The following is a 64,679-nucleotide window of genomic DNA, read 5'->3' as shown; positions in this document are numbered from 1 at the left end:
AATGCTACTTGAAATTTTGCATGTAGCATTGCAGAATTGCAGTCCATAATTATACAATTTACAATATAGGTGCAGACTCAAGAATTCCCTGCAGAGATTATCAGTCTCTTTTTCTCTGTCTTCTTCTCCTTCAGCACTCAGCCCTGAAAATTTCGGCCCCCTTAGTAGCTTAGTCATGACAGGTTGCTATAACAACAGACTGCAAACTGGGTAGTTAAAAAAAAAAAAAGTTACTTCCTACAATTCTGGAGAAATCAAGATCAAGTCACATTCAGCAAGATCAGTCACATTTCGTGTCCTCACATGAAATAGAAAATGAATTCTAGCCTCTCTCTGAAAAAGAACACTAATTCTATTATGAAGACTCTGCCCCTTTGGGCGTCATATAAATCCCGTTACCAACCCCTTCCCCACCCTCCATTCTATTCTTCATCCTCCTCATTCCCTTCCTCCACCAAAGATCTCAATTCTTAATACACTGCATTGAGGTTTAACCTTTCACTATGTAGTATAAATACTGTAGGAACAGAAACATGCAGTTTTTCACTCAGCTCCCAAGAATTCTGATATTTAAATTCTGTAAGGCCACCATTCATTTCTGAGAGTCTTCCTCATGTTAAACTACTAATTTCTCATAGTTATAAAACCAAGACAGGAAACCTTGTTTCTTTTCTATGGTAGATCACAATTCTATGGTACTTTGGTGCTGTATTTGTAAACTGTATATTTTACGTATAATTGGAGAGTATCCTATTTTCTTTATAATGGCTAAGAATGAAGGCATTCACACAATTAAAAATGAGAAATCACTATAATACCCATATGCTATATTGATTTAAATATATATTTGCATGTTCAAAGGTTAAGAGTGATATGATATTTCAGACATAAGTGAAAATTTATACTAAATAGAGTACTAAGTATTATACTTTCTCAGATTAATATTTGTAAAATTAAAAGTACTTTTGGATAATGACTTCTAAGCTGCATTGCCACTAAAAGCAAAGAAAAAACAAAAAATATATTCTGATTTTATTATCTCTTTATTTTTAAGTAAGAAATAAAATCTTCAAAATATTTCTTTCTTTTTTAGCAGAACCTCTCCATTAAATCTGAGGTAAATCTTTAGGTGCCATCTTTTCTAATCACATGGTCAATGGTATTAAGACAGTAAATGGTCCTCTAACACTTCAAAACTGCTAAATTGTTTCATATCACTTTGTGATTTTTTCATTTGCCTAATTTTCCATACTATATTAGCCATTCAGTCCATTGCTTATGACCACCATAAAAATTTAGATACATCACACACTATAAATGAGACCATGATGATTATGATATTTGAAACTAATCATTTAAAGTTTAGAAGCTTTTAAAGAATTCTATATTAGTGATTGAAATTACCGTTTTGTCATGTGCCTCAATACAGTAGAACAGGAAATGTAATCGTTGTCTGTCACTGTAATAAAATACTTGAAATAAGTTAAAAAGAGGAAAGTTTTATTGCTCAGTCTTGTAGCTTTTGAGTCCCAGTCCATGGCTGGTTGGTCCCATTAGTTTGTGCACTGTAGAAAGGCAGGACTTCATAGAAAGGAGCACATGATGAAGAAATATGCTCACTTCACAGCTGCTAGGAAACAATGTAAAGGAAATAAAAAGGGGTGAGAGCCTACTCTCCCCTTCAGAGTTACATTTCCCTGCCCACGGACCTCTTTTCTTTGCTCTACATACCACTGTTTCCCAGTAGCACTATGGGACAGAGATCAAGCCCACAATGCATGAGTTCTTGGGGGACGCTCATCCAAACCATAACAATTCATGCATATAGCATGTTCTATGTGTTAAAATGTCTATAAATGTCATTTAGGTGAATACATACACAGAGACCTCAGAACACTTCAATACTTAGTTCTTTAAGGAGAACAATTATGAAGAATTTTTTATTAGTTGAATTTATAAGAATTATTTTGACACTGCACACATTCACTTGTGTCATGTACAAGCCAGCAGGTGGCAAGCTTGCAATTTTTTGTGCCATTGCTCTTACCAAAGATGTAGAAGACTGAGTTATTTTTCAATGAATATAATGAGCAACACTTTTGATGTATCACAACATAAGGAATTAAATCCTTGAATTGTGAGGTCTTTGGAATTTGGACAGCAATGTGCTTCACATATGGTTAACCCTCCTAGTATTTCTGTAACAAATATTTTTTGAAGGATCATGATGATAATAACAAGGATAATTCTGTCAGTTTGAACCCATTTTTTCCATTACTGTCATGATTACAAGGAAAATTTAGATATGTGCAGCTTACTTTGTGAGAATCTTGGCATTGATTTAAAAAGCACACAGAATATACTTTAAGCCCTAGAAAATATAATGTAAAGATCTTTTGAAAATTCTGGCATTGATAGTCATGTTTTCAAACACAGGGTGGTAAAATCTTCTGAAAATAATGGTTGTTCTTATTTTATCTCTAAAAATATTTCTGATTTATTGTGACTCATTGGGAGATTTAATTTGTTTTATGCAAAATTTAATTCTCAAAATTTTAAATTATAACAATGACTCATAATCAACAGCAATTATATTTGGGCATATGACCATATATACATGGCTGTGGAGCATTTAATCTCATTTCTAGCCACCATATCTATCAAAAATGAAACCAGACAATGCATGATTTGCTCATTGCTTTACTCTTTAAAATTCATATGCTGTTAACATCAGTTCTGCGTTCCATACAAAAATGAGCTCTCTTTCAAAAACTTAGTCTCCTAACTACAGGACTGCATTAGTCAATTTATTTTACTAGTTACTACAACTTGCTATTCATTTCCAAAAGAGGATGAAGAGATTTAATTTTGAAGCAGTAGTGACTAAATGCAAATCAAAAAGTAGACAACAAAAATATTCATTATTTTGGTATCAAAATTTTAATCATTCAGATGACATCTGCAATGTTTAAATAAACTATGCATTATTGAGGCCATAGGTGCTTTTGGAGGTTTCTAAAAACTGGACATTGGGTGAACCATGCGTTAAGCAGAAAGTGAATCTGCCAATTATTGTTCAGTATAAAGGTTTAAATATTTCCTCCAAATATTACAATAATATAACTGGTAATTGCTACATTATTTAATTTGTAAGAAAAAGTGACTAAAAATTTAAAATTATAGAATAAATATATCAAAAAGAAAACAAATACTGTTGTGTAGTTGAATTTAAGCTGTGATACAAGCCCTGAATCAAATTTTAAGAAAATTGAAGCTGGCACTTATGCTATAGAAATTGGGCTATAGGTCACTCTGATTTTGTGTTCTTAGCATTTGGGACATTTAAAGAGGACACTTAAGTCACAGAGGCGCCTGCACTGCAGTGGCTGTTAGAGCTAAGGTTCCCAGCTACACCCTCACTCCATCCTCCTTTGATCTATTTTCCTCCCGTCTATCTTTAACTGGAAAACCCACTTACTGAGAAAGGTGATCCACACTTCGAGACCTCCCCTAGGCCTCCTGACTTCCTGAATACCCTTGATGGAATACCTTGAGATTTAGTTCCTGAAGTAAAATCAGGAAAGCTAAAATGCGATTCAAACAATGATCGCCAGACATCTAGAGTCACATAAACTTTAAAGATGACAACACAGATACTCAAGCCATGCTTTCCCAGCCCTAATGATTTGACCAGGGCAGACTGGTGCAAAGAGTTGTGCATAAACCCAGACTTTTTTTTAAAAGGAGTCTGGTCCAACACAGTGTTTAAACAAATATCATTGTCAAATCTGAGTGGAAATGCAGGATCCCAAAGGGCGGGACCTGACTGCTCATCTCCAGAGCAAGTGACAGGGAACGCACCTAAGGGGGGCAAGGCTCTTGAGAGCTGGGGAGCTTGGGGACACATTCTTGCCACGTGCTGGGGCTCCAGACCTGGAAGGTGACAGGTCGTGGGCTCTCCTTAAGCACTCATCTGGACGCAGGAGTCTCTGGGCGAGGGCCTTGCAGAGTTGGGGTGAAATTAGGATTCTGGGCTTTCTCCAGCCTCTCCTCCGCTGCCTTTCTTTGGTCCCCACCCCATGCAGATGCAGAAAAAAGTTTTACACCAAATGAGCCCCGCGTTGACGTAGGCATCGCCTCCCCTCCTTGCTGGCTAGAAGCCCGGAAGGGAGCGAGGGGGAGATGCGGAGGTAGGGATGGCTTGGATTCCTGTGGTCACTTAGGGTCCCGGGAGGGACGGGTCCAGGGCCAGCCACGAGGATTGGTCCAGGACCCACACATACATCAGATTTCGCCCTCCTCTGTCAACCTTCTAAATCCCAATGAGGTCATAGCAATGAGAGAGAATCAGATCAAGAGAGAGGGGGAGGAAGAGGACGAGGACGACGGAGAAAAAACCCAGACGGAAAGAGGCCATCAGACAAGGTCGCCTTTGCTGGCGACACAGCAGCCGCGAGGAGGAGCGTGGTGCTGAATACCATCCGCCCCGCGGAGCTCGAGGAGCGCTGCGCGTTGCCACGAAAACAAAGGCGAGGAGGCGAGGGGGAGACGCGGAGGGATGCTCTGAGCCTTGGACCTCCGGGGAGCAGCGCTCAGCCTGCAGGAAGGGCAGGGCGTCCACAGGTCTGAGGCTGAGCAGGGAGCCGGCTCCCTGCGGAGACCCGGACGCGGCAGAACTCTGGACAGCGCCTCGCGAGCGCAGCTCCAGCCCAGGCTCCCGGGTCCGGCTCCCTGAATGCCCGGCTCCTGCCTCGCTCTCTCCCGGACTCCCACCCCCAGCCCAGCAAGACTCCTCTCCAGTCCTGGTCTGAACGTGCCAGGGGGTGGAACAGCTCTTTCGCCTCTGGTCGGGGCCAGGGAAGAGGATATCTGGTTCTGAAAACCCAGTCGTGGTGGATAAATGTTTTGCTGGTGAAGAAACAAAAGTTTTGGGATCTGGTAGGGGGTGAAGGGGAAGGAGGATTGTGGAAGACAGAAGGTGGACGGTTGGTTTCCCTCTCTGATCTGGAAGGAATGATGACCCAGGAAGGATGTGCACCAGCGGCCAGATTATTGGGAGCCTCTTGGTGCTCTCTGTGCTGGAGATAGGGCTGGGGGTGTCCAGCGTGGCCGTGGGGGCGGTCAGCTTCAGCCTGGCCCTCCGAGAGCACAAGCCTCAGCTCGGAGACTCGTCCCCGGTATGGAGCGGGGTGTGTGTACGTTGAGCCATTTCACTCTTTACCTCTTTATAGTGATGGTCAGTGTGCGTGGGTTAGTCGAGTCGCTCCCTCCTCGGGAAACAAAATCATAAATCTCCTCTAGCTGCATGTAGGCTCCTACTGGCAAGCTATGTTTCTTTGTGTTGTCTTTTTATAAGTTTCTTTTTCCCCTTAACTGGGTTTAAAACCAAATTAGATGGCTTTGTTTAAACTTGTGGTGAGGGGGTTCAATTTCCACTGTCTCATTCTGCAAAGGGCTGGCCAGGGTTGGTGATTTGGAGTTGCACCTGTCAAGGGCAGGGTCACTCGGTCTTTTATGCCTTTTAGGAGGGAAATCAAATTGAGAGTGCTTCATCCTTTTCATGTATGAGGGATAAGCAGGGACTGATACTTATGTATTTATCTCTGGTAACAGTGCCTAAGGTACATCAGAAGCAACACAGGTATGACAAAAAGAAAAATGTGGTGTAACTGGGAAGGAGATTGTGAGTGCATATGATCCCAGCAAACACTGCTGCTAATTTTCCCTTGCTGGCTTTCTGGTACTATACTTCTGAAAACTCTTTAGTAAATTCTAGGCCATAACGTGAGCAAGCAACAATGGTAAGAAATGCAACAATCTAATTGGTGAATAATTCACTCTATAGAGCACCTACCTGCTTAGGGAAAAAATGTCATAGTTTTCTCTAAATCAAGTAACTGACTTAACAAGCTTCTTGTGTTGTTACTTAAGGTGATTCTCAAGGAAAGCCTTAAAGATCCATTCCTTCCATCAAATATAAATGAAACAGGTCAGCACTGTTCCTAGTGTGAATCTAATTGGAAAAACAACTCTTTACTCTTCTCCAAATTCCATAGCTGCCATGTACTTTTGGGTTTTTAAGTTGATGCTACTTAGATAATTTATTGGGACATTCTATTATTGATAATCCATAATGCTTTTAACAGGCATGGATTCATTACTTGAGCTTAAATCAGTAAGCAAGAATGACCATTTAGGAGTACATGAAAAACTATTCCAAAGTGATTCATTTTCCAGAGATACTCTAACATGCTTTAACCATGATAAGATTGTGTTTCATATGATTAGTCATTATGTCTTAATTTTTCAAGTTAGATAAAGTCTTTTAAAGTGCAGAGTTTAAAATTTAAAAATCATATTTAATTGTAAGATTGAACTCCTCCAGGAATCCTTGTTCTAAATTCTGCAAGTTACTGTCAACCTGAAATAACTCTTAATTATGTATGTTTTGCCACCAAATATACTAAATTTCAGTTTGAAAGGATAAAAGAAACTTCATATATGTAATAATTTTACATCATACATGTGGCTATTTAGGGAGTTCTGAGCCTCAAATACTCTACAAGTCACTCTCCACTTCAACATCCAAAAATAGTGTGAGTAAACAAACATCACCTCTAAGTAATATCCAAATATACAATTCAAATTTGAAAGTTTAAAAGATGCACACATTATCATAGTATCATGTAAAATAAAAATTAAATGATTTTTTCTCTTCTCATACTAGTTAATATTATCTAGATGAGTCAATACATGTGTACATATAAAACTAGATAATTGAATCAGTTCAGGTAAAAGCAAATAAGTAAGACATATGTATACAGTCATTATTATAAAGAATTATTTCTATCTTTCATAGGTTGTTTGGTCAAAATTCACATAGGTTCCTAGGTTGAATTCTATTTTCTGGATTCAGTGAAATTAAATTATGCATTTGCATCAATGAACAAGTTTAAAATTTTTTATAAGATCAACACAAAAGGGGGCTGGGGATTTAGCTCAGCGGCATAAGCACCTGCCTTGCAAGCAGGCGGTCGTGAGTTCAATCCCCGGTACCGATAAAAATGAAAAAGACAAAAAAAAAAAAAAAAAAAAAAAAAAAAGATCAACACAAAAGAAAGATCAAACTTGTAAAGAAATAAATATTCATTTGAGATCATTATGTTTATCAAATTAAAGGCTGTAGATTCAACTTGGTTTTGGTAAGTCATTTGTGACTCAGTCTAAATTATCTCTTAATCCCTTTACTGATAAATTCATATAAGCGGTATTCATAGAGGGCTTTGCTTATGAAAGGAATTTTACTGTTTATTACAGAGGTTATGAGGATAGATCATAACATGGTCTCCAAGGGGCACTGAACTGACTGGTTAAAAATAAAAACAAGATGGGCACATCACTAATTTTGTCAGTGGTAAGAATGTAATTACAGAAAGATACAAGGCAAAAATAGGAAAGAAAAGTTGACATGGTCAATGAAATATCCATGAAGGAAGTATTTGTTTACTCTTGTTCTTGAGCGTTTACTGACATGTGATATCAATATATCATACTATTAATGTATTAAGGGTAAAATCTGAAGTCAGACTACCCACTTGAACTTCTGAACTGAGTGACTAGCCAAAGTTTCCTCATCTGTAAAACAGGTTTGTTACAGGGCATTAATTAAATAATGCTGTTAGTAAAGTACGTGGCATGAAGCAAACATGAAGGAAATAGGAGCAGCTAGTGCCAGCTTACAAACTTGCAGTGAACCAGGTGAAAAGGCAAAGCCTTTCACATATCATGGTTGATGCCTAAGAAAGGAGATGGCATGAATTATGTTCCAAGAAAAGGAGGGTCTTGTGGTTTTCTGGACCTTTGGTATGAAAGGACAAAAAGGATAGGCAGATTGGTTGAAGCCAGATCATGGGAAGCTATGTGTCAGCTAATGGCAGAAGATTTATTTCTTCATATTTAAATAACAATAATGATGAAGATAACATAGATTCTTACTTCCCAAAGAGACTCCAGCAAAGTTCATTGGAAATCCAGATAAAATTATCTCTTTAGTAAATTATGAATTTATGATATATATTATTAGTGCATACTAAATAAAATCTTACACTATTTGACCTGCCACAAAACACATAGTCTGCAGTTGGACTGTATTGTGATAAGAACCGTGGAGTTTTTTTTCAAACCACTAATATACTAATGAAGAGGCTTTTGAATTAAATTTGAAAGTCAGTGGAAATCAAAGCCTTGCTAAGACAGATTTAAATAGAGAGACTCTGAAAGATTTTTATTTGGGATAAATGTATTAGGGCTTTGAGCAGTTATTTTGATTATTTGATCCAAACGTGTGAATAATTTTTTAAAAGTGGTTTTAAAATGAAATAGTGTTGCCATAAAGGATTTAAAGTGAAACTTACATAGATTATTTCCAGTCATTATTTCATAACCAGTCAAAGTACTTCTAGTGATTAGTCTAAAAAATTGAGTAATTAGGAAAAAATAGTCTATTTAAATTCAAAGAGAACAAAGTCTATATATTGCTTTATAGAATTTTTATTTTTCATGATTGTTTTGTTAGTGGATATAGTCATTTACAATAAAATCACAAAATCAGAAACCATAACTGTTAGATGAGAATGAATGAGTCATCAAGTAAACAGCTTTGGAAAACACCGTCATGTGGAATATAATCAATACGCAAGACTTACTCACAAGGTAAAATAGGGTTGTTTCCAACTTACCGAATGAAAGATTCAGATGATGGTTCCAAGAACAAAGTTTTACTTCACATGTACCCTGTTATAACTCCATTTATATCAGAAAACCATCCCATAAATTTTAATTTCTTGACAGAACTTTTCAAAGACTAAATTTCCCACATGCAAACAAAAAGTCTTTTTAGCTATTGAAAACGTTCCTTATCTAATCTCTTAAAGTTTGATTAATTCTAATGCTTATTTTAAGAGGCATAGTTGATTTGTATTTCATAACATCACCTGCTTAATAAACATAGTGTTTTGCTTGGGTGAAACTTCTAGCATAATCAGTGCACATACTCTTCTGTAGACACTAAATTCACCATGGCAACAACTCAGTCGGTGTAAGACTGTTGAAGTTCACTTTTGTATGTTCTTATCCATAATAAGGTAGCATGAATAAGTGATGTACAAATTATAGCTGCTGTAAATATTATTTTAGTGTTTAAATATTAAATTTAAGGTTTAAATAATGCAAAGAAAGTTGCATCTTTATAAAATTTTTATTGCTTGTGATTTAATTTAACATTTAAGCTGGGTGTGGTGGCACATGTCTGTAAGCCCAGTACTTAAGAGAGTGAGGCAGGAGGATCCCTGAGAGTCTGAGGTCAATCTGGGCTGCAAAGTAAGCTCAAGGTCAGTTTTCACTGCACAATGGAATTCTGTCTCAATAAATTAATTAATTAATTAAACTTTTAAAAATCAAAATAATAAAATATAAGAAACTCTGCACTTACTTTAAATGTGCACAACTTGAAACTAACACATCTCTGTCCAGATAAATATATCATTTTCTACGAACCTAAAATACATGAGACTCACATTCTTTAGCACAAGATGTAAATTAGCATGAGATGTAAACACTGCCTGTTTCTTTGCAAAAGAATTATAAGAAATATATGTGTGTGTTGTTTTAAAATTAGTTTTAATTTTAACATAAATTTGTGAAGTTATCCTTCCAATTTTTCTTAAAACAAAGAATTAAAACTAACTTCCACTTCATTGTACTCATCAACGTTAGCTGTCATTATCTTCTTATAATATCAGAGAGATTCTTCTATGCATAAGTGGATTTGAGGGGCATGTAGCCCAATTCTTATCAAGTTTCTGGATAGGATATGTCATTCATAAATTCTGTACCAGCCAGGTAGTTTTTGCATGATTCATTTTCTCATTTACTATTCAGCGCTCCTGATTATCTACTAAGCTTCTAAGGTAATTAAGTTAAGGAAATCAAACTATTAGGAAGTACAGTTTTATTCAAGAGAACATGTATCAAAAGAATAAATACGTCAATTTCTTGCACTGATTAATGTTATGTTGTACGAAAAATGGTGATTTTGCCATTATCTGATGAGGTTCTAATCCACATGAAAAGTAGTATGTGTTGGGGTATTTATGAAGCCTATGACAAAAATCGACTTTGGATTTCAGGTCATATTATATTATCAGTCATATACTTTGTCAACAAGTATTAGTTTTCTTCTCTGAATTTGGATACTTTTTCTTAAAATCTTTGTGTTGACTCTTTGAAAGGGCTTAATTAATAGCCAGATGATCCAGCACTTCCAATTCTGTCAAATAATTTTTCCTCACATCAGATTTAATTCTTTTGGTAGATGTGAGATATACCACAACCATCCAATCCCAAATATATGTCTTCCTCCTCAATCAAACTACAATGCATTGTGGTGCATATGCACCTTCACACTGAACTCACTCACACCTGCTCTGTGTACACACACAACCCAAGAGGGAGGCATCTCAGCAATGTAATATCCAAAGATGTCAGGTCAGAAACATCATTTCGCTTGTGAAGTGTACAAACTTTTACTTTACAACTCCATTATAAATTGTACATTGACATACACAGAGACAAACCTACAAAGAGTTGTTAAGTATCCATCCTCTGAAATGCTCTGAGAAGCAAATGTTTTGGGTTTCAGACTTTTTTTTCTAGATTTTGGAATAGTTGCATGTACATAATGAGGCATCCTGGAGAAAGAGCCCAAGTCTAAACACAAAAGTCCTTTATGTTTGTGATACACTTTGTACACATCTCCTAAAGGTAATTTTATACAATACTTCTAGTGTATCTGCCTTTTTACTTCAATCTGTTACAATGAGATCAGGTATGAAAATTTTCATTTACTGTGATAGTTCAGTTTCAGAATTTTGAGCATGTCAGATATCAGATTTTTAGATTGTAAACATTCACGTGTATGCATATTTATGTTGTATATATCTTATCCTACCTATTCAAGTAGGATTTCTATACCTAACTAGCTAGGCCTAGTATTGGTGAAAATGCTTCACTTTGTTAGGTTAACCTAGTGAAATTATCTGCTGGCCTCTTTAAGTTCTATGTTTCAATACGCTAAATTGATAGTCCATGGATGAGATGATGGCACCTAGATGCTCTCACTGAGCATATTTCTAGGAAACAGAAAAGACAACTGTGTGACTACTTTCCTCTGTGATGTAAAAAAAGCCACACAGTGCTTCTCATGATTGTGTATATAGTCTACATATAATTTATTCCAGTTGGCTGATATGTTAATTTAATTTATACATCTTATTGCATAAATTAAGCTTCTCCACCAAACTGCAATTTCCTTATTTTTAAAAAGAAGGAAATTCTAGTACCCATGTCATGCAGTAATTGTGAGGCCTGGAAGACAATGCTATTAGCATTTACAGTGAACCTTGCACAGAGTAGGTGCTCATGACTGCTGTCTTGCCTTCTACCACCTCCTGCTCTCCCTTAACTGCCCGGAACCCCGACTTCACCAGCAGTGAGGCTTTCAAAGCTTATTCAGCATCTTTACCCAGCCCTAGTTTAATTCATTGTGTTGTTGTTCATGTGTAATATGTGTCTAGTTGGCTTTTGATTTAATTAGATATAAGTTAACTAATGTTTACTAATGTTTAATGGTTGCTGAAGGCAAAATTGTACTTAATTGTCTGCATTATACAAATATCTATGTTAGAGAAGTCATATAAATACTTAACATAAAACTGGAAGAAGAAATAACCCTTAGTTCCAAGATGTATATCCTGAGTCAGAAGATAGACCTGTGGGAAGTTTTGAGACATGATGGATATGTAAATGTAACCTCATAAATAGAATCCCATCTTTGTTTGTCTCTCCTGTTGATGGTGCATTTGTAAGTTCAAAGTTCCCTGTGTTCACTTATTCCCACAGGCACCTGGCGTATAAAAGTAGGAATTTATACATTTATTGGAAGTACAACATGACATACAAAAAGGAAATTTGCTGGGGAACTTTAAGATCAAATTCTAACTTTAGCATTTCCTAGTTGTTTAAGCTTGAGGGAGTTACTTTATCTTGCTGAGCCATCAGCTGCCTCATCTGCAAAAAAGCAATACTATTCACCTTGCTTCAAACTTCTCTTAAAAATCAGATGTAATATTTATACAAAAATGTTTGATATACACATTAAGAATTCAGTAACCTTGTTGCTTTTCTATTTGCTGAAACAAAATATCCAACACCAAAAATTAAAGGAGTCGAGGTTTATTTCAGGTCATTGTGGTACAACTTTTAGTCCATAGACAGCTGGCTCCCAGGCAGGGTAGCACCGCAGAGGGCACCGGAGAGGAGAAATTGTCCATGGCATGGCAGGGTAGGCAGAGACAGCAAGTGGCAAAGTGGTAACATGATGTAGTAGAAGTAGTAGATGATGCAGAAGTAGAAGCAGCAGCTGCAGACTTCTTCCTTCCCCTTCACCGTCCATCCAGGCTATCCACACTTTGGGCAGTGCCCCCCATACCCAGGGTGGGAAACCCCAAATTCCAGCATCACACATTTAATTCCAGCGTCACATCTGTAATCCCAGCACACACCTCATAACCCGGCTACCTTCAAATCTCCCCTCGTATCACTGCATAAGGCTTTGGGAGTCATCTTTATATAAAACATAACAATAACCGTATCCAGTGCACAAAAATGATTATATGTTTTGTCATTTTTCTGGAATAAATACGTATTATCTATAGGGTTTCTATTACAGGTAAATTTTATTTTTAATTATTTATATACAAGATCTTTTTGCAAGATCATTAATGAAATTGTCTTTGGACTCTAGGCTTACTAACATTTAAGTCTTTTAATCTCTCTTAGAAAATGTGCTATTTTCATAACCAGTTTTGGACATTCGTAGTAGTTATGATTTAGTGTGCGTGTTTCACAGTGCCAATAATTGTTTTAGGCAAATGTTGACATAAAGAAGTATGTTTTTGTTCTACCAAATAGAAATGTGGGCTTAATTTTCTCATTATGTTTGGTTGGAATTTTGGAATTATGAGTTTTTCTTTCTCTATTTCTTGCCAGTTGTTTTCTTACTTGAATTACGAGAAACCAAAATTGTGATCACAATAGTGACATCAAGGGCAGTAATGTTTTTTAATAGATATGATTGCTTAAGAAGTTCATTTGCTTTCTGAGTTTGGTGTTGTTTGTTGCTGTTGTTGTTTTCATAGTACCACTTGTCTCATCAAAACTTTTCTACAATTAAGGATGCCAGTCTAAAGGACTGGGGAGTTGGTTATTTAAGATCAGAAGGTGAAATCAACAATAAAAGTAGAGTGGAAATCTAAATCACATAAGGATGTGTGTGGATGTGGGTGAGCACGCACTGCTGCGCAGAAGGTGGAAAGATAAGCAGTTCTTAGGGAGGCGTGCGTGATGGTCACAGATACTGTGTGCAGTACATACTGTATTCACACTGCTCGTACCCCGACTTGGAGATGGCTCCAGGACCTTCTGTATGGTTAATTTTTATATGTGGCTGGCTTTCAGAAACTACCATCTATGTTGGATGAACATCATCTATTGTGTTAATGATGTTTGGAAAAAGCATAACCTCAATCCACAAATCCTCTAGTCTTGCTGGCTACTTACAACTCTGTAAAGCAGGTAACAAATCAGACCCAAAGCTGGCCCGTACTCAAGAAAGGTTTCTATTTTAATTCCCCTTCATTAAATCTATCACCTACATTTAAAACTCTGTGGTAGTTTCCATATGTATCAAATTGGGGGCATTTTATTTCAGTGTTGTTCTACTCTATAGTAGATAAATTCTACTTTATTTTACTCACAGATCACAAGAAAGAATCTCAAGTACAAAATACAAGCACAATTTATGCAAATTGGGGTAACATACTAGTATTTGTTACATGTAAACATGTGATTAAATTGATGTTGCAAACTACTTAATAGAGAGGTCCTGTGCAACATAAAGACAACAGCTTAAACTGTGGTTTGTTAAACTGCTTAATAAATAGAATGTTATTGATAATATAATGTTATTGATAACATTATCTGTACCTGTTGTTCAGTAGGGTTACAGCTCTCTTCAATTCCCTCTCAAATGAATCATCTTTTTCTTCTGAATCTTCCCTCTTAACAAGCATGTTTGTGATGTGTAATAAATACAATCATTTTGAGGAATTTGTCCACATCTTGATCCTTCTTACTTTTTCCCCTCACGTACCTCTCCTCTCCCTCATCCTCATGTCCACTTCTTATTCCTACAAAGTTTCTCTCTATTATCCACCTTTCACTTGGCATCTAAATTCTTATCTAAACATCTAAATTATTATTTAAACATTAACATAAACAATTCCATTTTAAAGGACTGTACTTGATTAAGAGAATAAAAGTTGGGGTTCAGAAAATTAAATTATTTGGACTTTGTCACTGCTATCTATGAGCTTGGTTTTGTTTGCTTGTTGTAAGGACTACTGTGAACAGTGACTATAAGACTCATGTGGACAATTAACATTCGAATGTATTGCAGATTCAAAGTCTTCCTCGCACACAATTCATAAATCTTCCTTGCTAGCACTGGAGCAGAAAGAGACCTAAGATCAAAAAGTCTTACTTAGTATGCTCAAAATATTCAATAGATTACTTTTTAAACACAAGAAAAATTATCTCACAGCAGAATAGAACAAAAACAATGCATAATGCATTAAAAACAAGAAAGATCATGTTACGGAGGGGGAGATGTGAAATAGTTATCTGAGAATCAGGACTGATTTATTTCTTGCACTGAATTATTTAGGAACCAGGCCAGTGAGAATTTTCTGAGACTTTTTTGGACTTGTATTTACTTAGAAGTTCTCAGCATACCTATTATCTACATGTTACCTCTGATGATTTGTTTGGAAATTCCTTCTTGTGCCCATAATGCATTCAGTTACTTAACAGTTTTTAAAATGTTCTTCCCTCTACCTGTCGTACATCCTAATCCATTCTGAGGTTGTTCTAATTCTTCGTTAAATGCTTTTTTTAACTTTCTGTATTTTCTGTGATTGCTCCTTATCTGTTCTGATAAACGCTAAGACAAGCCTAGTGCTAACTGAGGACAGTTTATCACATCAGCATATTTGCTGTGCTCCTTATCCCGTTGATATTTTAGTTTTACTGTGCAGTTAATTGCATTTCTGAAAGGTTGTACTCTACTGCTAAAGATGTAAGTGTCCTCCTTTTCAGTTTAATTCATTGTGAAATTTTCTGGAGTGGAAGAAATATGATATATGGAATTGTCAGCACATCATTCTGTAGTGGAAAATAAGAAATTAATTTAAGCTTTAGGGGAAGAAGAACACTGCATAATTAGCAAGGTTTTCAGTGGACTAAGAAAAGAAAGAAATATAAATAGGAAAGTGGAAAAGTGGCTTGTTTTAAAGATGAACACTGTTTAAAATGCAGAAGAATTGAAAGTGGGGAAGCCACAGTCAGGGAAGAAATATGCAAATCTAATAAAGACAGAGAAAGTCCAGGTAACTATGTCGTGATAGAACAACTCAGGGCCCTGCACCTCTGGGAGTTAGGGTTATGGAGATGGACCCAGTCAGTGCTGAGGTTGGTTGCAGTAATACCCAACATGCCTTAGCTCCATGGTCTACACCAAGTTGGGATAGTTTAAAAGAGAAATTACAGTGGGCATGGAGGAAGAAGGCTATTTGGAGCTGGGTGAACTGGGCTGCTGCTCTTATCTCCTGACCTACCGGCTCACTCTCCTTGGTTCTCTTTCCTGTTAATCAACAGATGGTTTCAATAGATGGACTCAATAGATCCCATATGCTGTATTCTTAATTAGGTCCAGAGGATCTAGCTGTAAGTATGATCCCTGTTTTGCTAAAATTTAATTTAAAAATGAATATAAGCAATGAATATGTGACGCAAAGATTAAGATTACAAGTTGTACCTGGTTGAACAGGAAAGGTTTATGGAATGAATAAAAGAATGTTATTAATAATGGAGGAATCAGAAAAAGGCAACTCTAAAAATGCATTATTTCCTGAAGGATGATAAAACATTACACAGATGAAGGGAGCAAAATATTGTCCTAAACTGGAAAACATCATGAATAAAGATCATTGAATTCACTGCATTTCAGAAAGTTTCACCAGGCTTCAGAAACTGAATTAAGATCCAAGTGATCAGGCTATGGAACAAGATGAGGAAGTTGACATGGAGAGTTGTAGCCAGGGATTTCAAGAACAATTACACCAGGATACATAATTTGTAGCATTATTTGTAATGGTCACCTAAGGGATCAAATACACAGAAATTGCAGGAAATCTGTCCACACGTTAAAGACTTAGAAAATTCAGCCACCAGCCTTGATCCCATAGCAATAACTTGCACGAGTTCAGTTGAAAATCTAGGACCCATGCCAGTGCCCCCATCAGTCTAACTGGAGGCCTAGAGCTCACCAAAATGACTCAAGCAAGTCTGTTTCTCAGATCTGCACTGGGAAGGCCCAAAGGTCAGCTAGAAAGTCTGTGCCAGCATGATGAAGGATTTGTGCCACTAGGTTAAGAGTCCTACACTTCAGCCATGAAGTACCACTCAAAATAAGGACCAGAGCTCCCCTGAAAAGTACCACAACGATGCTTAGCAACAATGAGGTCCCAAGCTCTTCTGATGATGAGGACAGCCTAGTTCACATCAGGAAGCCAGCATGACAGGACTGTTCTGGAGATTGAACAGCACACATCTTCCCTTCTAGAGCCAGGAAGCAATGTTCAAAGTAAGGACCAGAGCTCCCCCAAAGAGAATCGCACCATTTTCAGCAATAAGGCCCCAAGCTCCTCTGATGGTAACAGCTGACTTCATATCAGGGAAACTAGCAGGAAAAGCTCCTCCCGGAGAACCGACAGCTCCAAACAACAATGCAGAGAACTCACAACACTAGTCTTCTTCACTGGGTCTCCTTTTTATGTTGACAACTTTCCTCAGGTGGGCCAACTAAACTCAACACCATGCTGATTTAGTTCAGCTAGTATTAAAATGACCACCAGTTTTTAATCCCCAACAATAATCAAACAGGTAAAAATCACTTGGGGCTCCATTCACTCATTCATTCTCTTTTGTGTGTAATACTAGAGATTGAGCCTGTGGTCTCCCACACAATAAGCAAGTTCTCTATCCCTTAAGAGCTGACATCTTCAACTCTTAAGGATTTACACATAAGCTACCAGTTTAATTTTCTACTAATTCTTAAGAAAATCTAGCAAAGGTTTTAAGGAGAAAAGGGACAAAATTATATTGTTGCTAAAAGAAGTACCTGCAGTTTAGAAAACTGTAGCAGAAAATTTAAAAGCTAGAAGTCTACAAAGGAGGTTACTAATACAGTGTTAACTGGGATGACAGAGAAAGTAATAAAAATAGAGGAAGCAAAGGTATTTGAGATTCATAGTGGCAAGACTTGTTTATAATGCTGTTATAGAAGGAAACCATAAGAATGACTGACAGATATTAAAAGCAGACTATGGATAGGATAGTTTTCACTTACTCTTTGAGTAGATGAATAGAAAATTGAAAGACTGTGTGTGTGTGTGTGTGTGTGTGTGTGTGTGTGTGTGTGTGTGTGTGTTGGGTGAGAAAGTTCAATAATTTATGTGGGATTTGTTGAGATAGAGGTACCTTGAGAAGTCAGAATTGAGAGACCCTGTAGACTTGGGTACAGAGTTCAGAAGAAACAGCTATGCTAGAAATCTAAATGTGGGAGTAATCTGTAAATAAAAGATATTTAAAGTCACAGAATTGGTGGAAACCACATAAGAAAACCCTTTCATTACTATGATATTCAAAGGTTTAATGCTAAAAAACAGTAAATAAAAAGAGACGGTTGTGGTCACGTAAATATGTATACTACCACAGGAACATGGTGTCAGAGAAGTCCAAAAGAGAATCCTTTCTTGTAAGATGAGGACTGAGATGTGGTGACCACTGTTTATCTAGCGAACGTAGCTGAACAGTAGAAACATGAGATAAAGCATGCTTGAGCGATAATGAGATGTCAGAATATGGAAAAATAAGTACAGAATCTTAAGAGGGGGTATGGTCTGTGTACAGAGACACGGTAATATAAAAGGATTTGGAGTCAAGGGAGATCTTCATTTTTAAGGGAGATTTTGAAACATTTTTGAATGTTAACATCATTAACAAGAAGAAACAGAGAATATGTAGAGATTTAAATCTTTGATTAAGTAAAGAATGACTGTGGAATGAAAGGAGAAAAGGAGGGAGAGAAGAAGGAAGGAAGGAAGGAAGGGAGGGAGGGAGGGAGGGAGGGAGGAAGGAAGGAAGGAAGGAAGGGGAATTGGGATGCAGAGAGAGAAAGGGTCTTTCACTCTTAATTCCCAATGGTGAGAGATATTTTGAGTCCCTTCTGCTTTTTTTTTTAATTCAGTTTAAGAATCCAACAGTCAATGGTCAACAAAGTGATGGTAAACAGAGTATAGGACTTGGTTTGAAGTGCACTGAAAATGTCATGGAACAATTTCTTTCCCAGATGAGTAAGAATTATGATTAAGTCACAGTACATATAAACTTCATTCAGACTTAGAAATAATTTATTCTAAACCTATCATTTTATAGATAAGTAAATTAGAATTCAGAAAAGCAGAATAGCTTACTTTAGAACTAGGTCAAGTTGAAATCACCTCGTAAGGCATCCAACACTATTTCCACAATTACCTCAATCCTTTAAGTATGCTAAAAATAAGCCATCATCCCAATGAAAAATGTTAGCTGTTACACAAGTCTGAACAGGAATAATCACAAGTTACTGGCACAGTTTAACTATGATGGAAATATAACAAGAATTTTCAACAGATCTCATGAGTTTCTACTCATTTGAAAGTTCTAAAGAAACAGCTTATTACAGAAATTGCAACATGTTCTCTGTGGTGCTTTTTCATACCAACCAGAAAACTGGAACTAATTTGTAGAAGTCAATATTTTCAGACCCAAAGTGTTATTCATCAGTTTAGATAAGTCATTGAATTGCTTTCAGAAAGGCTTCAATTCAGACTCGAAACGAAGAATATGGACTAGGAATGTCAAGGTCATATAGCTATAAATACTGCTATCAATTTTCTTCCATGTCAAATATATGGTATCAAAATTAACATATAATTTGCCTGAAGTTCTTAGGAACAAATGTCCAAATGTTTATGCCTTCATCGATCTTGTTTTAAAAGTTAATACAGTCTTTTTAAAGATAAGTGCCTTTTAATAATGTCACATTCAAAAGATACTCTTTTACATAAATTGATTTTTGATTATGGAAGTAGCAGTGTAATTACTAGAGACATGTGGGACTGAGTTTCCTAGTATGAAGTTAAAGTATCGTTCTGAAAGGTAAAAATTGTTCTCACCTTTATACGATAATTACTTGGAGGATTTTCTTAGAACATGTTTGTTTGTTTGATTGTTTGTTTTTGGATTTTTTGAGACAAGATCTCACTACGTCATCCAGGCTGGCCTTGAACTCACTATGTAGCCCTGGCCTCCAACTTACAGTGATTCTCCTGCCTTAGCCTCCAGAGTGAGTTCTGGGATTTATAGGTATGTGCTACTATACCCAGTGAAGGAACAGTTTTTATTTGGAGAAAGAAGTGTAATTTTAACCCATGATTTTGCTAATGTCTCTGGAGCTCTAGATCTCATGTATAAGGAAATGTCTTTGGTGCTCAGACCTTCAGAATAGTCTTTTAGTGAAAGACGTAAGAGACTTATAAATACTAGGATGGAAGTATTTTCTATGTTCAAATGATGCAAATCTTGGAAATATTACTCAACAGATGATTGAGAAATTTAGATGTTTGATAATAAACAGTCTCTGGAATTCTCACTTAAGTAGAACTAGCTCACTTGGAAAACCATGGTTTCTCCTAGCTAACAAGATATTTGGGAAGAAACTTGTTTTTCCTTGACTTGTGATCATTACTAGAAGTGAATGTCATCCAGATTTGCATGATCAAAGTATGACAAACAGTATGCAAGCTGTCCCAAGTTCTTCTGCTAATTAAATGGGAAAATGGTAGTATTTGGCTGTGTTCGGTTAACTAAACTATATTATTAAGATAAATTTCACCTTTTTCTTTGAATTGACTACTAGAAAGTATAGTTAGAGATGCATTTAGTATTTGTGGATGATGTTAGATTTCTTTTGAACAGTTCTTGTGTGGATATTTTTGGATCAAAAAAAAAAAAAGAGTGATGATCTGGTCAGGAAGCCATTCCTGCTTTGTTTTGTTGAGATCTAAGTAGTAGATGAGGAGAGACAGTAAGACAATTAGAGTTATTAGTAACCTAGGAAGGCAGAGTTGCTCAGTGGGTAGAACTCAGAAGTACTATGTTAGAGCTACAGAGTTTTGCAAATGCACACCTAGGTAACTAGTTCCCAGGGCTCAGGCCTTTCCAGCTGTATGATTTTATGGTGATATCTAATTCTCTGTGTAGCATTTTATTAAAGGGATTTTAAATATCAGCTGGCAAGTATAAAAAGTGTTTGAGAAGAAGAAAACTCTCACTTCTACCCAACTGAAATGAATTCATTTACCTTTCAATCAACAGATGCTGAACTATTTGTGTGTCAGGAATCATAGTGGGATGAAGGCTTCAAAGTTTTTTTTTTTTTTAAAGTTCAATGTCTTCTAGAAATGTGATAAAATGTGATAAATGTATCAATATATAACAGACATTAATAATATATTTTAGTAAGTTCTGACTAAGACTGCATAGAGAGGTTGAAGAGGGCTTTCTAAATAAATATTAACACTGAATTTTGATGCTTCCAGAAGAGGTTTTCCTCATAGTGGAAGACAATAAATATCAACACCTGTCATGTCTCATAGTCAGTGTTAAAATCTCTCCATTGAGTTGACTCTTTTAATCCTATAATCATTTGATATGCATATTAATGTCTTCAATCTTGTGAAAAGATTAGAGAATATAATTTCACTATAAATTATATATTAAGTGTCAGAGACCATGATTTATGTCATGCATTTTAAAAATGAGTGAGAAAAAGTTAAGGCCACAGAAATTAGTGCCCAGAAAATTTAAGGGATGAAAAGGACTCACAGTTCCACCCAACTCACTCACTTCTTTTAAAGATGAAATCCAGAAAATTTCAGTCTTTTTTCATAAAAATAAAAAGCAAAGGAGACTGAATGAGCCTAAGTCTTCTGTCCTAACGTACATAATTGATGCTTCTTTTTTCTGTTTTTTTTTAATCGATATTGGGATCGAACTCACAATATCCTGATTGCAAGGCAGGTGCTTATGCCACTGAGCTAAATTCCCAGCCCCATAATTGATTCTTAACACTGCCTGGCTACAGTTAGTTCTTTGGTAAGCTCTCAGACTGTAACTGTACAAAAGAATTCCAGCAAAACCTGAACTTTATTAATAACACACCTCAAATGCTAGCCATAATTTACTATACAATTTCTTTATGTTTGCACAAATTTTCTTCTGTATCCTATTAGAGTTGCAATTATATTTTGATATTTTTATATAATTTCTCCCTTTTTGAAATTCTGATAACTTTTTATCCTCTTTTTTTGTTTCCCTAAATATTTCTTTCTTTAACAAGACTGGTCTTACCAGCAAAGTTTTAGTAAAACAAAGTTTCAAGATTTATAAGAACTTCCTAGTAACTCAACTTGACAATAATTATTAGGTTCACTTTATAGAGATCACTTTGCTAAGAATGTGCAGATAGATACTACACTGGATTCTGATTTCAAGCTGATGGGGGAAATATACCTGCAATCAGTAGCAAATTAAGCCTTTGAGTTTTTTGAAGTTATTTACACTTACTGTTTCACGAAATGTGTACTCTTATGCACTTGGTTAAGTAAAAACTTGTGGAAAAATCGTTTAAATAAGTTTCACAAAGACCCACAGTTGAAAAATGATTGGTTCTCAACCAAACCTCTCCAGTTTGACCCCTGAGTAGTTACAATTAATACCTAACATGGACTATGCCTACTAAATCCAAATAGATATAGTTCAATACAGAATGGAATATCTACAAATCCTGTGTATGCACAAAGGAATGTGAGTTGGGAGACAGAAATGATGATGAACAGAGGTCTGGATGAGACATGAGGAGGGAAGGGTAAGTCAGGCTGGCAGAGGTGCAGCCAGTGACAGCTTCAGAGCGGCAAAGAGAATGTTAGTGTTACAGCCCAGGATGCACAGGAGGGAGCAAACCTGAAGACATAAGTTTAGTCTAACTGTGATAAATTGCAGTACTATGCAATGAATTTTGAATTATATATCATTTTAGAAATGGGCAGGTAATAGGGGCTGGGGATTTAGCTCAGCGGCATAAGCGCCTGCCTTGCAAGCAGGCAGTTGTGAGTTCGATCCCTGGTACCGATAAAAAGGAAAAAAACAAACAAACAACAACAACAAAAAAAAAAACATGAGAAATGGGCAGGTATTAAAAACATTAGAAGCTTTGAGAATAGCTTTGAGTGACTGGTATGAATTTATTTAAAAAATAATTGGCCAGGCAACAGTGTAAATATTTCCAGCTAACAAGATTATGCATCTATTTAATATTAAAATTAAAAGTCAGCATGAAAGAATTACCCAAGGGAATAGCAATAAAAAGGGTTCATGTTACAAAAATTTGTGGTGGCAATTCAACAACTCTTGACAGGAGTCGGGCTATGAAAGACTTTGGAAATTGAGGCAGCTTTTCTGCCTGGGTTATAGAGAATAAGAGACTGTATTGAAGTCTACAAAGCAAAAGTAGGGAAACTTCTCAAAGAATCAAGAAAACATTAATTTTAAAGACATGTGCCTCTGAGTTTCATTTATTCATGAAATAGCCATCAAACATTCCCCTATGCTTTATTTTACGCATGATCCAATAAAAAAACAAGAATATAAGGTCATTGCCTTTTCCATGCAACTTATATTCTGTGCTGAGTTTATAAACATTAAACAAATAAATGTACAAATAAACATGTAGTTACCATACTACAAAAAGTGAGGGCGCCATAAGACTTTAAAATAGAAGGCCAGTTCACAAAGCTCATGAGATCTGCCATGAAGGAAAATGTGGGTGGAAAGTTGAGTCATGAATAGGATTATTCAAGTAGAGAAAGATAGAAATATATTAGGTCAAGTAAACAGTATGTGCTAATGCTTTGGAGATGGGAAGGACTGGTGAGATTTAAGCAGTTAATGGATAGATCAGCAAAGGCAGAGACTGGAGGAGAAGGCAGATTACGAAATGCTTCACAAGCAAATATTTGGGATACTATTGAGAGATTTTCAAGCATGGAAATAACATAAGTAGAGGAAAGTGAGCTTAGTGATGACAAAAATGGAAAGAACAATTAGAAGGCTTCTACTGGAATACTGATGAAAGGTGACAGTGGATTGAAATAGCTGCAGCAGTGAAGTAAAGAGATGCAGATATGCCTCCGATGTAGAAAAATCCCTGTGTGGTTCACTCAATAGAGTACAAGCAGGTAGGAAAGAGGATTCTATAAGGAGCCTCAGATGTCAAGAATGAGAATAAAGTAGATGGTTGTGTCATTTCCAGAGGTATGAAATAGTGGAGAAGGAAAATATTTTCAGGGTAAATACGATACAGACTTTTTTGAGATATCCTAGTGCCTGATTCTTCCAGTTGGCTTTATTCTTTGTTTTCACAGTGTGTCCTTGAGCAGTTCTGGTGTCATGCCAGCCCCATACCTACGGCCATTAGAAAACACAGTCTGCTTCCATAAGGAATGAATCACACTTTTGAACCTTCATTCTCTTTTCGTTTGATTGATCTTCTGCCATGAGGTATTTAAAGCAAATGCTGAACCAGAGGATAGAATATCATGATACATTAAACCTTGTTCACAGGGCTATGGGAAATGAGAAATGTATGACCAAGAGCAAGGCATACATGGTTAAGCAGGAAAATAAAACACAATTGTCAGTAGAAAAATAAATACATTCCCAAAGAGCAAAATAACAGCTCTACAGCACCACATATAGTATCTACCAAAGTAGATAACAGATAACATGTACAGGTTTTGTTGTATCATTATGGAGAAGACGGTTGGGATTCTGAGTTCAGATAAAGGTCAGTACTGAAAAAATGGACGTGAAAACTTACAAGACAAGTGTTGGCAAAAGTCACAAAATGCATGGACTGAGAAGAGAATCCAACCTTGAGGAAAGGATGAACTAGAGAGAGGATGCAATGATAGGAACTAAGAAATGGTGGGAATAAAAGTAAGAGATCATAAAGAGATTGCCAGGCAAGCCGGTGCAGAGAGTATTTCTCAGATAAGGAAATGGTTAGTAGTTTGTCACTGATATTCTTTAATAGAGAAATTTTAATGAAATGTGAGAATTAAAACTACCACCTTATTTATACAACAATCATTGGCAGCCTACTGATGAACAAGTGCTGTACAGTACTTTAACCTTCCATTCCAACATTTTAAGCAGTGCATACTTTAAACCAGAGATCATGCTAAGTATTTCAAACGGGAGTAAAATGCTCATGGTAGTGAAGAAGTTTCTTTCCTCCTTAAAGATCTTAAGGTCTAGTACAATAGAGAATGAACATAAATAATATTAATCAAAATGTAATGAGTCCTTAAAGAGAATTTGAGATGGACATTGCAGAATAGATCAGAATGAGAATAAGACTTTCTAACTAAAAAAATACTATGATAACCATGGTTAGGGTAAACCTGGGGTGACAATAAAGTAATACAAAACAGAGAGACTCTCGGCCTCTTAGATAATTCCGGTGAAGGGCAGCAGGGCTCCAAAATAAACTAAAAGGATCATGGTGGGTACAGAGCAAGGGGATCTCAGTAATTAATTTGACAGAAATGACATATGAAGTGGAGGAATCATCAACAGGATTTCTTAATTTTGAGAGAATTGCAGTAAGGATGATAGGCAAGGAAAGGATTGATATAAAAATGATTGAGATTCATTTTGTGATTTTTGGAGCTGAAAATATCTCTGCTAGATTTCTTTCATTGACTTCCTTGCATCTGGCTGCACGCACACTGAATTACAAAGTGATTGTAGACTGAGCTAAAAATAGAGGACACTGTCATGATGCCCAGTATCCTGTGTTATTCTCTTGGTCTCATGGAGCATGGCCACACTTTAGACATGACTTTTGCTGTATAATATCACAGTACATTCATAGACAAGTATAGGCAGCACTACCAATTTTATTTGTATTAAATAGAAATTAATACTTTTGATAATAATTGTGTTGGAATTAATTTACTTACAAGCCTTGAAATCAAGCTCCACATATGAGGTTCAGAGGCTGGAGAAAATAATAGGGATCAAATCTTGGCTTCAATATTAATGAGATGCAGGAACTCTCTCCACAGAGGACAAAGCAAGAGCATTTTTAAGCAACCACACAGATTTGACTAAGGTGAGATTCTGTAAATGATAAAAAACCAAAAATATACAAAATATTCCTTATAATTCTAACAGGAATTCAGACCATTAATCTACATCCATCACGTGCTCCAATGTAGTATACAATGTTAGTGATTAGTATTAAATAGTTACATTTATGACTTAATAGGTATTAGAAATACAGCCAGAACATCACAAGCATTATCTCACTTCTTTTGACAGAATTATAACATAAGTATTACAAATGCAGTGTATCTATTTTAAAGATGCTGATCATAATATGATGGATTTTAAGTAGTTGCTATATATTTCACTAGTATAAGGTACAGTTAACTTTAAAGCCTGTATTTGCCTGGTGTTGAACAATGTATTATTAAACATTGAGCCAAAATCTATTGTATTTCATTTAAGCCCTGGTTCAAGATTTCTAGTTGTTTTTGTTTACTGACAAAAATAAGTGTATATATTTGTAAGGTATAACATATTTTGACACGTAGATTGTGAAGTTATTAAATCAAGCCAAATAGAGTATCCACTACCTCACCTACTTATTTTTTGTTGTGAGAACATTTAAAAATCTACTTTTTTTAAGGGAATGAGAAAAGGTTGCTAAGTCTATTAAAAAGAGAAAAAAACACTTAGAAGATAGAGATTATGAAAGTGGCTGGAAAGCTATTTTATGGCTACATAGTATTCTTTTGCATGTGTATAACACATTTTCTGCATCTGGCAGTTGGAAGACACTTAATTTGTTTCCACTTCTTGACTATTATGAATAGTACTGTAATAAACATGATAATGCAGATTCTACTTTGACATATTGATTTAATTTCCTGTGAATACATATCCTGTAGTGGGATTCCTGGATCACAAGGATTACCCGTGTGTTTGGACTCCTTGCTTATTATTTTTGATTCATCTATTATAGAGTTTTGCTTTGTGGCTACCATTAAGACTTATAAAACTTTTTCAATTATAACAAGCTATGTGGAAATAATAGCACTATAACATGATGATAGGAAAAAGACTACGAAAAGAATCAGCAAAAAAGAAAGACAAAAATGTACCAATAAAATCAAAATTTGTACTTAATTTATCTCTGCATTTTGAACATTTAATGTTCCATTTACAATCTTTCTATTTTGCCTATCAACAAAATCATTGGTGTTTTAATCTTCATACTAATAATACGAATGATTTTCACATCACAGTGTATGAGAGCATCTGAGTCTGTCTGATTACTCCTAGTAGTGTATTTGACATTTTCCCCTGCGCCCTTCTCGTCACCGGCATTTCCTTCTTTCACTCTGAACTCCATTCAGAATTTCATATAGAGCAGGTCTAGTAAATGCATTCTCTTAGTCTTTGTTTGGAAATGACTTCATCTCTCCATCATTTCTATTGGGTAGCTCTGCTGGGTACACTATTTTTGATTGGCAGCTTTTCCTTACTGTAAAACTTTCATGTCACTCTCTCCTGCCTAAGAGGTTTCTGTTGAGAAGTCTGCTGTCAGACTTATTCAGACTTGGTTCTACAGTGCGAATTTTTCTCGTGCAGCCTTAAGAAACTCGTCTATATTGTTGACATTTGATATCTTACTCATAAGATGTCTTGAGGAATATTAAGCTGAGTTAGATCTGCGTGGTGGCCTTTGATTCTCTTGTACCTCGATACTGCATCCTCTAGGTTTGGTGGGTTTCTTTGTTTCTGTCTCTTTGTATGAGCCTTCTGCTCCTTTAGAGCTATCAGCCTCCACTTGCACCCACAAGAACCTGACCATTTCTTCTTTTAATGTTGTCCCTGCATTTTTGTAATCTTTATTATTACTCTATTCTTTCTTCGCTTCCAACTGCGTATTTTCAAATAGACTGTCTTCAAGCTTGCTAATTCTGTTTAATCTAGTGTATTACTGATGCCTTCTGTCATGTTCTTCACTTAATATGTTTTTAACACGAGTTTATTTTCTTAAATTGCTATAATCTCTGTTAAATTTTTCTCTACATTCACTTGAAGGTTATTAAGTTCCCTTAACTGTTTTAAATTATGAATGTTGACCTATACTTATTACAATATGTTCAGTTTCTGACACCTTTTGACTGTTGACTGAATTCATGATTCCTCAAGAATTATTGATTCTCTGGACACAGAAAAATCAAGTATTCATTACAATCTTCACTTTGTGATATTGTGTATTTCTTTTCAGAAATTATAAACAGACTAATGAATCAATAGGGAATTTTACATAGTTGACATTTGTTCTACTTCTGAAAACAGCCACAGAAGCATTTCATTATACCATATTTTTAAAAATACATATAATTATCAATACTAAGTTATAGTAATTTTTGTCTTCTGCTTTCAGAATGTTTCATGTAATTATTCAATATAATTATCATCTATACATCCTTTAAATGGATTTTTCTTACCTCATTTTAATAGAACACTCTAACTTTTCATCTATCCCTAAATCTAAACAAAATATATTCTTTATATATTGTTACAAACTCATTTCTTTTACACATCTAGGAATTAAGAGAGTTAAGCATCCTTAGTATTTTATATCCCCTTTTGAATTTGGAAACTAAAAGCCTTTTGAAACTGTACCTTCATAGTTATGGTGACACTATCATCAGAGAGGAACACGAAAGAGCAGAGACTATATATGCTTCAAGTCTTATAGCTCTCAGCATGAGTCCTGCTTCTGTAACTCTCTAAGTATTCTTATACAAAATACCCTAGACATTTCTGAACCCACTGATTCTTCTGTGAAATGAACTGTTTAGGAAAATGGTGACAATATGCTTGAAAATCATTGGTTAATATAAAAACAGTAATAAGTTAATTCTTGATGGTTCTAAACTGGCTCTCAATTCAAGTTTCAAAAGCCCTGGTTCATTCCAAGCTATGTCTTCACCATATATTTGGTCAGCCACACAGTGAAAGTCCATAAACGTTACAGCAGTGAATAAAGGGAAATTTTCTGCTATCATTATATATGGTTCTTATTATATAAAGAGAAATCCAAAGATTAATTTAGGAGAGGCAGGAAGATGTTGCTGAGTTATCTCCAAGACAAAAATAGTAATTAGCAGGGAGAAACCTATGGAAATAAATATATTATGTGAAAAATTCAGTTAATTGAAATTTTTTTTAAAAAAAACTTTGTTTAAAAGATTCCTACCTAGACATAAAAGCAGTGTTTAAATTATAAATTAGAAAACAGTCCTATAAATTAATTGGTAGCTACTGCCACCAAGTGGTAACAAATTATCTTTTCAGACACTGGAAAAGTGCTCAGGAGGGAAAGTTCCCTCAACACACTCCGCACCCTAATTTATTCCATCCCATCCTTTTGCATCACAAGTGCCCAAGATCTGAATTCATCAAATGCAAAATTTACAGTATTTGATTTCTATAATCACAGCATCAAATTAAGATCTTTTCAAAAGGCAAAGCTTTCAGGTTTATTTCAATCTGTGTTCCAGGAGCCTCCTCTAATATAGAAATTGGAAGGCAACATAAATATTGTGACTAATGAGAGATTTGGTAAAATCATTATCAGGAAATTCTAAATTAATCAAATCTTTAGACTTAGGCACTTAGGCTGGTGTTTGGATACCAGCGCTGCCACTTCCTTGCTCTATAGTATAAACAAAAAATTAACAAATATCAGTTTTTTCATCAGTTTTTCAGAAATGTGGAGATCAATTTAAATTGTTATATTTATATGTGCAAAAGATTTATCTGGGTCCTAATAAATGCTTGGCAAATGTTATCAAAGTTGGTACATACCAAAGTCTGGTAAGTTCTCAGTAAATATTAGCCCTCTCCTTTTTAAATTATTATTAAGATTACTTTACTATATTTTCCTTCCCTGACCTGAAATAAGCATTTGTAGCCATTACAATTATTACTGATATAAAGACCCAGACCTAAAGAGGTGCAATTTAAAAGGGTAAAATCACTGTAACAGCAAATTTTGTCAACCATGAAAAAGATATTTTACGATTTCTCTAGTTCTAAAGAGATGCGCACAGCATGAAGACAGCAGTGAAGAAAATCTGTAAATTCTAAATGTTGCTCAGACAGTCAGGGCTCCTTCTTGCTAAGGTTCTGCATGAGCAATTAGGCCTACTTTTAGCTTCTCCTAACTTACAACAGTGCTTTGAAGAATGCAAATCAATTAAGGTCTATGGAAAGTCATCTAAATATAAAATCCAAGTGTACATTAGGTATAATTTCATACAAGAGCAACTACAAAGGGGCATCTATTAGTAACCTTGATTAAGAATAAAGGTCAACATCATGTGATTATTTCAATTACATTAAACAACTACATGGCGTACTATAGTCAATGGTCTCAATTAACCAGTAAGGTGCATGCATTTACAAATTGACTTAACTAATGTATGCTCATAACAAGAAATAGCCAAAGATACTTAAGGCACCTAAAATGACTTCTGATTCATCAGAACAAGCACCACATATATGTCATTGAGCTCCAAGTGTCATAGGATTCCACTTGAAACTCTTTTCAGAATTATTCTGTCTGCTACTAGACTCCTAACAGGTGACCATTCAATGACTCTCCAAATACTTCTAATTACAAGAACTTCATGAACATTGTAAGGAGCCCAAATGACATTGAACTCAACTATTCATTAGAAAATTTTTTTTCAGGAAATGATTTAAAATCTCCTTTATGTAACTCTTCTTCATTGTTGCTGGATCAACCATTAAAATATAGAAATAATAAACTACATTTTAGACTACCTCTACTTCCTAGATAGGCAAAATAAGACAATTACGGGTAATAGTAACTTCCATATGTGAATATGCTGTACCACCGAAATTTACCTACTCTGCAAGCCTTATCTTTCAGCAGTCATGTAATCACATACATGTTTTTTAATAGCCTCAGTACTTTAGAATACATCAAACATAGATCCTCTGAGCTATTTGGTTAAAAATATCTGGTATAAATCAAAATGAAATGCAACTGAATCATCCTTTTATTAAAATAAACTGCAGAATACACCAAAGGTTAGTTTCAATTGGAAGCAGATGACCACAGACATTCTCCGGTACTTAGTCTCCTAAGGTTTCACGCTTTCTTGGGGTCCTCAGTATTGGGTCCCTTAGACAGCCTGCGTGATGGAGTAGGCTCTCCATATTGGATCATTCACCAGGAAGGAGAGACATCTCACAATCTCTTTGCCAATTTTTCTTTCTTATCCTCTTGTTTTCTAGTCCTATTCCTTTGAATGTATCAGCTTGTTTTAGGTGCACTAAGGAATAAGTGGAAATAGATCTATTTTATGTAATATTTTATTCACAACTGGTCAAGAGACACAGTAAAAAACTTGAAGCTAAAAATAGTGACAGCAAAGAAAAAGGAAAAAAAATCTCAGGAGAAATGTAAATACTAAAGTGATAGGCATACTTAGATCACTGCTTTTTCTGCCAGAAAAATTTCTATCAAAAACCTTTTTCCAGGAAAGTTTTATGATTTATAAATGACAGAGAATATTTTCAACAAGGTTCTCCTGATATAAAATGAAGCAAAAGGTACAAGCAGTTATGATTTGGGATCTCAAGATTAAGTTGTCATTGAACTTTTGTCCACTGACTTCCTAGGTGATTTCTTTCCATCTTAATTTCTCTACTGACAATATGGAAATACTAAAGAGTATTTTTTTCAGTTTCACAAAAATATTAGGAAAAAGAACCCAAAAGGTAAGAGTTACAATATTATGAAAAAGTAGTCTCTGGAAATGTAGACTTTAATCCTAATTCTTGGGAAATTGCTTCCTTTTTAAATTATTTAACAGAAATCATAATAGAGACTAGTTAATGAGGGTAAAGTTTCATCTGCTAAGACATATTGCAAATTTTCTAGCAAAGCTAGCAATTGTCATGCTAAACGATACTGATGAAGATTTCATTATTTAGTACTTTCTCCATGACCTGGAATCCAAATAATTTTTAGGATCCCAAGTTAATTATTTTTGCCATATTATTATTTCTTCTTGAAACCTTTTCAGGTTTTCAGTAAAAGCCAAGTTAACTGCAAGAAATAAAATCCTGTAGGGTTAATCTTTTTGCTTTTTTATGTGCCAACAGCTATTGTCATGTTCCATTAAGTATAAGTTATTTTAGAGTTGCTGTAGTATCATAATATTACAAAGACATGCAAGTATGAAGCCCTCTGTACACCTTCACTGCATAATAAAGTCTCTGAGTCATGAAGAAATGAATCAGTAAAAAGCTGCAAAAGAGGTAAATGATTTTATAATACTTCTCTTCAGAGGAAACCAAATCTATCACATTAGTGACATAAATCAATGAGGCTCAGAAACCACCATTCAGAGCTACTCTTAAACAATTTGGAATTTCAGCGTTCTTTCCTGGGTCCTTACATCCATATATCACCTGCAGTGTTAGCATACTTCAATGATAATCCTTTCCAGAACCCCGTTCTTCACAATTGAATCCCATTTCTTAAAAGCTGAATCCTCTCCTTCCAGATTCATTTCCCAGAATTTGCTAGTCTTAACAGCTTGACTCATACTCTGATGATCTCTTATTTTAGGCTCTTTGTGGCAATGAGGTATGTATAAACTCTTTTCAGTTTTCTTATACTTCAATGTGCCTTTGTGAGATTTGATTTTCCAGTGTCCTTGTTGACTTTGTTTTAGAGCTGTCTGCCAGTCAGACTGAACCTGGTTCTAGAAAGGTGTCAGTGTGTTTGTTTACTGTCCTTTAAAAACAGTTTGACATTCCTTAGACAAGTAAGTAAAAAGAAGAGACCCTTCCCCTCAGGAAATTGCACTGGAGGTATAAATAACACCCTGTGCCTTACTGGTTTTCCATGGGATTTCCGTAACTCACTCTAGTTTACTTTTCCCAGTTGCTTGCTTTGCATAGTCTTTTTATGTGCACAGTGAGCTCTGGCATAAATATATTCAAGAAGAAAGTTATATTTTTATGCCTGATCCAACACATGTATCATAAAATTGTAGGAAATGAAAAGAGCAGGATGAAAGTAAATTCTTCCCTGTTTATTTTGCAGGCCTCTAGTCAACTGCTCCAGACTCTCTTAAAAGGGAGAAGGAGGCAGAGAGATAGGGACAGAAAAGTTAGGTAAGAAAGCGTTGGCTTTGCTAATTCCCCTTTAAAAACAGTTTTCTCATTCCTCAGAGGCTTTGTGTGGAATAGTTGATAGTCGCAGATTCCCTTCAGTATTCAGCTGTCCTGAGTCCCAGGAACAATGCACTTCATGAGCAATAAAGGAGCCAAAATGCAACACCCCAATAATACCGCCTGTTCTTTGGCGAGGGAAATCAGCCTCGAGGGTAAAGCGTATGAAACTTGCATGCAAAGGTGTGTAGATTCCACAATATGGGCTAGAGAAAAAGTATTCTCTCCTTCCCCCATTTGAACCTGTTTTGCAGCTTTTCGCTGATTCATTTCTTCATGACTCAGCGATTTTATTACGACAGTGAAGGTGATAAGCATGAGAAAGTTTGGAGGTAAGTATGAGAAAGATACTTACATCCTGCTGTAGTCATACTGAAAATTGACTTCGTGCCTACAAAGGGGAGCCATCGGTGTTCTGTATGAAGAATGTGTGTTCTTTAATAAGGAGAAGAATGTTGGTTTGTCCTATGAGTTTTGGGATTTCATGTTTTAGACATTTACTGGTGCATATCTTCAGTGCTGCTTCTGACTGCCATACAGGAGAATTACCCTCATCAGATTTTACATCTGGTCAGCTCATGCTAGACCCAGCAGCCATCTAAACCATTGGTAAACAAAGTTCTCAAGCCATAAGGAACATTACAGTTACCTTGGTATGATCCGAATGCATATTCTTAGACCTTGCCTCTGATCATTTGATTTAATGAACTTCTGCATTTCTAGTAATCTCCATGTCATTCTGATAGAAAAGATCTGCTCAAGGCATTCTTTGAAAAAAAATTATTGCCAGTCGTTTGTAACTCCAATCATCTGAGCAAAAGTAGGTACAGTTGCCAAAATAGAAAAAAAAAAAAAAAAAAAAAAAAACAGAAAACGCACACAAGAAGAAACAGGCAGATTATCACAGGCAGATTTATACAGGTGTGATGAAAAAAATAGGATGAATATTTAAAATTTTTAAATTATCTTTTTGAGACAGGGTCTCACTATGTAGTTCAAACTGGCATTAAACTCACTACATAACGGTCTGGCCTCAATCTCACAGCGCTCCTCCTGTCTCAGCCTCCTGATAATTGGGATTATAGGAGTCTGCCACCATGCCCAGTTTTTAAATATTTATTATAGTAACAAAGTGCCAAAAATTCCCCTAAAACTATTCATTCTTGCTTTAAATAGACATGTATCTTTGTTCTCACCACTTTCTAAAGCAGTTCTAAAAGTCATTTCTCATAGCTTTTTATGGTTGCCTACATGTGCTGAATCAATTCAAAACACTTGTGTATGGCAAATTCTGTCAAAGACTGTGTGTTTATCTACTTTACTCATTGGATCTGGTATTGTGCAAATTCTAGCTCTTTCCCAAAGTCAAAACAACTATGAAATGTAAATCTTTTGAATTGATTCAAGATATCAAAACAGCCATGTCAGCACAACTAAAGACAGAAAAGAGGACTTCCTGAACTGATTCAGAAAGTTGTAAGAGTGATGAAATAATTATGTTTAAAATGGAAAAACAGTAGTTTGAAGGAAATTACTGGCACTGTGTCTTTTACAGTAATGATTTTTTTAAAAATTTAAGCATTGATCACACCTTGTATTAAGATGGGATTCTGGTATAAAAAATAGTTCTCAAATGGAGAGAGCACAAGTGATTTCAAGTTAGATATGTTGAGTCAAGATTATTAGTGTGACAGAAGTGGTAAGATTTTGTTAGTTCTTTGTAAGAATCCTGCACTGTCCTGGAACAGTGTTATCCTTTTCCCAAAAGATATACACAACAAAGATAGACGCAGCCCAGCTTTAGTCACAGTCCTTGTAAGACAGGCCATTGATCATAATCAGAAAATGTGGCATACCTCTCACATCTTTAGAACTTCTGCTTTTAGACATGCAGACTGCCAGAAAAAGTGCTTGATGAATTAAAAGAATCATAGAACAGCAAAGCTGTGGAATCCATTTAAACAACAAAAACAGTAACCATATTTTGATATTTTTATATTCTTATGATTTGCCTAATATCTCTTTATTGTTTCATAATTATTTAATCTTGATTGAATGAAAAGTATCCAGATTTTCTCTAAAGAGCAAATTTTGCAGTGGAATTGAGGTACTGTGTGCATTGAAGCTAGAGAAGAAAATTGTTAAAAAAAAAAAAAAAGAATCAGAATCACTCAGAACAGTGATGTTTGGTAGTAGATGATAGCATTCAAATGAGCATTCTGAAATGTTGCCCAACTTTTTAGTTTTACCAGAGAAAAGCTATCCTGTATCTATTCTGAAGCCAAATCTGGTGTTAAGAGAAAATGAGCCAACTACCACACTAGAATATATATTCAGAGCTGACTTTCCTGAATCATTTCTGCCTCACATAACATAATCTTTTCTAGTTTGGGAAACCACTTTCACTTTTAAATAGGAATATTCTGGCAGTTATCATTCAGTTCCAAACTAAAAATTATTCTCGATGACTTGGACTAGAAAAGCCTGCTCATGAGGACATCTCAAGAGCGTCTGAGGGTTGAGAGGGAGCCTTTTGATATCCACAAAGCTATGCCTGTGGTACTTCAAAAGTCAACACCATCAATAATGATGACTTTCAAACGTCAGTATTCAGAAAAAATTAATACAATTTATAATTAAGGTAATTATGAATACCTCTGAAAAAAGTTATGCAGTTACATTAGTGAAAAGAGGAACTGCATAGTTATGGTTTAAAATTGGCTGAAATTGATTACTCTGTGCCTCTCCCAAAGCACTGATCCACTCACCTACTGATCCATTCTATCACTTTCAAGTTACACACTATGTCATCTAGAAATTTATTCCAACAGCAGCTTTGTAGGGAAATCTATGCAAGAGTTTTATACAGAAAATGGATTCTTTTTCTGTGTATGGAGGTAATATAAAGTTCAAAACTATTTCTTCATTCCCTAATTTCTCTCCTTCATTAACTTGATCATCATGAAATAAAGATCCTTTTCAATCCATATTTTTTCAGAATGTCTTGAGAGACTATCAAAATACTTACTGAAATAAATGATTTTGGTTCAGCCATTTTCAGCACATGCGGAACTAAAAGATTCCCTTCTAAATACAGATGAAGTAAAGGTGATCCTTGAAGATAAAGTTGCTCCTACTGTAATACATAGTGGTTTATGTTTCATTATATTTAACAGAGAAGAAAATCACACTCTGCTCTCAGTCTATTCTCTGTAACAATTTTCATTTATTTCGAAGACTGAACTCAACCTGCTCAGTGGTACACGGAGTGTGTACCTGAAAATTCTGACCTAACATTTTCTGAACTCACTTCAGTTCAGCGAGCAAAATCAGCCTTGTGTGTGAGCAGACAAAGCAGTGATTTTCATCTTGCAATTAAGACACACTGGCCGAACTTTTCAATCCTCAGGACATGGGCTACTGCCCTCCTTGACAAGTGCACATTCAGAGAAACTTGTACAAATTAGGGATCTTTTGGGAGTGTTTTTTTAAAAATATCCTGAGTTACTCATTAGCAAGATGAATCTTGATGCACTATCTTTCCAAATATCTATCATAATTTTGTCTCAGCTCACTTATTTCACTTTTGAAAAGATAACACTGGAGTATGGCTCAACCATAAATAAAACCAAAAATAGCTCATGAAAAGTCTGTTCCTCCTACCAAGTTGCCTTCACTCCTCTAACCCAAGTGATTACTGACACTTGTTTCTTATGTGATTTTCCAGAATTATTTTATATATGTATGAGCAAATTGGTATAAACATTACTATAAGTTTCTTGCCTTCCTAAGCAAAACTAGTGTACCACATACATGATTCTGTATTTTTTTCTCATAACTACATATGTTGAAGAGCTTTCGATGTCAGCATACAATGAGCTTTCTCCTATTTTTTAATATATGCAGAAAATTCCACTGAATTTAAACAATTCTCTACTGACTGACATTTGAGATTGCACTTCTTGTGTTGTTACTAACAATACTAAAATAGATAATTTAGCATATAAATCAGTTTTCACACTTGGAGCTCTGTTTTTTTGAATTCAGAAATGTTGGGTTGCTCAGAAAAAGAAGTTGGACATAAACGTATAAATATATTTTATATATGTATGTATATATAATTTTGATAATTGTTGCCACATTCCTCTCAGTAGGGATTATATTAATTTATCTTCCTAGAAGTAATTTATAACTATCTGGTTATCTAATTTCTTGCCAAGTGATATCATTTTGTTATATACTTATTTCTAACCTTTAAGACCTTTGTCCTTGAAATAGGTCAAAAAGTCATATATGAGTTAGTTTGAAATTGCATGTTTCTCATTATAGATGAATTTAAACATATTTATGATCAAAAGTCATTAGTATGTCAGGGAAGTATCTGTTCATAGCTTTTACCTGTATTTCTACTAAGTTATAAATCTTTATTGATATTTTAGAAGTTCACTTCACATTAGGAGATTAGTCTTTTGTTTAGCTGAAATATTTTCAGCAAGGTATCATTTTAAATTTGTGCATAACTTTTGCTACTTAGGAAAATTTTCTTATATTTTCTCAATGTTAATTCCATAGCACTTTGTTTCTTAATCAGTCTTTTTTGTGGATTATTGGTCATAGGTAAATGTTTCTGCCACTTCAGTCAAAAAAGAAAGTCTACTTTCTTATCATTTTATTTTTCAATTAAACTTAGTCCTTTAGGATATCACTCTAGCATGGTATACATAATGATATAATTTTATTTATTTTTCAGATGGATACACAGGTGTTCAATACCATTTGCAAAAATTATTGTCTTTATAGAAGCACTTAGTGGTGCTAATTTATTATATAATGAATTTCATATCTATATTTATACTTCTAGTATAATTCTAGTTCATTGTTCAGTTTTTCTATTTATAGGCAAATATGATTCTGCTTTAATTATTGAAGCTTTATGATATACTTGCAAATTTAGTGTTAACACTCTATAACGTTGTAGTGATTTTTTTACTACATTTCCTTCTTGTCCATCCTCTGAAATATATTTTTTATGTAAATTTTAGAATCAACTTTTGAATTTACAGGAATAGGTCTTGTTTTGTTTTGTTGTGTACTTACTATGTACTCTTACTATTAAACTTAGTATCTGAGATCACTGTCTTACTCTATTTGAGCTAATATGACCAAGTAGCTAAACCTGTGTAATTTGTAAATGTTAGAAATGTGTTTCTCATGGTTCTGGAGGTTGGGCCAAGCAAGATCAAGTTACCTTATATCCGGTGCCTCATGAGGACTCTCTCTGCTTTCAAGATAGCACCTTCCCGTGAGTCATAGGGGTGAAGGGATAAACGAGCTCTCAGACCTCTTTTAGAAAGAAACTAATCCTATTAATAATCACACGGTAGTATAGCAATCATGTTACATCTTTCCATTGTACAAATGCTCCTAAATTCCTCATTCTTATTTCTAATGAATTTTCTTCTCACTGGTTTGTACTATAAAGTATCATAAAATTTATTTTAGGAATTCTATCCCAAAATTATACCTGGGATTTTTCCCATTATAGCTTCAAATAATGTATGTTGTACATATATAATACTAATTCATCTATATTAATTTTAGCTATTTTATTAAAATATTTTATAGTGAATTTTATATTTCTCTTAGAAATTTTATATATCAACTGCAAATGATGAAAGTTATTTTTCTCTTTTTAATATCTTTAATTTATTTCTATTATTCAATAGCTGTTTAACAGATTAATTTTCATGCTTAAGACAAGAGATGATACTAGATATCCTTACCATTTTCATTCCATCATATCAAGGATATACACAAATCAACATTACCTATCATTCTTGCTATTGGCCTTGGTCACAAGGCTAATATAGTGTTTATTTATACCTCTCCAACCTAAAGTCACTTTCTTACTCCTTTCCATATGATGCTGTTTGGAAAGAAATCATTAGTTGCAGCCCACATTTAAAAAGAGGGAGTTAGCTATGTTTACCTCCTTGAGAACAAAGTATCCTCATAAATTATTCAGAATGTTCTGCCTAGAAAAAATTTTCTCTTCTCCCTATTCATTAATTTATTCAATTATTTATTTTTATCTGTATGAGCTCATGGCTATTTATTATGCACTGTGGGTCATAATCTAATACTTGTTTACTTTGTTTCTCAAATTGATGCAACTTTGGTCATTTAGTGCTATTTATGTTGGCTCCTTTGCCTCTGAAAAACCTCAATCACTGTATAATTTTGGATATTTTTTTGAACACCCAATTACATTCTGGAACTATAGTGCACTCCAAGCTCATCTTGTATATTTCCTGGCAAATATGAGAATTAACCAGTGCTCCAGTAACATGTGGTTACTTTTGTTTAAAAGTAGGATTAAAAGTCAACATCTGGATGATAGATGCAGTTGTTGCTAATGGGGATTTGTTACTTCTAAGCCCTGTGAGTGGACAGGGCAAGAGGATACACGAGTGTACACTAATGTGTGTATAGGTCCACTTATAAATATTTTATATGTAATATTCTGTATCTGTATTAAATTTAAATTTGGCTTATATTCATACCTTCAACTCAAATCTTTTGTCCATATTTTAAACCATAAGTCCATGTCCATATGTGCATGTCCATATTTGTTTTCTTACTGTTGTGCTACCTAATTCACTCTATCTCCTTTCAACCTTTTTCTACAGTGTTATTTGCATAGATGTTTTTCTTATGTTCACTTTTCAACACAACACAAAATTAGTCATGCTATCCCACATAATAGTGTATTTTGACCACATTTACATTTAGTTAACTAAAGCAAAACAGAAAATGTTTAAAAGTTAAAGAGAAAATATAATAGACTTGGGGAAGAAATTTCTTAGCAATGGTGAATGGCACTGGGTAGGAACAGTAAAAGCACAATGATATAATGTTCTCTACTTCTAAGAGCCTTTAAAGACCAAAAAGCTTTGACTACTTGATTTTGTTATAGAGTTGATGTTTTTTCCTTGAAGAGCACTTTGTGTGGACTCCCTATTTCACTGAAAGTAATTATGGAGAACACCAGTTTTCAGTAGAGAGCCAAGAAGTGAGTATTTCTGCTGGTGAGCCACTGTGAAGCATAAATGTGAGTCTTAAGCCAATCAACTCTTAGATTCTGAATCCCTAGGAAGACTTAAAATCTAGCTCCAACTCGAGGGAGGTTAAATAGTTAATTGATCAAGGCATTTTAAATTGATATTCAGTTAATTTTAATAACCAAAACTTTGGGCATGCTTCCCAAATAAGTAAACTTTCCCTATTTGCACAAATAATCTCATACAAATAACTAGTGAAAAGAAAGAAAAACCATTACAGAGGAAAAACCCTTATGAGTCTAACCAGAGTTGATGCAAGAAGATTAAAATCATATCAGCACAATATTAAGAAAAATATGAACTGTTTTTAAGTGCTTGTGGGTATCCTAAATTCCAAAACAATCCTAATATTCTTCAACTAAGAGGTGATTGAAATATAGTAATATTATTTAAGAAATAGTAGTAGCAAAACCAGTAATGTAATTTTTAATCTGGGTACAGGATAAATACCTAGCAGAGCTAGATTCTTTCAAATCCATTTCACAGCCCTAACATTTGGTCTTTGTGTTTTCCTGATAAGTTTTCCATGCATATTTTAAAACCTGATTATTTTTGCAGTTGTATAATTCATTAATGGCTATTAAAATATTTTAACTCGTGTGGCTGAGTTCAACGTCTTAATGAAGAACAAAACAGTAACACTGTTTCTGTTTTCTAATGGTAACATCTGTATTGAATACGGAATTTCTTGAGAAGTACTTCATCTGAAAGTGGTTAAGTGTAAAGTGTAAAAAGATTGGAAGGTACTGTCTTTCAAAACAATTGGCCCATCATCTTTCATAATTGTATCAGTGCAATCTCACTTGCTTTCTCAGCAGATGGAAAGACCCACTGTTTTTATCTTACACAACAATTCTGGTTGAAGAGCCCTCCATTACAAAACTCAAACTGAGAAGTTTAATGTTATGGTTTGTGTTTGGGTGTACCCCATAAGCCGAATGCAGTCATGGAGGCAACTGAATCTGGCATTTGTGATTGGTTCATTGTCCAGCACTGGGATTAGCAATGTGAGTGCTGCACACACTCCCAAGGGTGGGCAGCTGACATGCAATATAAGGGAAGGAAGGAGGCCTGCTTTCCCCCTTTGCCATTTTCACTCTTGTCACTTGTTACAGCCATGAGCTGTTGTTCCTCAACCATGTCATCCTGACTTGGAGCCAGCTGAGGAAGCACTGAAACTTCCAAAATCTGTGAGCTAAATAAACCTTTCCTTCCTTCATTTTGAGCGTCAGACATTTTGTCTCAACAATGAAAGAAAAATAATCAAGACAGAGCAGTATTTTTTGCCTCTTAGTATCTTTCCTCAAGTAAACTTTCTTACACAGTTGAACTATTTCTATCCCGCAGACAGTGTATAAATGTTACACAGTGTTTTCCCACTGCATCCTCACCAGAAGTTGATATATTTGTTTTCCTGATAATAGCTATTCTAACTGAATGAAACAGAATCTCAATATAGTTTTGATTTCTATTTTCCTATTGCTAAAATGCTGAACATTTTTTTCGTATACTTACCGGCCACATCCTTTGAAATGTCTATTTAGCCTGCGTACCCATTTATTTACTTTAGCCTGTGTTGCCCATTTATTTATTGACTGGAGAACTGTTATTTTGGTACCAAGTTTTTTTTTTAGTTTTTTATATATTCAAGATATTAATCATCTCTCAGGTAAATAGCTAGTTATACTGAATTATGAGTTTAATTTTCACAAACTAGTACATATCTATAACATACTTTGATCATCTCTACATCCCATTAGTACATTTTCTTATTTATTGATTGGGTTATCTGGTATTTTTGGTATTAAGTACTTTGATTTTTTTATGTATTTTATATATTAATCTTATGTCAGAAGAGCACCTGATAAAGATTTTCTTTCATTCTGCAGGGTATATCATTGTTCTGTTAATCATTTCCTTTCCTGTAAAGAAATTTTAACTTGATACAATTTCACGTGTCAATTTTTGTCACTATTTCCTAAGCTATTGGATTCTTATTTGACTAACAAAGATTTTCTCTCATTCCCTGAATTGTCTCTTCATTCTGTTGTTTTCTTTTCTACGCAGAAGATTTTTTATTTTTAATATGATGTAATTTACTTTGTCAAACATAGACCTATTCAGGAAATCATTGCCCATAGCAATATTTTGACATATTTCCCCCATGTTTTCACAACTAATTTTGGTGTCAGATATCATATTGTCTTTGATCCACTTTGACTTAATTTTTGTACAGGGTTAGAAATAGGGATCTAGTTTCAATCTTCTATAATTGAATGTTTACTTTTGCCAGCATCATTTGTTGATGATGCTATCTTTTCTCCACCATATTATCAGTTTCTTTGCCAAAAACCTGATTGCTTCTCAGTCTTCTGGATAAGATCAAGTGAAAAATCAGAAGACTATTGCTTCATAAAATAGAAAGGCTGAAATAGGCACAGGGTTTTGCACACACACCCTTCCATACACACACACACACACACACACACAATGTGCACACTCATACACTAAGGCATGCATGCATATAATCAAAGTGTTTCTTCCCCACCTGCTCTAAATGGGTATCACAGTTTGCTTCTAACTCTTTGGAAGGTCTTAGAGAGTCTTGTCCCTCTTTGTATTAACTTTTTTTTGTTTACCATAAAATCTCAGTTCTCAACCATTAAGAAGTGATCATTCTGCAATTTAATCAGCTTGTGTTAATTGTTAGGGTGGAAATGACATCTTTCCATTTTTCTAAGCCTTAAAACAAAAGTAGACATCTCTAATGGACATTTTATAAAGAAAATCAACTCAAGGTAAAGTGCTATTTGCATAATAGCTCCATTTTATCCCATGAATCACAACTTCGGCTATCTATGGAATCTAATCTAAACTGGAATCAAATGTACTCTACTTCAAGGACTAATTAGTTTTATTTCATAGAGTACCATTTGATGCTCTATCCTTGAATTGCTATACTGATATTGCTTTGTAGTAATAACAAAATGAACAACCCTAACTAGATTTAAATAGCCCATCTTCTCAAATAAAATTTTATTTCTTTTGTAAAACCACGTATCTCATTCAAGCTGTGTGAGAAAACACACACACACACACACACACACACACACACACAACCAACCATCAGATTTACTTTCTTAAGGAAATTTGTTTTTTGCTCGCTTACTAATTTTCATGACATGTGTAAGTAAGTATTTCACATACTAGATAAAGTTACATCAAGCTAGGCAAAAAATGACTCTGGAATATTATACCAAATTTCCTTATAAAATCAAATGCATTTAATTTTGGACTGTAATGTAGTGACAAATTTTCTCATTAGTTTTATTTCAAAAGTTAACAATGGCAAGGAGTTCAGCAGCACAGTGCCTGCCTGGAAAGCATGAGGTTGTGAGTTTGATCCTTGGAACCAAAAATGAAAGAAAGAAAGAAAGAAAGAAAGAAAGAAAGAAAGAAAGAAAGAAAGAAAGAAAGAGAAATAAATCAGTAAATTAATATGGCAAGGACAATTATAAGTGAGCATAATGTGTTCATTAACCACCTCTGGTTACATTTGCTAATATTATGCACACTTTACTGTTACTAGAAAATCCTTTTGAAAAACATCTCCATCATATTATTAGAAAAAATTAACTTAGACTCTTAATAAAACCTCAAATTATATGTTTAATCCTGGGCTCTTTGTGGGACCTTTACCAGTCCACTTAACTCACCTGGACATATAGCTCTTCAGGTCACCATGTACAAATCATGAGTGCTAAGTGAAAACATCATTCAAGATCCCCTCCAGTACTATGACTTGGGGTAAATAAAGGTGGTCAATAGAATGAAAGGTCAGTGTACTGTTTGGTCAGTGTACAGTTTAGTTCTCTGTAAATTAAATGTCTAAACTTACGCTGAGTTTTCTTAGATCCTACTCAGAAATTTTATGTTTTTATGTACTTACCATTGTGTGCCTTTTTAAATTAAATATCCAAAAAAAGAATATGAATTTTGGATGCTCTGACAGCAATAACTATTGGATAATATTTATACTCCAGGGATGAGGAAGTGTGAAACAATATTGCCTGATATTCCTCCTACTCTGCCTTCCCTTGCTTCAACGCTGATCTTCCATTTCTTACATTTATTCAAGTAAAATGGGACAACAGGAAATAGCAATTTCAATACATTTAGATGTTTCAATCATGTGGCTGGGATAGAGAACTCTGCTTACGCTCCAAATGTCCCTTGAGTTCAATTGTAAATAAATAATAGTGATATTTATTTATTTTAAAAGAGATCTAAGAAATACACAAATACATTACTACCAAATTATTTTAAGAATGAATTCTGGGTGAATGAGTTGAGTTAGCTCAAGTTGAGTTAGAGTTAGCTTAGTAAAGGACATGTTTAGGCTTTGAGCTGAAGTTTCAAGCTTGGAGAGGAACAGAACTGGTTCAAACTGGGATTGTTTGACTGCAGCCTTTCACCAAACAATATGGAATCAGTAAGACTACACTTCAGGACAAGATCTTCTCCACGGGGGTACAGAAGGCGATGACAAATGGCCAAAAGAGACACTCAAAAATAGCTTTTGAAGCCTGTCATCATAGTCCTATCCTACCACTCTGGGAGACCACAGCAGTAAGATCACAAATTCTAGCCTGGCCTGGGCACTTAGTAACTTAGGGAAATCCTGTCCAAAAAAAGTGAGGATTAAGCTTAGTCAAATCTGTAGTGCCACAAAAAGATGAAAATTACACAAGTATTCAAGATTCAAAAGTTCTGAGTTTCTATCTTCTGCTGGTTTTATGCTACTATAAATATTGTATCAGATCTATTTTATGCAGCATGTGAATGCTTGACTTGTTACATATTTTCTGAACATAATTCCAATTTATATTTGTCTTTGAGACTGACATTTTTGACTTGCAAAGTTATAATTTTCTCCATTAATATTTATAAGTATCTTCTGTTTTTGTCTGGGAATTTAATGCTGTATTTAGAAATTCTTCCCACTCCTCTACAATTATATAAATATTTAACTTTGTTATTTCCAAATGAGCCTATAAATTTTTATTTATTTAAATAATTAAAATGTTTCATATTAATTTTGGTGTATGACATTAGAAGATAACAAATTATGTAATTTTATCAATTGAATAAATGATCCTCACCCTTTCTAAACTAATTTGAAAATTCATCTAATTTATGCAATAAATTTACATAGACCCTTATGTTTCTTCACCTGTGTTCCTGCACCACCACTGTCTACTTTATAATCTCTTTTCTTCCTTGTGGGTAAGTTCTCTTACAACAGCTTCCCTTAATTATTATTTTTCAGCAAAATCTATTGGTTTTTGTTACATGCATATTACTAAAGATAATTGTCAGAATATTTTGAAATATATTTTAAAAAATTCTACCCAGATGTGAAATACTTACAGCCAGATATTTTTAGTGCTGATTTGAGATAACAAAAATGTTTTTATTAACCAAGTGGAAACAAATTTTGCAAATCTAAGCCTGTAGAGGGTTTACTACTTGTTAATGAATTTGAAACTTTATATGGTTTGGCTCATCAGAAGTATGTACAAAAATATTCTTCAATGTTTCTACCCAAATTCAATTATTTATTATTTTACAGCAGCAAAAATGTCCATCAACCAAATCGTTTGTCATTGGTAGTTGGTCTGATGTAGCTGCTTGTGCAAAGCGATTCTGTCACCAGTGTTCTTGCTTCCAGGAAACTACGTACCGTATTTCACTTCCGACATATTTGTAAGTGCAGCCTTTCTGGTAGAATGATGGAGCCATAGTACCAATTTGAGAGGTACAAATCAAGTCTCTTTAGAGGAACATCTCATTGCCCATGCTTCATGTTTCTATTTATGCAGGATTCCTTTCCTATTGTAGGACCTATTCAGTTCTAGTTGCTTAGTATGAGTGAAGGTACATTTTTCTCCCTGAGAAAGTAGACCAGCAAAAGAAGACAATGACAGAAAATAGGAGAGAAAAAAATTCTAAATTTACTTATTGCACAAATTTTTCTGATGACAAATTAATTCTGGTTTTTTAAAATCCTATTTACCTTTATCAGCTTTGAAAGAAGTAAATTTCCAAAGGAAAGTGCATTTTTTGGATTTTACTACTCCACTTTCCAACTTTTGTTGGGAATTTAAAACTTCTAAATTTCCTGGAGCAAGTGTCATGAGTGAACTGAAATAAACTAAACCCTAGGGTTTCTCACATGTTGGAATATGGAGTAATGTTTCTTCTTTTCTTTTGCAGTTTCTCCTTTGTGGCATATGTGGGATATTGTGCGCCAAAAAAAAATCAGGACTTGTCGTAAGTTTTGCTTGTTTCTATTGTACACTGGAGTATTTGAAACATAAACATTCCAGAATGAAAATGATGCCTAGTCAAATTTCATGTATTGAATGTTAGTAATTTAGGATAAAAAGAAGGGACTGATGAATAATTCCTGATTTTATCATTATTTTAAAAACTAGAGGATTACAGACTGTGATAAAATATCAACACAAAAAATCTTTGATACATTCCTTAAACACATAAATATGTACATTTTAATGTGTGCTGTGTATGACATTCCCTAGTATCCTACTTTAAGACTTCCAGGTAATTATCTGAATCCTTCAGTGAATAAAAAATGGTCATGTTTTAATCTACAGGAAACTTAATTGGTTATATATGGAATGGGTCTAAGAACTACTGGCTTTCTTTGACTGTGAATCTAATTTTGCAAAGCAGCAAGACAGCTAGCTGTATGATTGATTGATTCTTAAATATATATTTTATTTTATCTTACTTTATTACTGTGAGCACATGTGTAAGTACTTTCAGATGTTTTCTGACACTATTATGGGGTCCTGGGGCAGGGAACATGCACCCAGTCAATTGATAGTAGCCGGAGGGGAACCCTGAATGCTGAAGTACAGATTCCCTTCAGCCTTTCATGACACTTTATGAGAGTTTGGAAAGAAGGACAAATGCATAGCTTATTTTATTGAATACTAAAGAAAGCATCATAAACTTTCACAAATTGGCAAAATCAGCACTATATGAAGAACCTAGGAAGTAGCCTTTGAACTTACAGAGTTTTCAAAGGAGAGGGGAGGTAGTGGAGCATGGCGGAGAATGTGGAGCATTTGCAGCTGTTCTCATTGTACCTCTTTTGCTAATAATGCCTTTCTCTGTCACAATATTACATATTGTGACAAAAGGATACATCACTCACTGCCGTAGACAGGTAAGACACAAAGTTAAAAAAAATATAGAGGGAAAGTTTAGGGACCCAGTGTGATTTTGGACACTTGTAATTGGCATTTGAGTTCCCCAACACTCTCTAGACTTCATCTTCCCATTTCTGCACCCTTCCTTTACCAAGAGTCTTTATGATTACGTAGGAGGAAGGAAGGAAGGAAGGAAGGAAGGAAGGAAGGAAGGAAGGAAGGAAGGAAGATTTTAAAAGGCACTAACATCTCTTTTATGTCTTTATAATTCTTTTTATAAATTATAAAAGACTAGAATTATAACAGCTGAGCATTTAGAAACTACCAGCCTGATGGTAGATGTATCTACCACAAGAAAGTACCACAAGAAAGTACACTCTAGAGGTACCATTCACAGTATTTAGCTTCAAGGACTCTCTATATTCTAATAAAATTTTGTAAAAATGTATTTTCAATATCACTGAGTCTAGAATCTCTTACTTTGTGTGGTTTGAATACTATGTAGTTACGAACTGGGATGCACATTTTAGTATGTTAGTGTAGAGGTGCAGTATTCTGTTGCTACATGTTAATGAAGTATCATGTTTAAGAAATTAATGCAAAAAATATTGGGAGACATATGGGCTTTCCTGTGATAGAAAATTAAGCTTTTTGATTTAAACAACAGGAATTTATTTCTCACAGTTCTTTTTTTTAAAATTAATTTCATTGCTAAGCCTTTGATACACACAATGGTCACATTCTTTATAGGGAGTTTGCACCTGCATACAATACACCCAAATTAGTAGTAGCTCATTATTCGAAGGCAAGTGTGTAAGAGCTTTTCATTTTCTGAGAATGAGTAAGCACCAAAATTTGTTCCAAAGAACCTGCATTTTATCTGAATACTCCTTACAATTAAACACAACTGATTAGTACTACTTAAACTTGTGAACTGCTGGTTGCTACTTGGTAGGATGATTTCATTATTTGGTAAACAATTTTGGGCATTGTATCTAATCAAGAATAAAAATATGATAGTTTTCACACATGATGATGTGTACTATAAGAGATATACAGTAAGCAATGTCCATTTAAATTGAAGAAGTGAAACAAACTACAGTATTGTAGTTCTTTCTGACAATTAAGCTTTTTGTTACGCTATTCCATGTACCTATGCCTGGACCCTTTCTGAGAATTACATGTACCTAACTGAAATGTCACATTATTAAGGATACTTTTAACAGCCCTGATAAGGCTACCTTCTTTTCTTCCCTACTCCACAGATAACTGTTCATCCTTCTGTCTTCAGAAGACAAAATGAAGACAAAAAAATAAATACATGAAGACAAAAAAGAAGTTAACTAAATTATCTAAATTCAAATAGGTAGAGAGACACAAATATCTGAAGTTAGGAAAGACTAATGTCAATTCAGTGAAAGTAAGATATTTAGATACTTTGAGAGGACTGACATAGTCAAATGGGATGTTATTTGGAAAAATCTGAGTCCAGTCTCTCAATTTGAGTCTCATCATTCATTAATGACCACTCATTTTCCTGGACTATATATTAGTATCTCGCTCAGAGTATTGCTAGGAAGGCTTATTAAGATGATACCCATTATAATTTTTAGCATAGCAGGGCAGAGTACATGTTAAATTAATATTATTTAAATCTGAAACTGGCTAAGAGAAAATTTTTTCAGAATTTTCATAAAATGTAACCTTGGCTTCAATTTCTAAGACACTATACACTACGTCCTGGCAGTAAATCAGACTGAGTGGAATCTCAGTTGGCAGCCGAGCTCCTGCCTCCAGGGAACACAGGAGCACCTTCTCTTGTGGGCTAGCCATCCTGAACGCATGGGCGCTTGGCAGTGTGTTCTGGAGTCCTTGCCTCCTCAAATGTAATGCCCACTTCTCTTTTTCCTTACCAGATGATCCTCTTTTCAGCCTGTTGTATCTGTGGACTCATTGGGGGCATCCTAAATTTTCAGTTCCTTCGGGCAGTCACAAAGAAGACTTCTTCCTTGTATCCTCTGCATCTGGCCTCCATGTCCCTGGCGTGCATTGGGATTGGGGGCTGCACTCTGTCCTCCTGGCTCACCTGTCGCCTGGCCAGCTATGAACAGAGGAGGATGTTCTCCGAAAGGGAGCACTCCTTGCATCACTCTCATGAAATGGCCGAGAAAGTGAGTTTTGTGCCTCTGCCTCCCACTGCTGTCATGTGATGAAGACGGCAGTCTGAGTGAATCAGTTTGCAGCCTTAGATGACAATTTGGAAGGTTTGGAGTTTGTACATTGTACCCTATTGGACTAAGAGTAAGAATTCTAAAAATTACTTTTCCTCTGCAATTCTTGAGTGCATTTGTTCCCATCATAGCTTCTCGGTCTTTTCAAAACACAGTTCCTAAAATAGCATTTAATAAAATATTGAATACCTTATAAATATGGATTTTATGTATTATACCGAGGAAAAACACATAAATTAAATACAGTCTCTACTCAATAAGGCCAGTTTTAGAAATTGCATGAATTCCCTTCTCTAGCCCAGTCCTTGTGCTTGTAAGTAGATGCATCTGATTATGTAAATTAGATACTCAAGCATAAAGAAACTCTTTAATAAGGTGACAAAAAGCCTTGTCCATCAGTGCAGATATTATAATTCCTATAAAGCTTCATTTAATTCTCATCTTAACTTCATGAATATTTGGATAGCTTTAACTATATTTTAAACAATGGCCCTTTCATAATTGTTTCTTGAAACCCATTCAAACGGAAAGTTACATTAATTGCATAAAAGGACAAATGGTACAGAGAGAGGTCTGTGCTTCTACTACATCTTGCAAATATTTCTTAATTCATTTCCTGCTACTGTATCTGTTAAGGAAAAGATAAGCATCTGTGAAATAAACTCACTAAGATAATGGCCAAGTTACACTTTTCTTTATATTATGAAATAAAACTGTACAACCATAGAATAAAAGAAATAATGACTGCATATTTCTTTGTAATGTTATTTTGAAATTAAAAAGTATTTATTTTGTAGTTTATATGTTTATAGTCAGTATATAACTTATACGTAATGACAGCAAATGCTCTTTCTTTGTCCCAAGAACGCGATTTTAAAGAGTTGTATGCATGTACTTCAGAAAAGAATTAGTGGGAAACACCAGGACTGACCATTTAAATAGATGATCAGTGAAAGCAGATGATGAGTCCATGTTTAGATAGCGGCTCTTTTGTGCTCTATTTTTATAGTAGTGTGACTTAGTTTTCTGTGTGTGTGTTTGTGCAATATTTATTGTATAATTGTTATATTTACATTAGAGATTGAGGGCTATTGAAATAACCGACTTGCCCAGCTGTCCGGTGGTACCCCCGACACCAGAGTTACCTACAAGGTACGCTGATTTCTAGGGAGTTACCATGTTGTGATGTCGCTGCAGGAAACAATGCCTCTTTTATGAAGCCATGATGTCAGCAGATCAGTTTGGACTGATGCTGTGATGTTATTCCTCAAAGCATCGCTTTCAAAAAGGCTACTTCGAGGAACTGACATGAACCACCATGGTAGTGTCTTGAGCTTCACAGTTGGTTGAGTATTTAAAATATTCAGCCTGCTTCTAAAGCATCCAAATACATTTCTGTTTGGATGATTCCTGATTCCTTGTATTCTCTGCTGCATCATGATTATGACTCAATATCATTCACAGACCAGAGTTTTGCCTTTAATAATAAACAAATCTGGACAAAGACAAACTGTGTATCTCCATCATGCCAAAATTGCATGAACAAATAGCCAAACTTTGGCACTAACACAGTAAAACTTCTATACAGGGTGGTACTTCTGTTAAAATTATCCATTATGACACATTTTCCATATTTCCAATTGCTGAAAATAAATAGTAAAATTTCTAGGTTTAGTTAAGCAGCGCAATTAGAAATAGAGAAAGTTATATATATATATATATATATTACAACTCATTTTCAGAAAGTATGTTCACTTGTAAATATCCACATTTTGTCCTGCCCAAACTTAAAATACAGTCTGCTGATTAAATTGGACATGCCTATTTGCAAATAAATTGACAAGATTCATCTATTTAAACTAATATTCATTATTATTTACTATCAGTAATTTTACAATGTCCCTGTTGTGGTGAATTTAGTTAAGAAAATTTCATTTTGTAAAATTGAAAAGACTTTCTTAAATCATGTAACAAAATATTGGTAATATAGTTTTACAGTTTCTAAAGCAACTTTTTAAAAAAAAGGTAAAGTCTTTTTAAGAAAGGCACACAAGAATAAGATTGTTATTTCTATAAATCCAATAAAAAGTTTTCTTTATCTTTTAATTAGATGAATAAGAAAAGATATTTGAGTAAATTTGTGGATGTTAATTTTGAGAAAATGATTTATAGTATTCTTACCATCTACAGGAAATTCTTAAATGAAGCCTCAAATCAAGTTTCTTAACTATAACAAATTTAATAGCCATTCAGTGACCATAGTCTATTTTCTGATCTATCTTCACTATACGTATCTTTAGAAGATTCTCCAAATGTATCTAATAGTTTCTTCAAAAAGGAGTAGCATAGGAACAGACAAGAATGGAACAGTTGAGAAAAAAAAATTTACACTTGATATTTTTCCTATTCTTTTGCAAATAGGCTTGTTCAGATATGGAAAGATATTGTCAACCTATTCTCAGAAAATGTTGTCGACATTTTTATAATATGGCTCAGTAACCATAATAAATAGGAATAACCCTCATATCTCACCACCTTTTATCACGAAATAAAATATAATTCCCAACTTTTAAAATTTCTTAAACCAATACATATAATAACTGCAAATGAAACTTTTAATGTTAGTTTATCCTTTACATCTATATTTTATATGCCTTCTTGTGTACTTCTTAATTTCTTAGTAATCGGTCTTTTAAAAACACACCAAGAGGTTTCTCTGTTTTGCTTTTTGCTGTATAAATGATAATGTCATTAAAACCAATGTTTCCTACTGTGATTTGGTAGTGACCCACATACACAGACAAGCAACATTGCTTCTCTTTGGTCCTTTTTCAGTCCATTACCAAAAGGCCACACATTTTCCATAGATTAAAGATAAACTGTGAAATGTGTTATTGGCACTTTGAGCCATGGTCAGAAGAGGAGCCTGTGCATTTGGGAAAACTTGGCCACTTGACCATCTTCTTTTTTCCAGGCAAGATCTCCCCAAAATAGATTGGAGTAAAGAAAGAGGAAACTCAGTGAATTAGAGAGACAGTGAACTGATTTTATGGGTAAAAGACTTTTCTCTAAACAGACAGTCACTTTGGCATTTTCATGTGCTTCAAGATGCCATGAAACTTCACTTCCTAAAATGCAGCAACAATATCAACCCTTGTCCTCCCCTAAAAAATGTTTTTCAATGGCTTGAAATATCTGCTTTGCAAACCTATTAACCGAAAACAATGTCTTACTCTGACAATGATTTGTAATTAATTCATGTTATTTTCCTAACAGGAAATGACAGACAACATGAGCAATGGAGGACCACAACTGATATTTAATGGAAGACTATAATCAATGTCTTAAAAATTGAACACTGTAGTATGTTCATATGAGGCAAGGAGATATCAGAGGATTAGAGGATAAAATAAAATGGCTCTTACAATTTGTTTTATCTCTCTTGAGTAGCCACTAAATTTTTTCTTCCTTAATTTTGTGTCAAGTATTCTCCAGCCCTTTTGATGGGGCAGAGAACTTTCCAGAAATGTCCTAGCTTAGTAATTTTAACAGACTTTCCAGATTGTTCTAAAGAAGACTTTTCAGGAAAAATGTAATGAAACAAAAATAAGATCCACATTCTTCAAAAACACTATTTGAGTAGCATGAGTAATAGATTTGTAATTATATATTTCATATGAGTAACTGAAAAGTACAAATATCAAGGAATAACAATAACATGTTGATGTCTTTGTTTTGAAAGACAGGTGGCTTCCAGAATGCCACAATTCAAAACCTCAGCAATGCCTTGTTATAAAAAACATTGTAATTATTTTCAATTTGTGATTGGATTATATTTCATAATTTATTTGTAAATTACAAAAACATAAAGCATAAAGAAGAGATTTTTTAGAGAGAGAATATTAATCTGTATGATATTTTTGCATTTTTGAACAAGAGTGAAAAGTTGTAAGTAAATATTCTATAAGAAAATTCCACATTTTGATCATATTGTGCAGACCGACCTGCATGTTCATGAATGAGCCTGAGAATAAAGTATGTATGTATCTATACTGTGAATATAAAATAATATATACAGCATATATTTATAGTTACATGAATGAATATAAAGAGGTTGTACAGAAGAAATCATGATTCTCTGAAGGGATTCGAACAGAGACGAGAAGGCAATTGCTCAAAGCATTTCTTTCTTTTCTTTTTATCGGGGAAAAGTGGGGGGCTTTTTGAGACAGGATCTCACTATGCAGTTTGGGGTAGCCTTGAACTCACTTTGTAGCCAGGCTGGTCATGAACTCGCAGTGATCCTCTTGCCTCAGCATCCCCAGTGCTGGGATTACAGGTGTGTGCCACCACGCCTAGCCCTCAAGGCTTTTCTATGCCCATAAAAAAATAACATTGAATTTCTACCAAATTTGTCAGTTTTTCTTCTATTATTATATCTATTATATATATTACTGTTGCTGATATTTATGGAACTAATTGATCTGAATAGTGTAATATAAATATAGATTATGTATGCAGTTATTTTACTGTTATGTTATTTATGTAATAAGTATTAAGATTTATTTATAAACACAACTCTAAATGATATATTTTCATACATATAAGCAAGACATTATGGATCACAATCATTCATGATAATTATATTTCAAACACTTAGCAGACCAGTTAAATTATGCAGAAGGTCAGATGGTATAACCCCAGATAAAGTTAAAATTAGCTTTGCTATGATTTTGAGGTGTTTTGTTTTCTTTTATTTTACAGTTTATATGTAATAATACTTAGAGACAATGTTCAAGAAAGCATATAACCAAAGAATCTGAAAACGCTCTCTGTAAAAGAAAATAAAATGACAAATTGATATCCATATAGCTAGATTTAATCATTTTCCATAATGGAATGTTAAAACACCAACCAATCATACATATAGGCAAGGAAATAGCATAATTTTGAAAATATTTGTAAAAATACAGTATCTGTCAACAGGCAAAAAATCTAATATTTTAAACTATATAACTCCTAATGTATGTGCATTTTATTATTCCCCAAAGCTAATTAATTTTCAAATAATTTTTATGAGTTACTTACTGAACTATAGGTAAATTAAATTAGAACATGCTATAATCTGTAAACAGACTTAGGTTTTCATTATGCTAAGAAATAAAAATTTGGGGGTTAGTCACAATCTTTTTCTTTTTGTTTTGCAACATGAATATAATTTAATATATTTGAACAAATTTTAAAAGTTTAATGTCATTCTTCAGAAACAACTGGACTACAGTTATTCCATGTAATTTTTGAAGTCTCCCAACTAATTTGGATCACTTCGTTATGTAATACACTATAAATACCCATAATTGCGAATTATAATAGTGAATCAACATCATTGTTGTTCATTTGGTTCCACACCCTAGTATGATACTTCCCACTGGAATTATGAAGTATAAAATGCAGAAATTTTGTAGGTACCTGATTCTAAATTTGAGCAAGAATGTAATTTCTTACTGAAAGAATAAACCACCACCTCCAATTTCAGTGGCATTTCTCTGTCAACATGTTTGTGCAATACAAGATTATAATACATTAGTAAGATATTTTGAGGTCTTTTGAATTAATTTATAAAATCATACATTAAAAGACAAAAGTAAGTGTATCACTGCTTTGACATAAACTTACAAAGAGATGCAATCATTGCAGTTATCCAAATAGTCCACAGTGTAATTTTAAGCAAGTGTAGGTATATATTTTAATGTAATTATTTCAACTTAATGTTTTCAGGGATCAATTTGGCATTTATTTGTAATATCTATTTGGGATGGGTAGTGATTCTTGAGATCAGTGAGTGAAGCTCAGAATATATTGTTCAGTTAATGAAAATTTAATTTTGATGACATTCTGACTATGAAATAGAATTTTGTAAGTGACTATATTATAGTTTTAGTATGAACCTACTCTTGGGAAAGTAATGTGGCATTACATTAGGGGAAAATGTGTGCAAATGGTTGTGAAGGTATGCTTCAGAGACGAGCTGAAAAGACGTGGCATTACAATAAGCATAAAAGAATCAAAGTGGACTCTCGTTAGAAATTTTAAAATGTGTATGTGTTTATGTATATGTGTGTGTGTACAGATATACACACTCATAATGGTTTTAAAGTGGAATGATGACTCTACTGATAAGTCTCTGTAATAAAATGGTGTGTTTTGAAACTATGTATGGTATCAGGTTTCTTTCTTTTACAATACAAAAATATTGCCTTCCAATAGATAGATAAATGAATGTGCTAGTCTGAGATGGGCAGAGGACGATAAACAAATAAAAAAAAAGACAGAGAGAGTCGTGGCTACAAGATGTGGGATACAGAAAGGACATTATCTGAGACAGGAAAGAATAGAATGTGTTCACATGCAGAAGATACAGAACAAAACGTTTACAATAAAAAAAAAAAAGTCCCTCAAGACAGACAAAGAAATAATGTTGAGATTACAAAAGATAGAATTAACTACAGGTAGGACTGAGGTCACAAATCTTACAAATAAAAGGACATTACTTAGACAATTCTGATGACTACTTGAATTTATCAAATTGGTTGCTATTGGCATTTGGGATGGATAACAATTCATCATGAAGATTGTTGTCTACATTTAGGGCCATTTAGTGTTTCTTGTCCCCCCTCACTAAAGGCTAGGACATTCCTTTCATTTTAACTACCATAAATGCCCAATGCATTTTTATCTGTTCCTTTGGTAGGGAAATACTAACTCATTTAGAACCACTGAGAAAAACTCTTGAACATGATCTAAAGAAGCCAATTTTAACACTACCCACACATATAGACGGAAACCGCTCAAGGTCATAAATTCGTTTTTAAGACGCTATGGCTTGAATCCCAAATGCCCCCCAAAGACTGGGGCATGTTTTAAAACCATATGCCCTAAGATATATTTTCAAAAGTTATCTAAAAAACACGATTCAGAAGTTTAAAGGGAACATTTTAAGTACTTTTTGGTTACAACACTGTTTTCAAATAAAATTTCAGAGCTTGGCATCACTTCACTCTTCTTCTTTTAAATCATTTTCACTTGAAACATATGTAATGCTTCTTACACAAAGAGTATGACAGCCAAGAAATTCAATTATTCCAGATCCATAAATCACAAGTTGTCAGTTACTTATAGTGGAGGAAAACAACTGAGATTGAATGCCCAGTAAAATTATAAGGATTTCTTTTAACTCCTTTTGCCAGCAAACTATGTAATAAATGAATGTAAGTCTTTACTAGAAATACATTTCCCAAGAAATACATTGTTAAAAACTCAAGATATAGATCTAAAAATTTATTTCAATATTGTACCAATTCAGTACTGCCTGTATCAATTAATTTTAATTAAAGGAAATTCCTTCATTTTATGCAGATCCTTTGTGTAGCTGGAATTCTTGAAGGACTAGGAACTTTCTTCACTTTCCTCCATATCAACTAAAGGTTTTTCTTCATTAACAACCCAAAGTTGGACATCCTGAACCACATGATACACTGCAAGTCCTACCCAAATTCAAGATATTACTGAAAAATTGCCAATACTCTAGAACATAGCTGAAATGTCACAGAAAAACCTAAAGTCTTGTCAAATTTCTTTTCAGTTTATTTTGTTAATCACAAGGAATTGGGACATAGCTCCTTGCTATTAACCAAACCAATTATTGAGCCTTGCCTTTTCCATAAGAAAACGTAATTTACATACTTTCCAGAGGCAAAGCTAAAAGAAATTTCTTGACCTGCCAAGATGACTCCACAGGAAAGAAAAGCTACAGTTTCCTTTGTGAGTGGCTCTACTTCTTCAACACTACCCCTTACTCTGGACCAAAATCAGGCCAGGAATGTAAAAATATTCAACATGACTTATCCTGTATATAGAAGTACTCTAAGAGCCCTACTCACATAGACTTGTGAACATCTACTGCTCGCATTATCCAAAAAGTCCTTTGAGATCCAGTTTTTTCCTATCTTTCAGATATATTAGTAATCTTACATAAATCTCCGAGCAAATAAAATAATATAAAGTCTCCATGTCCTCTATAATAAAACAAATTTCTGAAGAGAATGTCAATTTTCCAAGTCACAATATAGTGTGTGATAGCAATTTTAGCCTATTTCTACCTATCAGCAAAAACAATGATCACACAGCAGGTGAAAAATAACCATTTATCAAGCACAATCATAATATAAATTATCCATAAATGTTTGTACTCCTCTATTATATAGATATTGTTTCAAGGCACTATGAGTTTGGCTTAGTTATTTTTCCCTTGATGAGACAAAATACCCAGACCTAAAGTTAAGAAAGAAAAGTTTTATTTAGCTCACAGTCTGTGGATGTTTCAGCCTGTAATCAGCTGGCTTCTCGCTGGGGTGGCATGGTCCAGGGGCAACACTTACAGCAGCAGAAGACAGCAAAATAAGAGCAAAAGTGTGTGGGGGAGAGCAAGCCTCGTTTTTCCCTTGTGTTGTAAGCATGCTATGACTCTTGGGTGGGTGTAACACTCACACCATCTCCATGCCCTCCTCTCGCTCAGGCTGAGGACATTTACAAAGTAAGGACCCTGACCACCTGCTGAATCACTCTCCTAAACTTTGACCTTCTCAAAACTGACACAAGGAACAATATCCTAGAGAGGTAAGTGTGTCCTTTAAACCTCAATAGAAAGCTGCTGAGTTACTTAGTTAAACTGTAAGACTTTTCAAATTGACACAATGTATCCACCATAACAGTTGAACCCAGGGCCCTCTCACAACTCTAACCAAATTTATTTTTACTTTTACATAATGTCTCAATAAGTCACTGATTTGCCCAGGCTGGTCTTAAATTGTGATGCTCAGGCCACAGTGCTGGGATTATAGGTATGCCTGCTCCATATACCAGCCAATAATACCAATTATTTAACAGGAAACAAGGAAAACAGTAGACAAACAGCAATTTTTCATCTTGGAGGAGACATCACTGCCTGCTGCACTCCTGTATCTCAAAGCTATTCAGTCAAATTATGTAATTTACACGTTCTCAAGTCCACTGAAGAAGCCACAACTCTATGCTTTATTTGATCTGCCGACCAGCTTATGTGTGTAAATTTCTGGCTCTGTGGTGCTGTCCTGATTTCACATTCTGGTTCCTGCACTCGAAACTGAGACTTCATCTCTGCCACTGTCAAGCTTTGTAAAGGGAGTGCTACTCCCTTTACATGGGACCTGCGGGATTGTCTAACAGAACCTGCTACTCCTAAATCAGTCAGGGAAAGGCAGCCTTCGTTCCTGAGCGAGCACTCGCTATAACAGAAGCGGCTTCAGTAATACTAGTCAGCTAGGCAACAACTATTTGTTCAAATCAGAAGTAGAATCCAAAGGAAGGATTTCAGAAAACTTAATGAAAATTGAATGCTATTCATTTTGAATATAAAGAGATTGCAAAACCTAGGACAGACAGGAAGATATTGGTTTGAAACTGAAGAAATATCATTTTCCTCCTAGGTTTTATGGATATGAAGAGTGGACTGGAAAACTATAAAAAAAAGGTATGTTTTTCATATGAATGAGAGGCTCCCCTTATATGCCAGCTATGCTTGTTTCTCATAACTTACAGAGTTCTCCCCCCTTTCCTTGTTGGAATCTCTGATTTAACCTACTCAGCTGTACCAAAGAGTATTAAAAGAAAAGGTTTAAGTCACTATCACCCTAAAGCCAGTGTGACACAAGACAGCAGCAATCACAGTCACAAATATCAAGGGAAAGCAAAACGCAAAAGGATAAAATTGCTTTCACGTAGTCATTAATCCATCACTCAGAAATGCACCCTTCGTGCAAATCCTGGAGTTCAGATGCTGCATTAACAAATGCAACTTTTAGGTAATACCTTTTCCATTAATTCCCACAGGCCTTTTTTTTCTCAGTGGCAAGTCTACTTTGTCACTGAAGAAAGAGAATTCATTAGTTCATTACTAAAATCCCAAAGCATCCAATATTAAGAGCATCTTATAGTTATACAGGACTAACAGAATCTGACATTTTGCCTGATAATTTCATAGTGAATTGTATATAAAAAGCACTATGTCTAAACTTCATTTTTACCTGCTTTCCACTATTAGACTTTCCATACCCATTTTCTTTAAAATATTTAATATCAAGGATCTTTGAGTTCATGTCCTCACACACTGCAGCCAGCAGGTAGCTTATTAAACTACTGCTTTCATCTTCAAAAAATAAAAAGAAACGCTCTTTGCTATTTTTGTTCTGCAGTAAGCTGAAGACAGATGGAATAAACGAGATTGCCACAGGCATCCCTGTAAGCATGGCTGATTTTATTAGCCAGATTCCTTGGATCTGAAAATGTTGAAATAAGGGAGTAGAAACTTGGTTGCAACAGGACCTGATTGGAGATAGATCTTTAGAAGAAATCCTGAGCCTAGTTTTCATAAAAAGCAGATTAAATAAAGATGGCACCTCACCATTGTAAAACAGTCTCACCCTCTGTGAAACACCTCCTGGCCCTTGCCAACCTCTGTAAACAATCATCAACACCCCAGTTACATGTATACACACTTTCGTACACTAAAACCTTAAATTATTTTTATTGTTTGATCAAGTCATTTGTAACTAGCATAGTGTAGGGCTATGTTGCTATCTTCTTGGTAACGTCCAATAGATACCTGCGTGAATACTTAGAGCCTTTGGTTGTTGGAGCTCAAAATTGGCATTTTTTTTCTGTATTTTACAGCTCAGGTTTGAACCATGTTCCTCTATTACCACTTCTATTTGTATGTTTTCTGCTCTTTTTAATTCTTTAATAAGCACCTAATGTGATTTATAAAAATTCCACTTGTCAAAAGTACACAAACTGTGTGTATATATTTGTACATATAACCTTTATATAACCTATATATGGGGGAAATCTATATATAATCTATCTATTTATAATCTCTACATTTTATAGACAAGGACAATGTGTGCCTTTAGAATAAGGATGTTAAACATACTCTGCCCTTTCATGGGAACTGGTACTTTAGATGTTCTTTCAGCATTTCTAAAATAATAAAGTAAAAATTAAGAGATATTTGGATAATCATTACACAGTAGTGTTTAGGATAATATCACATAGGTATATAATTTTTATACCTTTTCTCACTACAGAGATGTAGACTGTTTTTGTCATCAATTAAAAGTGTTTGCACATCTTTTTTATTTTTTTTTTTAAGGGATAGAACTGCCCTTGCCAGGCAGGCGCTCACTGCTAAGCTAAAGCTCTGGTCCTGCACATTATTTTTGATGCTGGAGTGATTTTAGGTGGTTTGGCTGTGCCTAGGAAAATGGAACACACATGTATTAACACAAATAAGAGCAGCACATGTTCTGCAGAGAACTGTTTTTTTTTTTTTCTTCCTGAAGATCATTCTATACTTTTTGCAAATAATCATACTTTGAATTCTAGTTTGTTTCACTACTTACATTGTAATTATCAAACTGATCATATTAGCCTTCTGGTATAATACAAGAAAGGAAGAAACTTCCCTATGTATAAGTAACGTGGATATTTAGTAATGGTATTCTACCTTTCCAAATGTATGTAAATTGTGTACTATGTTACTGTATTGTTTAACAACTTTTGCTGGCTTTGTACACAAAATTAAATGAAACAGCTACCTACTTGATTATCACTGTATTTGCATCAATTATAGCTGAACAGAAATGCTTATTTCAGAGCCTGGACTCAGTATTTCAGGTTTCTTTGGGTCTCATGTTCTTAAAGTGCAGCAGGTACTTGATCACCTGCAGGGCTCCTTAGACAACACTGCTGGCCGCTGTTCTGATGCAGTGAGCCTGGGGAGGGTTTGAAAAATTTCCCTTCCAACCAGATCACAGCTGATTTTGGTGCCATGAGTCCAAATCCCTAACTTGAAGACCACCAATAAAACTTAATCTTACTAAGGAGTTAGATCTTACAGATATATTCATTTAAGTAATTTAATTTCCATGTTTTTGCAGCAGAAACTACAGTGTGCAAAATATAAACTCTGTTAAACTCAATAAAATATATGCAATTAATTTTTCATCATCTGTAGGTACTGCATCTATCAGTGTTAGTAAACTAACAAGCAAGTAGGAAGAAGTTTCAGAGTCAGAAGTTTGTTTCTTCCAGGACTGTAGATAAAAACAAGCCATTTTAGCTTATCTATGGTGTAGTAAGGGGATGAGGTGAAACATTACACTTTTAAAGCTCATGTTTGCCATCTGCTGACGGAATTGTGAATTACAAGTGGTTTGAATGCATAGTTGACATATAAGGTGTTCAGATTTTTGCTTTTGTTTCACTTCTAAATGCATTAGGAAATTTTTAAACATGTCCTTCCGTGAAAAGCACTATATTTCAAAATTTGCTGACTACTTAAAGGAAAGCATGTCCTTAACTAATTACATTTATTTCAAATAGCTCCTTGGTAATGGAGCAATTTTAATTCTATAGACAATGAAATTGCAAATTTGTATCTCAGTATGTTTATGTATATTTAGAGTGAGTTTCATCAATGATATATTTTAAAAGGATACTGAATTAAAATTGTTATTTTGAGCTGAATCAAATGTTCATGCATATAATTTACTTAGTGGGAAGGAGCTGAAATTAAACATACTACTATCTCCAAAGAGGAAAAAAAAATATTGTCAGACAACTGGAACCGGAACATGCTCCAATTTTTACGCATTATTCAAGAATACCATTTAAGAATTTCTGGTTTTAAGCTGACCTCTAAAGTCCTAATCATATTGAGTAAATGACACCTTATCTTAGGCATTAAACATGGATTTAAAGAAATATTACTGAACACTTAACACAGGGCAGTTACTCAATATAGCTACATAGTATTACATTGTCATTATCTTGTTAAATCCTCACAATATCACCATAGCGCTATATTTTTTTAAAGAGAAGGCAGTTGAAGTTTCAAAACACTAAGTCAACCAAGGTGTCAAAGCCAGAGTTTGTGCTCACGACCTGTCTCTAGTCCCTGGTTCCTACAAATCATGTTTCTGGAATTATTTTCTGCAAGATGACCAGCACGTGTGTCCTGGCGAAAACCAGTGTTATTTTTTCACACTTTTCTAAGCCTATTAAAATGGTAATATTTACAAGTCTGATTCTCACTTTAATATTTCTAAGCAGAGCCTAAATAAGCCATTTATTTTCCTGACTCAATTCTTTTATTAGCTTTGATCAAATGCATAGGAAAAGTGAGGAGTCTTAGTCATTCAAAACATAAGTTGTATAACTTAAGATTCCACAATTAATCAACAGCTGTGGGTCTTTGGGAAAACCATTCATTTCTCACTCAAGAAATTTGTGCTAGGTTCTAGGTGTACACTGTTAATAATTCAGATAGGTTACCACCACTTTGTGGCTGGTGTTTTAATCTTCCTCAAGATGTAATCTCTTTGTTTGAAATATGTGTATTAATTATAGTTAGCTCATAAAGATTTTGTGTTGACAGTTTCCACACAGCACTTAGCACAGAGTATGGTAAAGTTTAGCCATAACAATGATCAACCATTGTGTTGATTGTGGTGATGGTGAGTGTGATGAGTTGAATCTTAAATTTCCCCATCAGCATGGCTTTACTTTTTTACTCTAGTTTCCTTTTGATTTGGGATTGAACCCAAGGCCTTTGCACTGGTCTTCATCTCCAGTCCTTATTGTATTTTTTAATTTTGAGACAGGGTCTCATTATGTCACTACATTGCCCTGGCTGGTCTTGAACTTGCAATTCTCCTGCCTCAGTTTCCCACTTTGCTGGGACTGTGGGTGTATGCCATCACCAGCTGGGGATGACTTTCAAATCTTTCCTATAATCCAATGTTCTCATCTTTAAAATATGTTACAACTATGACAAACTCTTAGAGATTCTATGTAGGTGATCTTATAAGGCATTTTGCACAGTTGCTAGCAGGTTTGTAATGAAGATGCGGTTTGTAATAAAGTTATTCTGGGTTGATGAATGATATGAATTGGCTCTTACATTTCCCTCAAAGGCATGGGTGCAAGGCTTGGTTTGAAGCCTGTGCTACTACTGGGGGTGGGGTGCTACGTGACTAATATGTGCCCTTGAAGGGGTCCCATCTCTTTTCCTGTCTTTGCTTCCCAGCTGCCATGAAGTGAGCGGCTTTGGCCACTATGATCCCTGCTATGCTGTTCTGTCTTGCCAAAAGCAACAAACTGAAACTTCTGAAACTGTAACACAAATAAATCTTCCTTTTGGTATCTCAGGGACTGTCATAGTGACAGAAAGAAAGTTGGCTAGCAAACATCTCTCACTCTACCAGTCTGATAAAAATCAATCAGGTGTAAGTGAAAAAGCTTTTCCTGCCAGTAATAGTATTGCTGGTTTTCCAGAATTTGGAGGGGGATGGGATTTAGGGATTTCCAAAGCACGGAAGTTCTATCTCCTGTCTCTCAGGCATAGGACACTGTATGTGAGATCAGAGCATTCCGTGCATTGCACTGTAAGTTGCAGAATCTAGACAAGTGCTTCCTAATATTTCTCCAGTATCTCTCTCTTTCTCCCTCTCCCCCTTTTATTCTACTTTTCTCCCTCCCATCTTTTCCTCCTTTCCTTTTCTCTCTGAAATCTACACAGATGCCAGGAAAGCAAAATCACTTTGGTCTACTTCAAGATGAGATTCATGGAGCTGCATCTGACCACATATGTGCTAGCAAGACCAGCTGAACCAAGTCCAAATAGGTACCCACAAATGTATGAGTTTAATTAATGGCTGTTATAGAAAGCCACTGCAGTACACCCATGCAAAGCCACAATTCAGAGTTTGTCCACTTTGTCATTGGTGGATTTTCTGTTAGATCCTACTAATGGTTCACGGAAATTCCCGCAGTTTTGGGGAAACTGCAGATATCCTCCGAAATTGTTTTTGTTTTTATTTTGCTTTTTGTTTGTTTTGTTTTTGGGGCCCTGGAGGTTTGCATGTAGCCAATCTGAGAATGTTATTCAGTTCTCCTTGCTGCTGACTGCCTGCTGCCTGGCCCAACGGGACGGATGTACCAAAATCCCAGCATCATAACAGGTTGCTTCACTGCAGTGTTCTCAGTGGTTTGGTTCTTATTAAAGCCCTAAGTTTTCCAAGATGCCCTCCAAATGCCCTGTACTTTCTAAGGCTTTATTAGTATGGTATTTTATTAAGTTAAATTACATTACTTGGAAGGACATAGCATATTAAGGTTTAAACTACAAAAATAGACATTTTTAGTCATTTTTCTAACCATATCTGAAATTTGCATCCTCCGTGGGTGCTCTAGGCAGGTACTCCCCAACAATTATGAGAGTCCACTGAAAA

The 64,679-nt window shown here is 34.8% G+C and overlaps 1 protein-coding gene across 6 annotated transcripts; it reads left to right on the top strand.

The window, feature by feature from the left end:
* The first annotated feature begins 4,093 nt into the window (after window positions 1-4,093).
* Tmem196 (transmembrane protein 196) lies at window positions 4,094-55,506 on the top strand. 6 transcript variants are annotated; one of them, XM_063239199.1, is made up of 5 exons: window positions 4,094-4,190; window positions 46,101-46,157; window positions 48,979-49,233; window positions 50,372-50,445; window positions 52,570-55,506. In XM_063239199.1, exons 3-5 carry the CDS (start codon window positions 48,979-48,981, stop codon window positions 52,574-52,576), a joined length of 336 nt encoding a protein of 111 aa, XP_063095269.1. In that variant the 5' UTR covers window positions 4,094-4,190; window positions 46,101-46,157; the 3' UTR covers window positions 52,577-55,506. The 6 variants fall into 6 exon arrangements, with proteins under 6 accessions (XP_063095269.1, XP_003469872.2, XP_063095248.1 ...); XM_003469824.5 differs by lacking the exon at window positions 4,094-4,190 and adding an exon at window positions 4,197-5,177; XM_063239178.1 differs by lacking the exon at window positions 4,094-4,190 and adding an exon at window positions 4,197-5,189.
* The last annotated feature ends 9,173 nt before the right edge of the window (window positions 55,507-64,679 follow it).

The sequence above is a fragment of the Cavia porcellus genome, unplaced genomic scaffold, assembly GCF_034190915.1.
Source record: "Cavia porcellus strain 051 isolate PalLab524CR breed Dunkin Hartley unplaced genomic scaffold, mCavPor4.1 scaffold_2, whole genome shotgun sequence".
In the NCBI taxonomy this organism is placed as follows: domain Eukaryota; kingdom Metazoa; phylum Chordata; class Mammalia; order Rodentia; family Caviidae; genus Cavia; species Cavia porcellus.
Note: the sequence above shows the minus strand (reverse complement) of the source record. Positions and strands in the feature narration are given on the sequence as shown.

What these genes read in the sequence shown, in the direction of transcription:
- Tmem196 (XM_005003610.4), top strand. Translation starts at nt 5,031, where the DNA reads ATGTGCACCAGCGGCCAGATTATTGGGAGCCTCTTGGTGCTCTCTGTG. An exon ending in AAAAAAAATCAGGACTTGTC is followed by an intron (nt 46,158 to 48,978) that starts GTAAGTTTTGCT and finishes TTTCCTTACCAG; the next exon opens with ATGATCCTCTTTTCAGCCTG. An exon ending in CTCATGAAATGGCCGAGAAA is followed by an intron (nt 49,234 to 50,371) that starts GTGAGTTTTGTG and finishes TATTTACATTAG; the next exon opens with AGATTGAGGGCTATTGAAAT.